This window comes from Rutidosis leptorrhynchoides, chromosome 11 (genome assembly GCF_046630445.1).
Source record: "Rutidosis leptorrhynchoides isolate AG116_Rl617_1_P2 chromosome 11, CSIRO_AGI_Rlap_v1, whole genome shotgun sequence".
Taxonomy (NCBI): Eukaryota; Viridiplantae; Streptophyta; class Magnoliopsida; order Asterales; family Asteraceae; genus Rutidosis; species Rutidosis leptorrhynchoides.
In genome coordinates, this window is record NC_092343.1 from 10,635,733 (window position 1) to 10,707,821 (window position 72,089).

Below are 72,089 nucleotides of genomic sequence, written 5' to 3' on the forward strand. Positions count from 1 at the left end.
ATGAGAATACATAGATCGAGTATTATTTAGGAAAAATCAAAACAGATACATGGTTAAGGGTGCTTGCATATAAGCGGGAGGTCACGGGTTCGAGCTTGGTTCAGGGTATTTTTTTTTTAGAGAAAGCTTCAAAAGGGGTATACATCTTATTTCTATTATAATTATCACTAGTTATTATGATTATAATTGATATTATTATTATAATTGTTATTATCCTGATTATTATTATTATTATTATTGTTATTATTAGTACTATAATTATTATTATAAGTATCATAAATGTTATTATTATTATTATCATAATTATAAGTATTATATCTATTATTATTATTATTATGAGTACTAGTTATGATATTATTATTAATTTTTTTTTTAAAAAAAACTTTAATATTATTATCATTATGAAAATAATACGAATTACTATTATTTTCGTAAATATTAGTATTAGTATCTTTTTACAAATAATAGAATTTTTAATATTATTTATATTATCACGAGTATTATTATTATGTAATTACTAAAAATTAATATCATAATTATCATTAACAGTAAAATTAATATTTTTACAAGTATTATTATTATTATCATTGTTATTATCATTAATAGAGTTATTATTAACATAAGTATATTATTAATGTTATTATCATTATTTTTACTAATATTAACTTAGTATAATTAGAACTACTGTTTTGATAAACAAATGAAATACAAAAAATATATATATTTAACACATATAACATAACAAGATATTTTATTATATAAAAGGAATATATGAAATATAAATAAATTATTAATATAACAATAATATCATTAATAGGTGATATATATAAACTTATTCGATTACGATTATGTGTATTAATATATATACACAAATGATATAGGTTCGTGAATCCAAGGCCAACCCTGCATTGTTCAGTTGTCAATATAGTCATATGTATTTTTACTACAAAATACATTAGGTGAGTTTCATTTGCTCCCTTTTTAAATGCTTTTGCAATATATATTTTTGGGACTGAGAATACATGCGCTGCTTTTATAAATGTTTTACGAAATAGACACAAGTAATCGAAACTACATTATATGGTTGAATGATCGAAATCGAATATGCCCCTTTTTATTAAGTCTGGTAATCTAAGAATTAGGGAACAGACACCCTAATTGACGCGAATCCTAAAGATAGATCTATTGGGCCCAACAAGCCCCATCCAAAGTACCGGATGCTTTAGTACTTCGAAATTTATATCATGTCCGAAGGAGGATCCCGGAATGATGGGGATATTCTTATATGCATATTGTGAATGTTGGTTACCAGGTGTTCAATCCATATGAATGATATTTTGTCTCTATGCATGGGACGTTTATTTATGAGAACTGGAAATGAAAATCTTGTGGTCTATTAAAATGATGAAAATGATTATTTATGTTAAACTAATGAACTCACTAACCTTTTGGTTGACACTTTAAAGCATGTTTATTCTCAGGTATGAAAGAAATTTTCCGCTGTGCATTAGCTCATATTAGAGACATTACTTGGAGTCATTCATGACATATTTCAAAAGACGTTGCATTCGAGTCATTGAGTTCATCAAGATTATTATTAAGTCAATTATAGTTAGATGTATTATGAAATAGTATGCAAGCCGTCAAGTTTCGATGTAAATGAAAGATTGTCTTTTCAAAAACGAATGCAATGTTTGTAAAAATGTATCATATAGAGGTCAAGTACCTCGCGATGTAATCAACTGTTGTGAATCGTTTATAATCAATATGGACTTCGTCCGGATGGATTAGGACGGGTCCTTTCACATGGAGTCTTGCATGCTTTATTCAAGAAAACGTTGCATTCACCAAATCATCACCATGTATCTTATTTTGACTGCATTGTCAACGGAATTACTATTGTAAACTATTATTTACGGTGATTGTCTATATATAGAAATCATCAGATGTCGAGAACCTTTGATTTAAATATTCATTGATGGTGTGCATTTTCAAAAGAATGCAATGTTTACAAAACGTATCATATAGAGGTCAAATACCTCGCAATGAAATCAATGAATGACGTGTTCGTCCATATGAATTTGGAGCGAACGTCACAGATCGCATGGGGAATGTGAGGGGAACCCATGCGATCGCATGAGCCCCAGATCCAGCTCACATCTACTTTGTTTTGTAGTTCGTCGACATATTATTATATTTATATATAATATATATAATTTATATAAATTAATTATATATTATACTATATTCTCGTGCGTAGTGGACTTGTAACTTTTGTTCCGATAAGTCGTACATCGTCACTCGACTTATGCCTCGGTTCCAGTTTTTCAAACGTTGTTTCGTACGCTTAGAAAACTTGCACTTTTCGTTTCGTGACTCGTACCTTTGTCAAAATATAGACTTAAATTATCCATAAACTATATCACTCGAAATATAACTTATACATTTGAGTGTTTTGGTCATTTACTTCAATAAATCATCTTCTCGTTATTTACTAATATAATAGTATTACCAAACGTTTTATAGCCAAGTTAATATCTATTCTCCATATTTATAAACACGTTTTAAATACACGTCGCAAGTTATTCATACAATTAATATTCCAACTTATCATAAATATTCAAATAAATATTTAAACCAATGAGTTTAATGTACAGTATCATACAATTAATACTTTGTTACGCTTTCAAGTTATAGTGTATATATGTATCTATTTACATATAATTGTTCGCGAATCGTTGAGAACAAATGAAGGGTAATTGAATATATGAAAGTAGTTCAAAAATATTGAGATTCAGTTTTACAGAATTTGCTTATCGTGTCGGAAACATTAAATCATATCGAGAATTTGGTTCAAAATAAGTCGAAATTTTCCGGGTCGTCACACCATGGATTAAGTTTAGCCATGAACATGTTTTTTATTTTCTTCCATGAGCTTGACTTAGACATTATAGTGCCAACCGGTAACCCAAGGTACGTAAATGGAAACTCACCTTTGGAGCAATTAATTGCAAGTGAAATCATAAAGTTCCTCGTACGCCACATTGATGCCAAAGATTCTACTTTTAGAAAGATTTATTCTCAACTCACAAGCATCTCCAAAGCATGAAACCATAATCGTATACTACTACAATGCTAACTATCACTCTTAAGCTACAAATTGTTAGCTTTCCATATTGTAATATAAAGATGATCATGGAGCGGTTTGAGGCGATTATGTGCTAAAACTGTCCACATAATCAGCATTGCGGTCAATTAACAACTTTAATCATTCGGTTTGGTTAATAGCAGTTTGGTTATTTCGGTTAAATCGGTTAATGGCTAGATATAAAATGGTTAATTTGATTAAACATTTCAGGTAAAAAAAATCATAGGTTTGTACCTAATACTACCATAATAGGATGAACATAAAATACCGCTAGAAAGATAGGTCAATCATCATCAATTCCATGATGTCGCAGCGAGACACAATCTCTAGCGGTGTGCTCGCAATGGATGTGGGCGACAAGTCGATGATGATATTTTGCCTTATCCGGAATTAAAAACTAGGTGGGTCAAGCAATTACCTAGAATAATTAATATTTTTATTTGCAGAGAGTGGCTTGGGATAGACTTCCCACTTGTTAAAATTTTTCCACTCGTGAGATGGAGATTGATGATATCGAGTGTTTGTTACGTGATTACCGAATTAAATCGTTACATCATATTTTATTTGGATGCGTTTTAGCTAAAGTTATGGAGAAAGGTTAATGTTTGGGCGGATTTTGACTTATATCGGGACATGACGTCATGGTGATAATGGCTCGATGGATGGCACATAAATTCCGAGATCAAAATCAAGTGTTATGTCATTGTGACTTCCTTATTATGGCATATTTGTAGTCATCGCAACATGTTGTTTGGGTCCTTTGAAGAAGGAATGTTTATCCGATTTTTTTAAAAAAAATTATAGAAATTGTAATTGTAATTAATACACATATAAAATTGGAGATAGGGCTGAGCTCATGATTTAGAGTCACGCTTAGCTCACTCTCTTAATTAATCTGCTTGAAATATGAAGTTGTAAATTGAACCTGAGGTTTTTTTCCAGATTCATTCAGGATTCAAACTTGGCTCGCCTATTCCTCGAGATGATTTAAGGATCGAGTTCCTGTAATACAATTCGAACTTCCTCTAAAAAAAAATGCGTGTGTGCATAGCAAGTGATCGTAAATATGGACCTTTATATGATGCCTGCAAGTTATCTTTTTTAAAAGAGTGCTAACTTTATTAACTTTATTTATTTACATTTAGGATCATTTTGAAAAGGGATGTGATTCTCACACATCAAGAATTGATCCATACACACTATTTTGTACAAAATTTACATTTATATCACTAAATTTATTTAGGGAATTGAACTTCTATAATTATAAAGTAAGGGTATAATAGTATATTTATGTGTATGGATCAATTATTGATGTGTGAGAATCACTTCCCTTTTGAAAAATATATTACCACACCTTAAATGGTTGGCTCCGCCGTCCACTTGAGTTCCTACGCGGCTTCCGGTGGAGCGTGGAATCACGCCCCTAGTTTACTTGCCAGACGCCAAATATTACCCCGTAGACAGCCAGGCTATCCACATGCGTAGCTTGGTTCCGTTGGGGTTCCTTCAATGTTTCACTTTAGCTCCCCTAACTTTTACATCTTAACATTTACACATTTACATTTTGCAAAAGTATCACTTACATCCCAAATGTGTGCGGCTCAAACATGTACTCCTAGTATTTTGATTTGAAGGTAAAAGTGATTTAAAGGTTAATCATTTCAATTCTCATAAGAATCATTGATGAACCTAGTTAGTAAAAAAGATTGCTCGGTATGGTTAAGCCAATTTGTTTTGTCATTACTTAAACATGCATTTTCTTGTCGTATATGTTTCGGTGTGAATGATGTGAGTTGGTTTGTGATAAAGCGTCAACTTTCTAAAAGAATCTACTAATACGATTACTAACTCCATTTTTATATAACTTACACATAATTTGGTTATGTATCGAGTCTAAAAGACAAATTTTTTTATAACACAAAATCTTCTTCTTTTATATATCAATATCAATCTTAATAATTGTCTTGCTTGTTAATGAAAAGACATAGCTTTCAAAGTAAATATTATAACTCAGATAGCAAATAGTCATTCAACAAGAACACTAGCTAGAAACGGTTATATGGGTATGGACTATGGAGTATACGGTTGTATGGTGAAGCTAAAAAATTATTTTAGGTATATAATACCATCGAAGCTGGCTTGAGTAGTATGAACGTGGGATTCAACTTGTTCGATTCTTACTCCAAGCAGGGAATGTTTTTAATCTTTGAAGGTACTGCCTACATTAATGCGATTTGAGAAGGTCTCTGAGGGGGTTTTCCCAACCTTCAATGGTACTGCCAAAATCGTCGCGAATTGGATTTCCTCCTAACGCGTGTCTGGATGACAAATAAGAGTATTCGATGTTGATTGTTAAAAAATAAAAATAAGTAAATGTCAAGGTATATAATTGATAAACTTTTAATACCGCTTGTTCTTTAAATTGTACACATAAAATTATCAAGGACCAAATAGAAAAGTTCCATTTTTCTTTATGTATTAACACAACACGTATAGATTGAAATAGTTGACTATCCAAAAAAGCATCCAATACCAAACCCTCATTTTGACCATCACCACATTACCACCTTCTAGTTTAAGGAACAAACAGAGAAACCCCATAAAACATTTCCCATAAAACCAAAAATATTCATTCCTTGTTATATCAATCTCTATCTATATATTTTTTAGCCCTAAATCTTGACTTTTGAGTTAAAGAAAACAAGAATGGTGGATCATCATCATCATAGACATATGCAACCAAAAAAAGGTGCAAACTTGATGGTGTTACATGTAGATGAAGAAAGTGGTTGTATTAGTATCAAAAGATCAAGACCCAAACTTCTATTTTTTCTAACTTTCTGCTCACTTCTTTCTTGTTGCTTGCTTCTTATTCCTTCTTTTCTCCCATCTCCCTCATCCACTTTTTCTCTATTATGTAAGCTTTCTTTTTTGTATCTTTTATATGTAAATTTATGTACATGTGTATATAAAAGCTCTTTTCTACTCTGTTTTTGAGATAAAGTTGGGATCTTTCTATGGTTTGTTAATACTAATAGTATTGTGTTTTGGTTATATAGATTCATATGAAGGTGAAGATGAAATCCTTTCAGATTCAAAAGCTCCCCTCTGTTCATCTGTCTCTAATGGTAAGTTCTTTCTCTGTTGTTAGTTAATCTATTTTATTTTTCAATTTTTAGAAAGTAGTTATTATAATCCATTATTCCATGCCTGATTAAAAAATCTAAACTTTTTTTTACTAAAGTTTATTTATTGGAATTATCAAAGGTTGGTCTGAATGGTCTCCAAGTTGATTAAATATTTTATTCATAATTCTGGGAATTTCTGATTCTTGATGCTGATGCTGTTTGTTTTTGTGAATTTAATTTATGTAACTGTTCAATTAAGTTCACAACTAACAAATTTTATGAACTGATTTTAATTGAAATCTTCAAACTTTATTTTTTGGAATGATTAGTTTTTGGTCTCTAAATCATGTGCTGGTTGGTTAAGTTTATTAATTATGAGTTTATTGAATCTGAATTTAACCTAAAGAAGTAAGGTTTAATGAGAGTATAAAGCTTCTAACTTTATTTCATGTAAGTTCATATTTGAGCAAAATAAGTTCTAGGAATTTTGATTGTTAAAGTTCTGTTTTTTTGCAAATGTTGATTAATTAATTAATATTAGTAAAGTAACAAACTTCATGATCTAAATTACATGTGTTTGATTTGCAGGAACTATGTGTTGTGATAGAAGCAGTATCAGATCAGATATATGTATATTGAAAGGTGACATCAGAACAAATTCTTCTTCATTTTCCGTCTTTCTTTACACCGAAGAACAAGAACTCCGACAAGAAAAAATCAAACCCTACACTCGAAAATGGGAGCCATCAACCATGGCCACCATTGATGAGCTAACTCTCATTTCCAAGAAATCGAACACTTCAACAATCGAAAATCGACATAAATGTGATGTCATACATGATGTCCCTGCGGTTTTCTTTTCCACCGGAGGGTTTACCGGAAACGTTTATCATGAATTCAACGATGGGTTGATCCCACTTTACATTACATCACAAAAATATAACAACAAAGTTGTGTTTGTGATTCTTGAATATCATGATTGGTGGATTATGAAGTATAGAGATGTTATATCTCAGTTATCTGATTATGAACCGGTGGATTTTAATGGAGATAATCGAACCCATTGCTTCACGGAATGTAAGACCCGATTATTTATAGTGTACATAAGTGTATATAAGTGTAATGTACGGTACTTGAAACGGGGTTCTGTTGCGTGTATTTAAAAATACAAAAGGAGCTGAACTGGCAGGGTTGCGCGCCGCGCGGCCTTGTGGCGCGCCGCGCCAACTGTCTGTGACAGATTCCTTTCTCTTTGTAAATTAGATATTTTGGGGGTATTTTGGTAATTTCACATCAAGGCCGAGTTTAATGCTTGGTTCAGTAGTTTGGGAGCTCATTTACTCCCTTGTTCACCAACCTTATCACCTCCCAATTTATTTTAGTGAGAGAGTGAGTTTTAGAGAGGGAAAGCTCACTTTGAAGAGGAAGGAGAGGGTTTCTTGCTAAAGCCCAAGTTCTAAAGTTGTTCATCTCGTCATTATCTTCGTTTTGGTAGTTGTGGTATGCTCTAATCTTAATTCCTTTGTTTAATTCGATTTAGGGCTAGGGTTTGAGTCAAAGGTGGACATAAAACCCACTTTTGGTTAATTTGGGTATTCTTGGGTAATTTGGGTCATATAGACTCAATATTGAGTTAACTAGGGTTTTGGAAGTGTTAATTGTTGTTATGAAACCCTAATTGGCTAATAATTGCTAGAACACCTTAGGGAAGTGTAAATGGGTGTGATTTGGGTATAAATGACCCAAAATGGGTGTATTGACTTTTATTGAGTCAAACGGGTCAAAATGGACCAAGATTGGTTAACGTTAGTGTTTTGAGTTAAAATCTAGTGATTTAAAGTGTATGAAGGCCTTGAGTGCCAAGAGTTAGGGTTTTTGGTAAGAATGACCCAAATTAGGGTTAAGTGTCAAAATGGGTCAAGATGACCTAGGATGATGTGTGTTATGAGTTTAGGCCAAGTCGATTGATTGATTATGTGCTTGTGAAATAGGTACGTTACCTCGGAATTCAAGCTTGGTTTAGTAATCACCGACGGCATAAGGTGAGTGGAATATCTATATATGTATGTATATGATTTATGTACCGTGTTGATGGTGTCACATAGCCGTTTTGTGACCAAGGTTGTGGGACTTAGCCGTATTAGTCCATGTTTTGTACTAAGGCACATAGCCGTGTTTGTGCATTTAGTGGCGAGTAATAGCCGGGTTTTACTCCCACGTTGTTATTTGAGTTACCCGTACACATAGCCGTGTTGGTGTACGAAAGCGTGAGTAATAGCCGTGTTCTACTCACATTGAGCAAGTGATGCCATAGCCGTTTTTGGAACACTTGAGGGGTGATGCCATAGCCGTTTTTGGAACACCTCGGGGGGTTAGCATGCCATAGCCGTTTTTGGAAGCTAACGAATGTTATGAACATCGATGACTTGTTTCGCGAAGTCGTTCCCTAGCGAAGAGATTGGTTAACCATGATTTATTGTTGTTCATACTAGCATTTGATTATTGTTATGAGTATTTATGCTATGATTATTGCTAGTGATACGTTTGGTGATACTAGCTTGCTTATCGAGATTTGTTACGTGTTATTTGATATCGTGGATGCGTGTGGGTAAGTTGTATATGCATGTATATATATGTTTTACTCACTAAGCTTTGCTTACCCTCTCGTTGTTTACTATTTTTATAGGTTCCGGTGTGGACAAGGGTAAGGGCATCCGGTTGGATTAGAGATCCCGTCTCGTTTAGTGACGCTTTTGGGATGTGATGATTTTGGAGTTTGACCGAGACTTGGGTAGTTTAACCCAAATACCATGCTCGTTGTATCGTTTGGCAATTAAACTTTTCGTGGTCGAAACTCTAATTTGTATTAAACATTGTATTTTAAACTTAGTGGCGTTTTGGGCACGTGTGGGCCCCACTTTGTAAAACTCGCTCAAACCTTAGTTATGTGCTAGTTTTACATATATGAATGTATGGTTAAAAGCGTTTTGGCTAAAAATGTCGGGAACTAGTCAAACATTTTCGTTAAATAGACTTCCGGGGACAGCGGGCTGTCCAGGCGATTTGGCGCGCCGCGCGGCCATCTGGCGCGCCGCGCAGATGGCCTGCACCAGAAATTTTTTTTTTTTTGTTTGAAATCTCGTCGTGTTTGGTCGGTTATGGTTTGGGTTGTTACAAGTGGTATCAGAGCATGGTCTAAGGGATTTAGGTGACTTGAGATAGGCGCCTAGACTTAGACTTTGTGTGCGTGTTTATGCGGGACTTGTAGGACTTTGGGTCGGATCGGTATGATTAGTGCATAGGTTTATGTGAACTAATCATGCGCTATTTGTTTGTGTTGTGTTTAGCAATCATCAAGCGAGATGGACGTTGTACTAGCGAGTTAGCGCGACGTGCTTGCGTGGTAATGACTAGCTACCATTACTACGGGTGCAAATCGGGTCAAACAAGCAATGTACGACGATTGTTGAGCAAGATGGGGTAGTGTGGTGTATACGTATGTAATTGGGTATAATTGTCCTTTCGTTTCATGGTTTAACCTAATTCGTTTTATAGAATGAAGACGAGAAACGGTCCTGATCATGAAAACGGGAGTACAAGTGAAGACGCCGAGTTCTCGACCAAGGTCGAGGCCGTCTTTAAGAAATTGAAAACGGACTTTCTTGCGGATGTCCGAAGGGTCTTCCAAGAGTCGGTCGATGGGCAAGTGACCGAAATGATAAATGAACGATTGAAGGCCACTATTGAAGAGGCCCTTGATGCTAGAAACGTTTATCCTCGAGGTGAAGGGGGTGATGGAAAGAGAGACTTCCACTACAAAAATTTTAAGGATACTCAACCTCCGACGTTTAATGGGGTGAGGGATCCGTTGAAAAGTACTTGTTGGATTTCGGACATCGAGGGGGCCTTCCGTACCGCGGAGTGTCCTCCCGAGAAGAAGGCGAGGTTTGGGTCTAGCATGTTACGTGAAGAAGGCAAGTTGTGGTGGGATGATAAAATCAATTTGTATGGCGAGGAGCAATGCATGGGCTTGACGTGGGAGGAGTTCAAGAAAGAGTTTTTCAAGGAATACCGAACTTCATCCGATCTTGATCGAATTCGGGACGAGTTGCATCATTTGCAACAAGGTTCCATGGATTTAGTTACCCTCAAGTCTACATTCTTGGCAAAGACTCGTTTTTGCCCGGAGTATGTGGGTGATGATCATAAGCTTATGAAAGATTTTTATCGTACTTTGAATGCCGACTACAAGAGCAAGATTAGCCGGGGTATGGCTAAGACTTTCGATGAATTGTTTGAGTTGGCTCGGGGTTTTGAGCCGGAGGTGCCTAGGAAGAGTGATTTTGTTTTCTCGAAAAGGAAGTTTGAAGGTTCGAGCTATTCGAATTTTTCAAACAAGAAGTCTAAGAAAGGCACCGAGAGCGTTAATAGTGTGAAGAAAGGTGGCACGGGTACTTTTGCGCCCACTTGTTTTAATTGTGGGAAGTCGGGTCATTACGCCCGTGAATGCACGGTCAAGACGGTTACGTGTTTTAATTGCGGTAAAGTGGGGCACAAGAGGCCGGAATGCCCCGAGTTGAATAATGATCATGTTAAGAAGATTGAGAAGGCGGCGGGGTCGGCTAGAGGGCGAAACTACTTGATGACGAACGATGAAGCCAAACAATCCAACGAAGTTGTTTCAGGTACTTTCATGGTTAATTCTAATCCGGCAAGGATTCTTTTTGATAGCGGTGCAAATTTGTCGTTTGTGTCTCCTAAATTTGTGCCTAAACTCGATAGTCCGCTAGCTAAGTTAAGTCGTCCGGTAGAAGTCGAAATAGCGGACGGCAAGACGGTGCTAGTGGTTGATGTGTGTAAAAATTGTGATGTTGTTTTTGGTGCCGAAACTTTTAAAATTGATCTTATTCCAATGACCTTGGGCGACTTTGATATCGTTGTTGGTATGGATTGGCTCGATCGTTATAGAGCCAATATTGCATGCCATGATAAGTGTATTCGTGTGAAGACCCCAAGTGGGGGAGAAATGATTATTCATGGCGATAAGAGAAGAAGACCGGTGCCGATATGCACTTTTGCACGGGCACGTCGTTCCGTTGTTACCGGTGGTATGGCTTTCCTTGCTCATGTTGTCGACACTCGTAATGAGCCACCACCAATTCGTGAAATTCCGGTAGTTAATGAGTTTGAAGACGTTTTTCCGGATGAGTTACCGGGTGTTCCGGCGGAAAGACAAGTCGAGTTTCGCATTGAGTTGGTTCCGGGGGCTACTCCCATTGCTAAAACTCCTTATCGTTTAGCACCAACGGAAATGCAAGAGCTATTGAATCAAATTCAAGAGTTGCTAGAGAAGGGTTTTATCCGACCGAGTGCTTCGCCGTGGGGCGCTCCGGTCTTATTTGTGAAGAAGAAAGACGGTAGTATGCGTATGTGCATTGATTACCGTGAGTTGAATAAAGTGACGATCAAGAATCGTTATCCACTACCTAGGATCGACGATTTGTTTGATCAACTTCAAGGCGCAACGTATTTCTCTAAGATCGACCTACGGTCCGGCTATCACCAAATGCGGGTCCGTGAGGAAGATATTGAGAAAACGGCTTTCCGAACGCGTTACGGGCATTATGAATTTGTAGTTATGCCCTTCGGTCTTACGAATGCACCGGCGGCATTCATGGATCTTATGAACCGGGTGTGCCAACCTATGTTGGACAAGTCGGTTATTGTATTCATTGACGACATACTAGTCTACTCGAAAAGTATGCACGAACATGAACGTCACTTACGTGAAGTTTTGAAGACGCTAAGAAAAGAGAAGTTGTATGCAAAGTTCTCTAAATGTGAATTTTGGCTAAGGGAGGTTCAATTCCTTGGTCACATTGTGAACGAAAGCGGTATCCAAGTGGATCCGGGGAAGATTGAGACGGTGAAGAGTTGGGGACGACCGACTACGCCCACGGAGATCCGAAGTTTTCTCGGATTGGCCGGTTATTATCGTCGGTTTATCCAAGACTTTTCTAAGATTGCTTCTCCATTAACAAAGTTGACGAGGAAGAGTGCTAAGTTCAATTGGGAAAACGAGCAAGAAATTGCTTTTCAATTATTGAAAGAGAAGTTATGTCAAGCTCCGGTGTTAGTGTTACCGGAAGGCGTCGAAGACATGGTGGTTTATTGTGATGCTTCCTTAAATGGGCTCGGGTGCGTTCTTATGCAAAGGGGTAAAGTCATCGCTTATGCCTCTCGACAATTAAAGGAACACGAAACGAGGTACCCGACTCATGATCTTGAAATGGCGGCGGTTGTGCATGCGTTGAAAATTTGGCGCCACTACTTGTATGGTGTCAAGTGTACGATATATTCGGATCATAAGAATTTGAAACACCTTTTTACTCAAAGGGATTTGAATTATCGTCAACGTAGATGGATGGATGTGGTGAAAGATTATGATTGTGAGATACTTTACCATCCGGGTAAGGCGAATGTGGTCGCGGATGCGTTAAGTCGAAAGACTCAACATCCGGCGATACGGATAACATCGTTACGTTTGATTATCACTAACGACTTTCTTGAAAAGATGGTTGAAGACCAAATAGAGGCTTATGTTCACGATAAGCACACGGAACGAATTGTGGGCCAATCGGAGTTTATTACTATGGGTCCGCGGGGTTTGTTGTCCTTTCAAGGAAGGGTGTGGGTGCCTAAGACGGGTGATTACCGACGGGTGCTACTCGATGAAGCACATAAGTCGAAATATTCCATTCATCCGGGCGCGACGAAAATGTATCATGACTTGAAGAAAGATTATTGGTGGCCGGGCATGAAACGCGATGTTGTAAAATACGTCGAACGATGTGTTACTTGTTTGCAAGTTAAAGCCGAGCATCAAAAGCCGTATGGTAAGTTGCAACCGTTAGAAATCCCGAAGTGGAAATGGGAGCACATTACCATGGATTTCATCACTAAGTTGCCTAAGACGGCGAGGACTCAATATGATTCGATTTGGGTTATAGTGGATCGGTTGACGAAAAGCGCTTTGTTTCTTCCCATTAAAGAAGCAATATCGTCGGAGGCCTTGGCTAAGTTGTTTATCAAGGAAGTGGTCTCGCGACATGGCGTTCCTATATCTATTATTTCGGATCGAGATACCCGTTTTACATCTCGATTTTGGGAAAAGTTTCATGAAGATATGGGTACACAATTAAAGTTGAGCACGGCGTATCATCCTCAAACGGACGGTCAAACCGAGCGTACGAATCAAACTTTGGAAGATATGCTACGGGCGTGCATCATTGATTTTGGTGGTAGTTGGGATGAGCATTTACCCTTGGTGGAATTCTCATACAATAATAGTTTTCATACTAGTATCGGGATGCCACCTTACGAGATGCTTTATGGCCGAAGGTGTCGAACTCCCATTTGTTGGGGAGAAGTGGGTCAAAGAGAAATCGGAAGTACCGATTTGGTTTTAGAGACGAATAACAAGATTGATATTATTCGCGAACATTTGAAAAAGGCTCAAGATAGACAAAAGTCGTATGCCGATAAACGTAGACGAACGATCGAATTCCAAGAGGGCGACATGGTAATGCTTAAGGTTTCGCCATGGAAGGGTATTATTCGATTTCGAAAACGGGGAAAGTTAGGTCCTCGGTTTATTGGGCCGTTTAAAGTCTTAGCTCGTGTTGGTGAAGTTGCATATCGATTGGAATTGCCCGAAGAGCTTGCGGGGATCCATAACACGTTTCATGTTTCTCACCTCCGTAAATGCCTTGCGGATGATTCTTCATGGATGCCTTTAGATGAAATTGAGCTAAACAATAAGTTGGAGTATGTTGAAGAGCCAATTGCAATACTTGATGAAAAGGTCAAGAGGTTGAGGCATAAGGAGGTTAGGACTTTTAAAGTTCAATGGCGGCGGAATAAGGGTTCCGAGTTCACTTGGGAACCTGAAGAGTTTGTGTTGGTTTATCTTCCCGCTTGTCATGCGGCATGGATTGCGAGGTCGCAATCCGAATAAGTGGGGAAGAGTTGTAAGACCCGATTATTTATAGTGTACATAAGTGTATATAAGTGTAATGTACGGTACTTGAAACGGGGTTCTGTTGCGTGTATTTAAAAATACAAAAGGAGCTGAACTGGCAGGGTTGCGCGCCGCGCGGCCTTGTGGCGCGCCGCGCCAACTGTCTGTGACAGATTCCTTTCTCTTTGTAAATTAGATATTTTGGGGGTATTTTGGTAATTTCACATCAAGGCCGAGTTTAATGCTTGGTTCAGTAGTTTGGGAGCTCATTTACTCCCTTGTTCACCAACCTTATCACCTCCCAATTTATTTTAGTGAGAGAGTGAGTTTTAGAGAGGGAAAGCTCACTTTGAAGAGGAAGGAGAGGGTTTCTTGCTAAAGCCCAAGTTCTAAAGTTGTTCATCTCGTCATTATCTTCGTTTTGGTAGTTGTGGTATGCTCTAATCTTAATTCCTTTGTTTAATTCGATTTAGGGCTAGGGTTTGAGTCAAAGGTGGACATAAAACCCACTTTTGGTTAATTTGGGTATTCTTGGGTAATTTGGGTCATATAGACTCAATATTGAGTTAACTAGGGTTTTGGAAGTGTTAATTGTTGTTATGAAACCCTAATTGGCTAATAATTGCTAGAACACCTTAGGGAAGTGTAAATGGGTGTGATTTGGGTATAAATGACCCAAAATGGGTGTATTGACTTTTATTGAGTCAAACGGGTCAAAATGGACCAAGATTGGTTAACGTTAGTGTTTTGAGTTAAAATCTAGTGATTTAAAGTGTATGAAGGCCTTGAGTGCCAAGAGTTAGGGTTTTTGGTAAGAATGACCCAAATTAGGGTTAAGTGTCAAAATGGGTCAAGATGACCTAGGATGATGTGTGTTATGAGTTTAGGCCAAGTCGATTGATTGATTATGTGCTTGTGAAATAGGTACGTTACCTCGGAATTCAAGCTTGGTTTAGTAATCACCGACGGCATAAGGTGAGTGGAATATCTATATATGTATGTATATGATTTATGTACCGTGTTGATGGTGTCACATAGCCGTTTTGTGACCAAGGTTGTGGGACTTAGCCGTATTAGTCCATGTTTTGTACTAAGGCACATAGCCGTGTTTGTGCATTTAGTGGCGAGTAATAGCCGGGTTTTACTCCCACGTTGTTATTTGAGTTACCCGTACACATAGCCGTGTTGGTGTACGAAAGCGTGAGTAATAGCCGTGTTCTACTCACATTGAGCAAGTGATGCCATAGCCGTTTTTGGAACACTTGAGGGGTGATGCCATAGCCGTTTTTGGAACACCTCGGGGGGTTAGCATGCCATAGCCGTTTTTGGAAGCTAACGAATGTTATGAACATCGATGACTTGTTTCGCGAAGTCGTTCCCTAGCGAAGAGATTGGTTAACCATGATTTATTGTTGTTCATACTAGCATTTGATTATTGTTATGAGTATTTATGCTATGATTATTGCTAGTGATACGTTTGGTGATACTAGCTTGCTTATCGAGATTTGTTACGTGTTATTTGATATCGTGGATGCGTGTGGGTAAGTTGTATATGCATGTATATATATGTTTTACTCACTAAGCTTTGCTTACCCTCTCGTTGTTTACTATTTTTATAGGTTCCGGTGTGGACAAGGGTAAGGGCATCCGGTTGGATTAGAGATCCCGTCTCGTTTAGTGACGCTTTTGGGATGTGATGATTTTGGAGTTTGACCGAGACTTGGGTAGTTTAACCCAAATACCATGCTCGTTGTATCGTTTGGCAATTAAACTTTTCGTGGTCGAAACTCTAATTTGTATTAAACATTGTATTTTAAACTTAGTGGCGTTTTGGGCACGTGTGGGCCCCACTTTGTAAAACTCGCTCAAACCTTAGTTATGTGCTAGTTTTACATATATGAATGTATGGTTAAAAGCGTTTTGGCTAAAAATGTCGGGAACTAGTCAAACATTTTCGTTAAATAGACTTCCGGGGACAGCGGGCTGTCCAGGCGATTTGGCGCGCCGCGCGGCCATCTGGCGCGCCGCGCAGATGGCCTGCACCAGAAAATTTTTTTTTTTTGTTTGAAATCTCGTCGTGTTTGGTCGGTTATGGTTTGGGTTGTTACACGGAAGCTTTAGTCGGTTTAAGAATTCACGATGAGCTGGCGATCAATTCTACAATGACCGAAAATAACAAAACAATCGAAGATTTTCACGATGTTCTTGACAAAGCATATGAGCCAAGAATTAACGATTTGATTCAAGAAGAACCGGTTGAAACCCTAGACCCGGAGAAACCAAAGCTCGTGATTATATCAAGAAACGGGTCACGGGCCATCATGAACCAAGACTTACTAGCAAAAATGGCGGAAAAAATCGGGTTCTCGGTTGAGATTCTATGGCCCGATAAAACAACCGAGTTGGCGAAGATTTATCGGTCACTAAACTCAAGCGATGCCATGATCGGGGTCCACGGTGCTGCAATGACCCATTTTTTGTTCATGAAGCCCGGATCCGTGTTTATTCAAGTTGTACCTTTAGGTACAAACTGGGCTGCAGAGACTTATTATGGTGGGCCCGCGAAGAAGCTCGGGTTGAGGTATATTGGATATGAGATTCTTCCACAAGAGAGCTCGTTGTATAGCGAATATAAAAGCAACGATGTTGTTTTGACTGACCCGGATAGTGTAAATGATCGAGGATGGGAATTTACGAAAAAGATTTACCTCGATCAACAAAAGGTCAAGTTAAACCTCGCGAGGTTTAGAAAGCATTTGGTTCGATCACATTTGTATATCATGGCGAAAAGGAACCGGGGCCAGACCCGAGCCTAAGCTTGAGCCCGAGCCCGTGCCCGTGTACTATTCGTTGTTGACATTACAATTTTGTTGTAGAAAATTTAGGGTATATAATACGATGTAGCCAAAAGCAAACAAACTTACATACTTCGGTTTTTTTCATTGGAGTAAATAAATTCTTTATTCTTTAATTACATTACATTGTATTGAAATGATAATGATAATATGTATCGAGTGTTTAACCCAAAATTACAAAATATAAATATAAATAGACATAAATAGAAATAGAAATTTAATATTAAAGCTAAAAATAGTATAACCAAGTTTGATAGTGGACATGTTTGAGTTTGACATGTCCATGTGAATTTTATAATCTTACTTCTCGTGTTTAATAATCCTTCTTATTTTTTATTTTATCTTTTTTGTAATTTGTAACTATTGGATTACATTATATTCATTATTATCACTTGTTAGATTATGTCGAGTTTATTCAAATATTAACAATATATTTTGGATAGTCGGCTAAAAAGTTGAAAATAGTCACATGATAACTTGATATTTTAGTTATTGCATTAATAAAAAAATCAAATTGTTAATTTTAACATCATAACATTACTTGGATTAATAAGGGTTGTTTTTCAAAATCTTCCCTCAACCCTGCTGATACAATTATAGATTATACTCTTATGTGTTGGCATGTTTAATTGTAATGTGTTCGCTTGTTTTCATGTTGGGGGATGTTTTTTGTAACCACACACATTTACTTACAAAAGTAGATTTCAGTTTTAATGGTTGTACAATGTGCAAGATTAGTTGTACCATGTCTATGATTGGTTGGAATCTTGCTGCATTTGGGCAGCCAACCTTTATATCACAAAATCTTGTTCCATGAGGGTGTCACATGATTAACCATTCAAAATGGGCCAATAATGATAATTATACTATATTTAAAAGGGGATGATTCTTACACACATTTTTTTGATTCTCACACACCTATTTTAACCTTTTACTCTTCTAATAATACTCAATTGGTGTATGAGGATCAAAAAAGTGTGTGTGAGAATCATCCCCCTATTTAAAAATACTTGCACTTAGTATTGATAACATAAATTAATCAAATATTAATGAATTCCTATAAAAATGGAATCAATAAGGTTATAAACTTGGATCTAATTTCAACAAATTTAGGCATAGGAGGAAGTTAGTAGATATAAAGGGGCCTGAGACCCCTCAAAACATTTGAGTTATTAATGTAGGATTTGGGATACCTAAGGATAAACAAAAGATTATATGTTACTCGCCACCAAAATTTATATAGCCAAAGGACCACAACATTTATGAACAAGAATACTACATTTGACCCCTGATACACTCCTGCATTCATATTCACAAGTGTAACTGCGTAAGTAACTGCCTGCACATTTTAAGAAGATAAACGAAGGTCTAATATAGAGGTGGCAAAATGGGCGGGTTGGGTGGCATGGGTAACGTGTCAAAATAGGTCATTTTTAGTTGAAGTCGAATGAGCTATATTGGGTTGGGTCAACCTGCACACTTTTTGTCCCTATTACTAGAACTACTTATATATATTGCAGCATATGGTTAAATAAGCAATATTATTACATAAACATATAAGGAGGTTGTACAGTTTAAAAGTAGACTTTTTGGGCGAATTTCAACGTGTTTGAACTCTTAACTGAGCTATCTACATTTGACCCATTTAACCAACTAGAGATAAAACACACCCATACATAAATAGATGAAAAGTGTCACCTTTACAGTCAGGTAACGACATAGTAAGATTGTAAAAGTTGATCAGAAATCTCATTTTTAGTTTAGTAATCATACAGGTGTTAACAAGTGGTACACAAAACTGTTAAAATGGGAGGAATGAATAAATCTACAAACCTGATCATTTCTTTGTTCTTAAAAAATTGGACACATGGTGTAGTCATAATATTGGCTGCCTCAGCAACCTCGGGATCTTCTTCGATATCAATTTCAGAATATTTGGGCGTTGTGATCAAACTCGTCTATCACCTGCCATTTATAGATATTCACAGTATTAGTCTATAGCGGATCAAAACTCAACGGATATAGATACAGAATACATATGTTGAAAACAAAATCAGTAGTGTTTGTTACCTTGCCAAGAATAGGCTTTAACGTCCTACATGGACCACACATTGGAGACGTATATAGTACACATATAAGTCTCGGACTTTCATGGTAAAATTTACGCAATGCATACTGCAGTCGAGAAACATAAAAATAAGTAAGAAAGCAGGCAATTAAAAAAAACAAAAATTATATAAATATGGAATATAAAACAGAAAAAGGATACAGTTTAGATACCAGGCCCTTAGGCTTAGTAAGTGTAATGTCAAATTCTTCTTGAACATCTCTTGGTGTGAGATTCTTCTTAATTTCTTCAGTATGAGGCTACCAAATTCGGAACGTAATGAGAAGATGTGGGGTTTTTTCTTAAAAATTTAGGTTCATTTTTAAGTCAATGATAACAAATCTTAAGATTATTGCTGATAAGATATTGTTCAACTGATAAAGCAGAAATGCACCCTGATCCTGCAGCAGTTATCGCTTGTGTCGTTTCATGATCCTATCCAAAAAAGATTACAAATTTGATATAGAGTTTATATCTTATTGCACACACCTTTAAGCAAATGTTACTATAAAGCCTCTGGTAGGTTTGGTGACTAGCCCGTCGCGTTTCGCCTAAGAATGTCTAAATAGTCAGTCAACGATAAAAAGTCGGTCAAAGTTAAGGTTGGTCAAAGTTAGGTCAAAATTTTACTCGTAATACTGTTATACTCAGATTTTGTGCCCTATACACATGTTAAACATATAATACTAAAAGTCAATGTTAGTCAACATCTGGCTCGACCGACTAGTCATTTAAAGTCCCGACCGGCTCGTCTCCGTCTCTCGACTTTTCTAACGTTGCTTGTATACTACCTGAAGATTGCCAGCAGCAAACACGCCTTCTAGAGAGGTCCTTGCAGTTCCTTCTTCAACCAATATATATCCTGAGCTATCTAAGTCAACTTTGCCTTCCAAAAGTTGACTATTCGGGGAATGACCGATTCCATAAAATAGTCCTTCAGCTTCCAACACTGTTTCCTCGCCCGTATCATGCTTCTTGACTTTTATGCCAGACATTTGACCTTTCGTGTTGCTGACGACATCCACTGTCTCGGTGTTGTAGTGCACCATGATCTTTGGACTGTCGAGAACTCTGAAACATTCGCCAGAATCAACCTGTTAAACAATATTTAAATTAAATTATTGAAATATTGTTGGATATTATAATCATAATTAATGCATCTACTATTTCTTGTTAAATCTACACAACACCCATGAACAAAAAAACATTTAAATGTTCATCTAGACTCAATAAATCTAATTGAAATGGAATAATAGCTAACCTATCTTGCATAGCTTTTGATGCCCTCGTTTGGTCCCTGCGTAGAAGTAAATGCACATGTCGAGCATATTTATTCAGTCAAATATATTGCTTCCTCAGTAACTGTATCACCTTCTACAACCGCAAGAACTTGATCCTTAAAATGTGGTGAAGCTCCGTCGCAAATTGCACATACGCTAATTCCCCTACTCCATAACTCGTCTTCCCGAGGTAAATTTAATCTTCTTGCAGTTGCTCATGTTGCTACTATAATAATATGGCATTTCACCTGAACATAAATAAGATCCAAATTCAGTATTTTTCATATTAGAAGGGACTACACGAAATTTTGTTGACTTACATGTTTAAAAACATGGTTGCAAAACTTACTACTCGGGGAGTACTCGGTCCGTCGGCCGGGACATTGGAGGGAGTAATCAGTAACTCCGGAATTAATCGGATTGTACTAAACGTACATAATTGTACTTGTAGTTATACTTGTAGTAACTCGGGAATTAAGATTCAAGTATGAAATCTCATCAAAATGCATCTGAGTTTATCAAACGCAAGGTCGCAGAGAACTTGGAATTACTCGTTGAGTATTCGGTTTTAGCAACTCAAGGGAGTACTCGGTCAAACTCGGGATTACACGGAAATTAGTCGTGGGTCAACACTCGGCCAAAACTCGAGATTACTTGGAAAATTGTTCAAAATCAAAGTTGGTCAACATCCGAGTACTCCTCGAGTTGCCGAGTACTCCCTAAAATTCCCGACCAAGTACTCCACGGTAGCGATTTATGCAAACTGATCAAACAAGATTCATGGTTGTGAAGCTCGTTTGAAAATTATCTTAACTTAAGAACCCATAGAATGAAAAATTCGCATATAAATAATAAATCGGTGATTTACTTTATTGCATCAATGCATGTGACCCAATTACATTCGACCTCCAAATGATACCCAACATGTTCATATATATCGCAGCCCATAAAGCAGGCCAAATTTGTAAGATTCGATTGGTACCAAAAAAACATTTGATACTGCTTATATAAACATCCGTACATTCATGCAAAAGTATATTACCAACAAGTACAATATCGAAGTTCAGCTTCATACATACATACATACATACTATTAATATTAATCTCTCTAACAATAACAGTTTGACAAATGATGCTAAACATGTACAGATGTACTACAAAACGGTAAATCAAACAACTACAAAAATCAACCTTGCATACTACATTAATTCTTCCACATCAAATTTCATTGCAGTAAATTTATTAACGATTACTCATGCATGTTCGCATCCGTATGTAGACACAGGTCTAAAGCTAGTTTCCTGTATATACCGCAAGCTAATCAACAAGTCACTACTTTTCAAAACTTAACTGCATATGTACTCTAACAGTCCTACATCTTAATCTGCACTTGAGGTCCAATTTAAAAAAGAAGGCACGTAAAGGCTCCAAATAATAGTCCAACGCCCACCTCACATCTCACCTAATTCTGTAACATTATTTGTGCAAATTCACAATTCTGTATCAGTTTCAAATAAATAAAAAAATTCCAATGTTTCAGTTAGTGTTAATCACTAAATGTGAAATCCTAAATTCATAATAAATGTAGCTCTATAATTATTTTATAGACTATGAAGGAACTAATTTCACGAATAAAAAGGGACCTGAAGAAGAAGTAGGTTGCTCAGCAGAAGAAGCTGAAGCTCGTATCCAACGACGGTGATTGCAGTATCTCCCGCCGGAGATATTAACGACGGAGTGAAAACGAAGTGCCGTGGCGCGTCGAGTAGTGAAATGTAGTAAGTAGGTGTTCGTATTGCACGGAGCTGCGGCGGCGGCGGAGGTAGGGCAGCGATTGTTTCCGATTGAAATTCCGGTAACAATGTCAGCAGTTGAAGCCATTGAAATTGTTGGTTTCGGACTATACATACAATATACAATAACCAAATTATACCTATCTGTTATAATAATAATAATAATAATAATAATATAGATATGGATAGTCAATTTTGGTGTATACATATAGTCAATTTTGGTACACAAAGTATGTATTTTTATATTGAGATTTTAGGCTATAAATACTCATGAATGCAAGCATTAAACTTGCACCATTTCTCACACTTACAAAGTGTTTCTTTCTTTCTCTCCATTACCATCTTTGTTCTTACACTTCATTATTAGTATTCTAAATCAAGAATCAAATCACTAAAGGTAGTTATAAGCCTACTGAATTATAACATCAAGAATCAAACCACTAAAGGTAGTTATAAGCCTACTGAATTATAACACGTTATCAGCACGATAATCTTAATACTAAATATGGTTGGCTCTGCCACCAAAATGATATATGGTCGGTTATACCACCAAAATGATATATGGTCGGTTATACCACCAAAATGATATATGGTCGGTTATACCACCAGAATGATATAGGTCGGTTATACCACTTGAAAAAATATATGGTCGACACTGTCGCCAAATTTTCATTTATGTTTACTAATATTTATATTTTTGTTATATAACATTTATTTATGATTGCTTACACATGGTCGACACTGTCACCTACTTATCATTTATGTTATATTAAATTTATGTTTAATGTTTATATACTTATGAATATAAATTGACTCTAATTTATCATGATGTTTTTTTAATTTTTGATAATAGAAAATGTCGAATCTGGAAAAGCTTAAATTTACTCCTTTAGAATCAACTGGAAACAACTACATGCCATGGGTTATAAAAGTAAAAATGCATCTTAAATCAATGGGCATTCTTGAAACCATAAATGAAAACAACACTTGTTCTGAAAAAGAACAAGCTACGGCATGTTGCTTTATTCATCAACATATTGATGAATGCTTACAAAATAATTATGTGACTGTAGAAGATCCCCATGTTTTATGGGAAGGTCTCAAAAGCAGATTCAATAATCAAAGAGAAATTTTACTTCCAGCTGCAATGGAACAATGGAGAACATTAAGGTTCCAAGACTTTAAGAAAGTAAATGAATACAGCTCAGCTCTGTATAATACATGTTCACAACTTAAATTCTGTGGACATGAAATTAGTGATGCAGACATGATGGAGAAAACTTTCTCCACAATGAATGCTGCAAACATCACAGTGCAAAGAAATTTGAGAATGCTAAAGTTCAAAACATATCCTGAACTTAATTCATATCTCTTAGTTGCAGAGCAAAATGATGAGCTATTAATGAAAAATCAGCAATCCCGTCCTACTGGTACACTTGCAATCCCTGAAGCAAATACTGCAAATAATTATAAACAGGGACAAGGACGCGGGCAAGGTCGTGGTTATAATAACCATCACCATCATCATGCCAAAAGCCATAACTATGGTAGAAACCATCCTTATGGTAATGGTAATGGGCGTGGACGTGGTCGTGGTCGTGGCCGTGGTGGTCAAAGAAATAGTAATCCACGAAAATATAAATATCAACCACAAAACAAGCCCATTAAACAAGATGTTGAAGAAAATTCTTCTAAAAATTCTGAAGAATCTTGCTACAGATGTGGTAGAATGGGCCACTGGGCTAATACTTGCCGAACATCTAAACATCTTGTTAAGATGTATCAGGATTCGCTGAAAGGTAAAGAAAAGGAAGTAAATTTTGTGGATAATATTGATCCAACAGTCACTGAGAAACCATCTGATTTATATGAAGATTTCTTGAATGTTTAAGTTGTGTGTCTTTTGAAAAATAAACGATTTAATATCGTCTGTCTTTGTCATTATGTTTGCTAAATGTTTCAGTACTATCTATTTGCGTTTAAAATATTGTGTAATATTAATGTACTCACTATTTATTTCTTATATATGAAGTTCAATATGAATTTTGCTGGAATACAACATCAATCAAGTGGTGGAGATCTCTGTATAGCAGACAGTGGAACTACACACACTATACTTAAATCCGAGAAATATTTTATTGATCTAAAACCAACGGAAGGAACTATACATACAATATCAGGACCTGCTAACTTGATAAAAGGGATAGGAAAGGCAAATTTCATACTACCAAATGGTACAAAATTTTTAATAAATGATGCCTTATTTTCTCCCAAGTCAAGCAGAAATTTATTGAGTTTCTCCGACATATACCTTAACGGGTATGATTATCAGTCAGTGACAACAGAAAATGAGAAATATTTAAGTATCACTGACAAGAGTCATGTGGTTGAAAAACTGCCAAGACTTAGTTCTGGATTACATTATACACATATAAATGTACCAGAAATACATATGGTAGTTAACGAAAAATATATTGATCCTGGTGTATTCAGTTTATGGCATAACAGATTAGGCCATCCAGGATCAACAATGATGAAAAGGATTATTGAATGTACTCATGGACATCCACTAAAGGATAGAAAAATCCATCATGATACAATGGTTCCATGTACATCTTGCTCTCTTGGAAAATTGATAACTAGACCCTCACCACTTAAGGTTGAGAAAGAATCACCAATGTTTCTTGAAAGAATTCAAGGTGATATATGTGGACCAATTCATCCACCATGTGGACCATTTAGATATTTCATGGTTCTAATAGACGCATCTAGCAGATGGTCTCATGTTTGTCTGTTATCAAGCCGTAATGTGGCATTTGCAAAATTTCTTGCCCAAATTATTAAATTGAGAGCTCATTTTCCTGATTACACCATTAAAAGGGTGAGACTTGATAATGCTGGTGAATTTACATCTCAAGCATTTAATGACTATTGCATGTCTATAGGAATTGTTGTTGAACATTCTGTTGCTCATGTGCATACACAAAATGGTTTAGCCGAGTCATTGATTAAACGTTTACAGTTAATCGCTAGACCATTGATAATGAGAACAAAACTCCCTGTATCTATATGGGGTCATGCAATTTTACATGCTGCTGCATTGATTCGCATCAGACCAAGTGCAAGTCATAAATATTCCCCCCTACAACTTGCTTTTGGTCAAGAGCCAAATATTTCCCATCTTAGAACATTTGGTTGTGCAGTGTATGTTCCAATTGCGACACCACAACGTACAAAAATGGGTCCTCAAAGGAGGTTGGGAATATATGTTGGATATGAAACATCTTCAATATTAAGGTATATTGAACCTATGACAGGTGACGTTTTTACAGCACGTTTTGCTGATTGTCATTTTAATGAAACATTGTTCCCTAGATTAGGGGGAGAAATGAAAAATAAAGAAAATGATGTTTCATGGTGTGAACCTCAATTAAAGTATCTTGATCCTCGCACAAAAGAATGCGAGACAGAAGTTCAAAAGATAATGCATATACAAGAACTTGCAAATCAATTGCCTGATGCATTTACAGATACAAAAACGGTGACAAAATCATATATACCAGCAGTAAATACTCCAGCTCGAATTGAAATTCCAAAAGCTGGCAATAACGTCACTCATGAATCTTTGCCACGTCAGAAACGTGGAAGACCAATCGGTTCAAAGGATAAAAATCCTCGAAAAAGAAAATCAGCTGATAATGAAGTAAAAGAAAGTGTTCAAGAAGAACCACAAATCAGTACTCCTACTGCAGAGGAGATTGATGATGTCAATACAGAAATTGCAATCAATTATGCATATTCAAAAATATTATGGAATCGAAATGAAATGAAAAATCTTGATGAGAAATTTTCATTTAATGTTGCATATGACATCATGAATAATGATGATGATCCAGAACCAACATCTATGGTTGAATGTCAAAATAGACATGATTGGGCTCAATGGAAAGAAGCAATACGAGCTGAATTAGAATCACTCAATAAAAGAAAAGTTTTCGGATCCATCATTCTCACTCCTAAAGATGTGAAACCTGTAGGATACAGATGGATTTTTGTCCGAAAAAGAAATGAGAAAAATGAAGTTACAAGGTATAAAGCTAGACTTGTAGCTCAAGGTTTTTCTCAAAGACCGGGAATTGATTATGAAGAAACTTATTCTCCTGTTATGGATGCAATTACTTTTAGGTACTTAATCAGTCTGGCAGTTTCTAAAAATTTAGAAATGCATCTCATGGATGTTGTGACTGCTTATCTATATGGATCACTTGATAGTGATATATATATGAAGATACCTGAAGGATTTAAGGTACCAGAAGCATCAAATGCAAAACCCAAAGAAATGTATTCGATTAAATTACAAAGATCTTTATATGGGTTAAAACAATCGGGACGTATGTGGTATAACCGATTAAGTGATTACTTGATAAGCAAAGGGTATACAAATAATCTTACTTGCCCTTGTGTTTTCATTAAGAAAACAACATCCGGATATGTGATCATAGCTGTTTATGTTGATGATCTTAACATCATAGGTACAAATAAAGAGATCCATGAAGCCATTCAACTTCTAAAGAAAGAATTTGAAATGAAAGATCGCGGAAAAACCAAGTATTGCCTTGGTTTACAAATTGAGCATATGCCTAATGGTTTACTTGTACATCAAACAACATATACTGAAAAGATTTTGAAACGTTTCAATATGGACAAGGCAAAACCATTAAGTACTCCTATGGTTGTTAGATCACTCAATGTTGAAGCTGATCCATTTCGTCCATGTGAAGATCAAGAAGACATTCTTGGACCAGAAGTACCATATCTTAGTGCAATTGGAGCTCTTATGTATCTTACAAATTGTACAAGACCTGACATTTCTTTTGCAGTTAATTTGTTGGCAAGGTTCAGCTCTGCTCCTACCAAAAGACACTGGAATGGGATCAAACACATATTTCGATACCTTCGAGGAACTACTGATTTAGGATTATTTTATTCTAACGAATCAAAACAAGATTTGGTTGGTTATGCAGATGCAGGTTATTTATCTGATCCACATAAAGCTAAATCTCAAACTGGATATGTATTCCTAAATGGAGGTACTGCAATATCATGGCGTTCTCAAAAACAAACACTTGTTGCTACATCGTCAAATCATGCCGAAGTGATTGCATTACATGAAGCTACTCGAGAATGTTTTTGGTTGAGATCAATGACACAACTCATTACTGATTCTTGTGGACTAGAACGCGATAAAAGTCCAACAACTATCTATGAAGATAATGCAGCTTGCATAGCACAGATGAAAGAAGGGTATATCAAAAGTGACCGAACAAAACACATACCACCTAGATTCTTCTCATACACTCAAAATCTCATTAAGGACAACCAGATTGAAATGAGATATGTGCAATCTAGCAAAAACTCTGCTGATCTTTTCACGAAAGCACTTCCAACTGCTATTTTCAGAACACACGTTCATAACATTGGCATGAGACATGTTCAAAAGATGTAACAGCTGAAGCGATGTCTACTTGAGGGGGAGTCAACTCCATGCTGCACTCTTTTTCCCTTAGCTAAAGTTTTTTCCCACTGGGTTTTCTTTAGCAAGGTTTTTAACGAGGCAGTAATTTATAGTTGATCTTCAACAAAATAAAATTGCTATCCAAGGGGGAGTGTTATAATAATAATAATAATATAGATATGGATAGTCAATTTTGGTGTATACATATAGTCAATTTTGGTACACAAAGTATGTATTTTTATATTGAGATTTTAGGCTATAAATACTCATGAATGCAAGCATTAAACTTGCACCATTTCTCACACTTACAAAGTGTTTCTTTCTTTCTCTCCATTACCATCTTTATTCTTACACTTCATTATTAGTATTCTAAATCAAGAATCAAATCACTAAAGGTAGTTATAAGCCTACTGAATTATAACATCAAGAATCAAACCACTAAAGGTAGTTATAAGCCTACTGAATTATAACACTATCCCTTTTAAGTTTAGCTAACACAGATTACAAACACAATTTTTTTTTTTTACTTAATTTTTTTTTTTTTTTTTTTTTTGGAGACCTGTTATTCTATCTTACAATAATATATGAAAGAATCTACTGAAATATGTAACTATGTAAGTGTGCAAGTGTAACACATTAACAAATGCTTTTGCTATGCTTTAAAAAATGGTAGCCCCAAATTATAGACATCCCACTAGGCCCATAAAAGAAAGGGCCGTAATAAAAGGAAAATGGTTGGTATGCCTCCACTACCGGAAGTCTTTAACAATATAACCTAAAAAATCGAAATTGCAATATATGCCTCATGTCCACGCATCATGCACCACACATCATGCGTGTGACATGGTGCGTGATGCGTGTTGACGATCATACTAGCCATCTGAGCTATTCTACCAAACAAGACGTACACGCATAACACAACATGCACGGTGCACGCACGGTGCGTTTGGTATCGTGTGTGGTGCGTATTTGACGGGATAAGATAAGGATATTGTGGATAAGATTTCCTGTTTTTTCGATTATCAAGTTTTTGAAAGGAAAAAATAGGGTTTCGTATATCACCTTTTTTGATTTATTGTAGATAATTAAGGCGTGAAAACCCAAAAGTGGGGGATCCGGGCACAAATAATGCCCATTAAAAGCCGACAGGCACAAATAATGCCCATTAAAAGCCAAAAGTGGGGGTCCCGAAGTTCACAGACACATGTATCCTAAAAGTCCATAAATATCACCTTTCACCGACACCCATGATTTTCATCACTAAACAACATCACCCAACACCAAAACGCATCGGATATCTCTGGACTCCTTCAAATTATTGTATCCTATACCCCCACCACCACCACCACCACCACCACCACCACCACCACCACCAATATAGTGTGTAAATTTGATCAGGGGTTAAATTGACGGTTCTAGTTGTGCTTTAAACGTCCAAATGAAGCCGGTTAGTATGTATTTGAATCGGGGAGTAATGTTTGAAATATAGATACTTGCCTCTAATCTTACATATTTATGTTTGAAATATATATGTTGGTTAAGATTCCAATCATAATATTCAAAGGTCAATCACTTTGTTTTGATGATGACACACAAGAGATAAGTGGTTAATCATATGTAGGACGACATGGGTTCATAAGCCTAAACTATCTCTAGCAAAAGACCAATACATAAGTAATTATCTTGGTAAAGATGTTACGCGGCTGCACTACGGTCGACCGTGAAACTGACCGTGTATGTCCTGTACCAACGAATTCAAGTTTTTCTAAAACTGTCAATCTACGGCTAACCTCACGGACGACCGCAGCTCGACCGCAGTTTTCTCTGTTACCAAAATCATCCACTTTAATTTAGACCACTTTGAGGCATCTATAATTTACAAAACCTTTTTAAACATACTTATAATAGTTGCCCTTTTTGATCTCAAAAGAGTTTTGAATCAAAAGAGGTTAAGTTTCACTAATCACCACCTAATGACATCTTAATGACATTTTAAGCCAAATTTAGATTAAACACACAAGTGTTATATCTTTTCATCCTAGTACATAATGTCATTTAGACATACTAATAATGATCATTAAAGTCCCAATTAAAGAGTTGCTCTCCCATTAGTTTTATGTACCATTGTATGTTTGTAAATGTAATTAGTCCAAGCTAGTCAAGGTTGTAACAAAGATCATTAAGTTTCAACTAGACTCAAACTAGTTCATTTGAGATGCAACAATGTTCCAAAAGACAAGATACTCCCATAAGCAAAATGATAAGTAATTAAGAAAGGTTGATGCAGCTTTTGAAAGATAATGGTTTGTCAAGAGACAAAATTCTGCAATTACCTCTTTAGGTAATCAATGACAAATGGTCAAAGATTGAAGACTTTCCTCTTTAATGGACATGTCAACTTCCATGCTTATGTCCAAAACAAAAGGGGTAATAGGGATAATTTCAGAGATGATTGGCCTTTAGTTGCAACTATTCAACAAGGGAAAATGACAATTTTTAAAGGACAAAAACGGCCATAAGAATCAGATGTCAGAGGTACACGGTTGAACCACGGTCGACCGTGCAGCGAGCCGTGTAGCTTCCAGGCAGATTTCTCTTTCTTATAAAAGCCAAGCCTTGAAGCATTTGAAGACTCACCTCTTGCACTTATATTTTTACATACTTACTGATATCATTCTCATAATTAAATTGTAATCTTTTAGAGTGATTATAGCAAGAGTACTTGTAAGCTTAATTTGTAAGTTTACTTGTAAACTATCTTCTTAAAGGGATCTAGAAGGTAGTTGTGTTTTTCACTAGGATAGTGCATTAGGATCTTGTGGTAAGAGCTATAGGTGTTTGTGAAGTCTTCAAAGGGAAGTAAGGGTTCACAAGTTGTGGCTTATCGAAGTACTAGTGTTGTATCCGGACACTCCACCGAGTTTGGGGTATCATAGTGAAGAAAAATCTCAATTCGTAGAATTGAAGAGTGGATTAAGGAAGATTAGTTGACATCTTCCCGAACCACTATAAATCGTTGTGTTTGTTCTCTCTTCCCTTATCTCTTTAATTACATTTATATATGCATGTATCTTGTTAGTACTATTTGAGAACAAACATTTCAAGTAACACTATATTAAGTTCAAGTTCGAGAAAAAATCAAAGAAAATTTTAAAAATTGACTAAGTAACTATTCACCCCCTCTAGTTACTTACAATATATAAAAGTCAACGTTAGTCAATGCCTGTCTTGATCGTTGCGATGCTTTAAAGTCCCGACTATTTTAACCCCATCTCGCGTCTTTTAACCTTGACAAGGACTACTTAATATTTGAGACTTAATCACCATCTTTTAATGTATAAAAACTATGAAACTATGATGATATGAAGTGCAAACTCACTATAAAAGGTGAAAACTTTAAATAGAAACGTCCTTTGTCAATATAGTTAGAAGGGAGTTTTTTACATCTAAATAATAAATCAAGGATTAAATGGATAAATACTTCTAACTTAATGATATAGTCATCACCGTCATTCCTTACAACCTCCTTCTTCCTCCGCCGCCGCCGTTACATACATAATAAAACTCTGCAAAATAACAAAACCCCCAAACCTATATATACATATTTCTATATCCATATTTATTATCACTTCAATCTTGCAACACAAACCCTAATGAGACCACAATAATGGTGTCTTCTTTAGCCCCAATTTCACCATCGACAATAATAAATGAAGAAACTTTATTCAAAGTTCATTCAAAAACCCAAATTCCATCATTCATTTTCATCATCATCGTCATCATCACTGTCAAGAACAACAGAAGTATTAAACATATTACACTCAATAGATCCAATGGAACCATCACTTGAACAAATAACCCCATTTCTTTCCCCTGAAATTATCACATCTGTTCTTCAACAACAACAAAACCCTTATCTTTGTTTTCGATTTTTCATCTGGGCATCAAAAAGGAAGCAATTTAGGAGCTGGGTTTCTCATAATTCGATGATACAAATGCTCGTTTCTAATAAAGTTGAAAACTTTGATACTTATTGGAAAGTTCTTGATGAAATCAAGAGTAATGGGTTTCGAATTCCGTCTGATGCGTTTGCAGTTTTGATTTCTGGCTATTGGGAGATGAAGGATGGTGAGAAAGCTGTTGATACTTTTGGTAAGATGAAAGAATTTGATACCGAGCCTAATTTATTTACTTATAATTTGGTACTTCATATATTAGTAAATAAAGGTATGATTATGCTAGCATTGGCTGTTTATAATTTAATGTTGAAGTCGAATTGTCATGTGAATTGTGCAACTTTTAGTATTTTGATTGATGGATTGTGTAAAAGTGGCAAGATTTCGAATGCACTTGTACTTTTTGATGAGATGAATAAAAGAGGTATTCAACCTAATAAGGTTACTTACACAGTTGTGCTTTCGGGATTGTGTCAAGCTAAGATGATAGATGATGCTTATCTATTGTTTAAGGATATGAAAAGTAAAGATATTAAGCCTGATTCAGTTACTTATAACGCTTTACTTAACGGGGTTTGTAAATTAGGTCTAATAGATGATGCTTTCGTTCTTTTGGATGAGTTCAAGAACGATGGTTTTGAGCTTGATTTGAATAGTTATAGTTCTTTGATTGATGGGTTGTTTAGAGCTAAAAGATTTAAGGAAGCTCATGATATGTTTCAAAAAATGACTGAAGATGAAATCGTACCCGATGTTGTTTTGCATAGTATTATGATTCGTGGGTTATGTGATGAAGGAAGGGTACACGATGCATTCAAGCTGGTAAAAGGAATCAACGATAGATACTTTAAAAACTTTAAAAACATTGTACCCGATACTCATGCTTATAATATGTTGATCAAAGGGTTATGCGATGAAGGCCTATTGGATGAAGCCCGTTCACTAAAGCTTGAGATTTCGAGTGTTGACCATTTTCCGGATGCTTTGACTTACACTATTCTAATTTCGGGTATATGTAAATACGGTCTAGTAGGAGATGCGCAAAACATATTTGACGAAATGGAGAAACGTGGATGTGTTCCTTCGGTTGTTACGTTTAATACTCTTATAGACGGGCTTTGTAAATCGGGTGATCTTAAAAAAGCTCATATGTTGTTTTACCAAATGGAAATTGGAAGAAACCCGTCTTTGTTTCTTCGGTTAACGCAAGGTTCTGATAGAGTTGTCGATAGTGGAAGCTTGCAGACGTTAGTGACGAAATTATGCGAATCGGGTTCAACCGTTAAAGCCTATAAGCTTCTCGCGCAGCTTGCGGACACTGCAATAACGCCAACTATTAGAACTTATAATATCTTGATTAATGGTTTGTGTAAAGCAGGGAAATTTAAAGGTGCTTATAAACTTTATAAGGAGCTTCAATTGAATGGAAACTCGCCCGATTCGGTTACGTACGGTACACTTATTAACGGGCTCGGGAGTTATGGTCAAGAAGATGAAGCGTTTTTGCTTATACAAGAAATGGAGAATAGCGGGTGTAAACAGACGTCAATTGTTTATAAAACGCTAATGAAATGGTTGTGTAGAAGGAAGAAAACGTCCGAAGCTTTTAATCTTTGGTTAAGGTATTTGAAAAGTTTACCTAAACGAGATGAAAAGGCGATAAAGTTGGTCGAAAAGTATCTCCAAAAAGGTGATATTAAAAGTTCCGTGAGGTTACTACTCGATATGGATATAAAGTTTAAAGATTTAGATGCTGCACCGTATACAATTTGGCTAATTGGATTTTGTCAAGCGCGAAATACAAAAGATGCGATAGAGTTACTCGATATATTAAGGGAATATAATATTAATCTTACACCTTCGAGTTGTGTGATGCTGATTAGTGCCATTTGTAGTGAAGGAAGATTGAATTTGGCTGTTGAAGTTTTTCTTTACTCAATGGAAAAAGGTTTCATTTTGAAACCGAGGATTTGTAATAATATGATCAAATCGCTTCTTAAGTCTCCGTCTATATTAGATTATTGTGTTTTTAATCTAATGGAGAATATGCAGTTGTGTGGGTATGATTTGGAGCAATATCTTGATGAAGAAACAAGGTTTCTTATAAGATCTGTGCAAGAAAACAAGAATCGAAAAATGCGTTGACAAAATGAGAGTGTTTGAATCATGGTCCATGGATGATGTTGTAAAAGTCAACGGAGGTACATGACATTTTACTTTTAGTCAAAGTTACAAAAAGGTAGCGGATGGTAGGATGTTTTGCCATGTTTTTGAGAATTTTTCATGTTCGAATGCTAAAGTTTTGTACAACGATGATACTCGATCGCACGTGTGGGACACGGGGCGTGCTTTATTTTTGTGTAGTTAAATAAATTTTTGAATTTAGTTTATTGTAGACCTTGACACCATCAAAGCGTTCTACTTTGGTTGAGAAGGTTTTTTGAGACTGAGTTAGTGAGTTTTGTAATTGGTAAACACTTCTTATGCTTAAATTTACTAAGGCTCTTTAATAGCATTGTTATTGTTAGTAAGATATATAAGATACAGTACTTTATAATAGTTACGAGTACATACCTATATAGATACTTGCAGCCTGATTCTTTTTGCATTATAGCATACGAGTACATACCTATATAGATACTTGCAGCCTAATTCTTTTTGCATTATAGCATACGAAGCGGAAGTGGGACGATTTGAGTTTATTTCTTATTTTTGTTATTTCTAGAAAATCGATTTCTCCAAAGGTTACGATAGTGTATCTCACTCCTTTTTACTTCACGTTCTTAAAGAAATGGGATTTGGATCGAATTTTATAAAGAAGATTAAAGCTTGCATCTCGAACATTAATTTTTCGGTTCTAATTAACGGGTCCCCGCAAGGGAGAAGGCTATGAAAAGGGGTTTGCATCAAGGCGATCCTATTTCTTCCTTTTCCTTTTGTTTATTATTGTATAGGAGGTATTGGGTAAATTACTTTCAAACGAGCTCGTCATTGGTGAATTAAAGGGGTTCGCAATTTTTCCTTCAAAAGAATCAATCATTACTTTAAATCCTTCAAAATCGGCCCTATATGGGTTAAATTGTTCGTAGATGCAAACAGAATTTTTTTCGGGTATTTTGGGGTGTCCAATCGGATATTTCCATTTCTCCTATCTTGCTATCCCGATAGGCGTCAAGAGAAGACATAGTTCTTTTTTGGGAACCTGTCATAAACTAATTTAAAAAGAAGTTGGCGGGGGTGAAAAGGTAGGTGTCTATCTTTCGGCGGTAGGCTAGTGCTAGTCAACGTCGTTCTTTCTAGTCTACCTCTCCATAACATGGCTTTGTACAAAGCTCCGAAAGCAGTGATTAGAAGTTTAGGAGGGCTGAAAAGGAATTCTTTGTGGGGCGAGGATTGCGGAAAAAGAAAGTTGTGTCTTGTCAAATGGGAAATCGTTTGTAAGCTAAAAGAATTGGGCGGTTTAGGCGTCACTCCTATTCGTCTAAAAAAATTAGCCATGCTTGCTAAATGGTAGTCAAGGCTAAACGACAACAAAAACTCACTTTAGAAAACGATTGTTCTTAACTCTTTCGGGCCTGCGTTCCGGGGGAAACTATTATATGAAACTGCTAGTGTGATTTTTCGGAACATATCCCCTGTGTGGAAAGCATAGATTCGATCCTTGGTAATGGAAGGTGGAAATGGACTGGGGGAAGCGGAGTATCGATTAATTTTTGGCATGATATTTTGCTATCCTCCTCACCTCTTTACATTCGTTTTCCTTCGTTATATCGGCTATTTTTTTCATAAAAATGAGAATGTTAGGTTCTTTCAACTTTCGGGCTCAGTTAATAACGCAGGTTGGTTAGTGATGATGGCATTCCCTTTACCACAATACGACACATCCGAATACGAGTTATTTTTAGCCGGACTAGCACAAGTAGTATTAGTAGAAGATAAAGATGATTTGGTGGTCCCCTGCTACAAATGGCACATATTCGGTTTCGGAAGGCGTGCATTTAGAAGTTAATGAAAGTGTCGAGTCAATCCCGGAGTGGGCGAATTTGATGTGGTACAATCCTATACCTTCTAAAGTTCTTATTTTTCATTGGCTTGCCATTCGAAGTTGTATTCCGGTACAAATATACACTTTCAAAGAGGCATTCTTCATGAAGGTCAAAATGTTGCTTTTTTTGGTGTTTTGTAATTCGGATGAAACTGTCCATTACTACATTGCCCATGGGCTAGTTTGATATGGACAGATGTATTCCGGTGGTGGAACATTAGATGGATTATGCCGTTATCCCTCGCCTCGTTCACACAGGATTGGAGTTCGGGATGGGGATTAAAGCGGGAAGATTTTGGCGGTTAATCGGCCCCGTTACAATTTGGTGCATTTGGCTCGCTAGAAATACCGCGCTATTCAATGATGAATTTACATGTTGGACGACGATTGTGATGAAGGTCAAGGTTAAATTGTTCAAGTGGGCTACAAACGCAAAGTTTTGTTATTTACACCAATTTTACATTTGGAACTCGAACCCGTGGGTTCTCCTTTAAATACAAAGCCGATCAGTACGATGATGATATTGGCGTGTTTGATAATTTATGTTGTGAACTTTATGTACTATACTTGTTATTTGTAATAGTCTTCAGGCCTTAATCCAAATTTATAATGGATACATAGAAGACATCTTTTGTAATCGGTCAAGCCACCATTTTGATGGCCAACCTTGAATTTATATATAAGATGTTTGTTTTTTGCCAAAAAAAATTATAATTAATCAACTTCATCAGTTTCTTGAAACGAGTAAAAAAATCCGCACTTCGCTGCGGGATGATTTTGATAGGTTGATTGAACGTTTAAAAAACGGGTAAAAATTAGTTAATTAAACGTTTAAAAAATAAAGGATTGATAAAGGAGGGTGAAAAAAATGAAGTGAAAAAGTTTGGTGTATTAACGGTCGGTTAGTTAAATTGATACAAAAATGGTTGACCGTTGATTAATTTACGTTTACAACAACGATTAGTTAAGAAAAAAACTGTTAACAGTTGGTTATTAACAATTGGTTAATTGAACGTTTAAAAAGTTGTTCATGTGATATTTTTTTTTTATTATTTTCTAACCTATTTATTTTGTCACATTTTTATTATCTTTTGTAAATTACAGTGATAATTTATATTTTTTGTTAGACGTAATAAAGTAATTGCTCTCTTTTTTTTCATCAAAACCCAACAACCCACAATTTGACCTCTAGATAGATGTTATTATTGCCATATCCACGGCATTGTTGTAACCGGATCAACCCGACTTAGTTTCATCACACAAACATTTGTACATTTATAGTAGTTTATTTTGTTGAATATTAGGAAATTTAGTGTAACTTTGAATATTGACAAAGTTTAAGGACTATTCATGTCTAGTTTAATTAGCTGTATACGTGTTAGCTATACTGACAAAATTAGGGATGGATGTATATGTGTTTTTTGGTGAACTCATATGTCTCTCATAAAATTACTTCGTATTATATTCTCTCCCGTCCTAATTTTGGCCGCCGTACCATCATATTTAGCCGCTACAGGCCGTCGTTCTCCTCCAACCTTCTAAATCCGGACATCTCAGCCGTTTTTATTCGTCTCTTCCAGTCTGCCGCTAGTCACCACCACCAATAAAGCGCTTAACATACCGCCGTAAATAAAATTTTTTTAGGTCAAATCCGGCTGGTGTACGTGGGTTCGCCCCAGATCTGTTCGGTGAAGTTTGCTATGTTTCTCCTCTTTTTTTTCAGATCTAGTGGAGAAAGCGGTGGAGGTGCCGGTAACTATAATCGGGTTAATTTATGTTTCACCTCTTTGTTAAATTGTAAGTAGTAAATTGTAAATAATTTTTTTTGGATTATGTTAGTTTGTATATAATTAGATTGTTAAGTTGATGGTTGTGATTAATTTGGTCGGGATGAAATTTTACGGTGGTGGTGGCCGGTGTTCAACAACAGCGTTGCTTCGATTCTTTGGTTGACGGTGTTGGCTTTATTTAGATCTATTAGTTTTTGTTTGTTTTTAAATATGTCAGTTTAGAGTAAAAAAAAAAAAAATTTGCTGGTTAGTAAAAAAAATTTGGATTATGTCAGTTTAGTAAAAATTTAGATCTATATTTTTTGATTTTTTAGATCTGGTGATTAGATTCGTATTTAGATCTATTAGTTTTTGTTTGTTTTCCGTATTATTTTTTTGTTAAATATGTTAGTTTTTAAAATACTGTAGCTACAGTTGAACAGTGGAAAGATGCATTTGGCGGGAATTAATAATAATAATAATAATAATAATAATAATAATAATAATAATAATGATGATAATAATAATAATACCATAAGGAGTTAGTGACCCAATTGTTCTCTAAACACGACTTAATAGGGTTAATAATGTTAATGAGTTTATCTAAGATACATTTTATTAGCTTAGATGAGTTAAAAAGAAGATGCTAGTTCCATACACTTGATCCACCATTTAAAGAGCGTAGATTTCCACACATTTGAACCCTACGTTTGACCCACTATCTATTAATCTATATTATGTGTCCTTTTTATACGGCAATGGTCCCATATAATGTAATATTGGAGCGATGCTAAAGATACAAAATATAGAATTTTGAAGTCATATTAAACATAATGGCAAAAAACTGGATCGATGACTGGCTCTGATACCACGTAATGGATATTAAGGGATCGATGGCTAAATAGAACAAGATAGATAATTAGTATTGGATATTACTCACCAATACAATAGCAAAATATAATTGGATATTACACACTAAAAATATAATTGCAAAATGAAACCCAGCCTTCTCGGCTATAAACTTTATTCTTCACGAAATGAGAAAATAACAATAATCAACTCCCAAAAAAATAAAACCTACGGGTTTTTATAACTCCTACAAGTTTTTATATGGATAAGCAATAAAATAACAAATAGTTGGATAAACATAAAATAACTAATCATGGCTATCTTGAAACTTCTTTTGACCGAGTGTTACGTATCTTCCAACCACTTTGGATATAACCAAAGCAAAACAAATAAATTCTTATTATTATCATTCAATTTAAATTCAATTCGTTGATGACCCCTTGATCCTTGAACAATATGCAAACTATAAATTTGAGGCCCACAATTCTCATCTATAATTTCAGTCCAATAGACTTGCAACCCAATCTTTGCTGGCCCATTGATAAGACAACCCAATCCTGCATCAAAACACGTACTTCACTTCCTTAGAAAATAAAAATACAATTCAGACCTCGTGATACAAATATTAAAATGTAAAAACGGCTTTGCATACTAGTAAAACAATAAATAAACGACATTCAATTGTTTTGAGGATATAAACTAGTTGTACGTAATTGTAAACCACAAGGATAATTTGAAAAAATAAATCAAATGACTTGGGATTATAGTTTTAGATCAACAACATATTTCTAAAACTTCTATCCAAAAGGACCTCTTCAGACATCCAAAGAGAGCCACCTTATCTTTGTAATAACAAGGATAAATGCTAGGTAGGGGGATCAAAACCAGACAACACGTCATTCATTAATCATAATAATATTTAACATCTCCCTAAATATAATACATATATATTGTGGCATAGGCTAATGCACATCATCTAATTTGTCTTGATCGCTTTCTAGATGGTCGACTGAACCCCGAGTAATCAATGGCATTGTTGGAAACCGGATGAGATTCAGTCGAGATCAATATTGCTTCTTGAATTTCACCATTTGCGTGTTTGAGGCCATCCTCATCCTTAGACTTAATTATCTAAACAAAGCGCAGATTAACAAATTAATAAATAATAATAATAATAATAATAATAATAATAATAATAATAATAATAATAATAATAATAATAATAATAATAATAATAATAATAATAATAATAATAATAATAAATGAGCTTGTTATGGTATTTTCATGAACATCACTAAAAATGTGGTTGACAATTATAGAGGAAGAGGTCTAGCAATTTTAAATTTTTATATGTAATTAGAGATGGTTTTGAGTTTGAAATTTTAAAAATGGTGGTTATGTAAATTGTATATAGTCGAAACGTTTAGGACTTGACATCATCATTCATTTTGAACCATATAATGTGGTTATGTAATGGATATATTCGAGAGAAGAAAACACATACCTTAAACAACGATGATGACAGTTGTACTTCTTCCAATGCATTAAGTTTGTCAACATCTAGAACCAGTGATGACTGATAACCAACAAATTGTGCGCCAGAAGAAAGCTTGAAACTTGGCAAACAACTTTGTAGTCTTGAAAAGAGTGAATCCAAGAAGACAAAAGGTTGTTGGATGATGTTGTCATCTAATTTAAAAATCATCTCAAAAGCATAATCAACATGTGATCCAATGTTTTCATTCTTCAAGCACATGCCAAGACAGCAGCAAGATTTAGCAACAGTGGCAGGGATCAATCCTTTCAGCTTCCCTTTGATAAAATTTGTAGAGAAGTATGTTCGGGAAGTTTCAAGTGCCTTGAGAGCAAGACCCGACCCATCTTGTATAGAGCCATAACAATTCGCATAATGAATAAAATCCTCACCAAGGTATATATTAAATCTGCCTACCCCATAGTCTATCCCATCTATTATGGGAAACCCTATAAAAAAAACTAGGCCATGATTTTCAGTCAGGATATATACTGCCTCAACAAGTTCGTGATTTGAGTGTGCAATGCCATTCAGGGACTTTCCATAACTCTCTTATTAAAACGTAAAAAAAGGAAATATATATATATATATATATTAATAAATATTTATTATATATTCAACAAATTTATTATTAATGGTTTTTCCTGTTTCACCATCAACCACAACAACTTAAAATTCCTTTCCATGATCAATTCAATCAATTTTACCTTATTATGTATATGTATACTTACTTATATATTTATATCAATGTAAAAAACACATACCTTTAATTCCTCCCCCTGTAACTTCTTCCGATTCCACTTCTCCATCGTATGAGTATCGATCGACTACTGCGAACAAAAGAAAACAACCCTAACTTACTTTCCACACTTATAACGATTGATTGATGACGTAATAAATAAGAATTCAATTCGATTGATTTGAGAGATACCTTTTTTTTTTCCCTTCCAGTAATTATCTGATTTGACGATGGAATAATTAATTTCATTGAATAATAATAATCGTTCCTACTTATACAAGAACATAATCAATTAAACCGGAAAGTAAACCGGGTCGTAAACTTGGGACTCAAGTTTAGGAGATATCGACTTAGGCTCCCTACCCTACAAGCTTGCTTTTTCTGTTGTAGATATTTTGGCCCACAATTCACCGAATGATTTTTGTTGACTTTGTTTTAGCCCAAAGTATTCCTTTTTGTTATTTGGTCCTATTTTAATTAGTGTAGCAGGTAAACTTATTTTTTTAACCCAATAATAATATTATTGTATTAATTAAACTTACTGATGTGATAATTTAAGTAAGTCTCAAATATTCACTGCATCTAGCTTTATAGTTTCGAGTTTCGGTTTCATGTTTCATGTTTCCTCATATCAGTGTTTTCATTTTCAATTTCACGTTGCAATTTGTACCGTTTCCCGTTTCAGTTTCAATTGATTTATTAAACGTAGTTGGTACATCAGATAAACAATTTCAAAAACTTAGTTGGTACATACTAATCAATCTATTAAACAGTAATCAACTAAACAAATAATTCCTAACGCGTTAAGAACGGACACATATGGCTAATCAGGTTTATGGTTCGATTTTTTCCACGGTTAGATTGAAGTTGATGATTAGTCATTGAATGTGCGGCCTCAAAAAAATGTTATTTCGCTGGCAAGAAGGTAGGTTAATGTAAGAGGGTTCAACAAAGCATTTCCGTTGGAAAATCCCTAATAAGTTGCACTAAAGATGGTTAGCCTTCTCTTTAGTAGTTTCGCGAATGTGGAGTCTAAAAAATGGTTCATCTGCAGACTCCTTTCCTAAGTGAACCCCGCATCTGAGGGTCGGGGCGTGAAGGCCTGTCGGATTTGGAAATCTAACGATTACCTAAACCTAAAGGCTGCAAGTACCGATGCTCGAGACTTCGTCAGTATCAAATGGAAGGCAACGGCCCATCAGTTACACGTCAAATCAGATTGAAAGATATGTTGAGTTTGTTTTGTTTTTTGTTTTTTTAAAAGTGATCATGTTGCTCGTGTAGCTAATAGTTTTGTTAACGTGTTGTTTTTGAGGCTTTAGGGACTCTCTTATTACGTGCGTTATGTTTGTTTTTCTTTCCTTTTTGTGGAAAAAAAACAAGATATATAAAAAGAGAAGAGATCATCAAAAAGATAAACTTCCCAAAAGTAGAGAGATCATTACGAGATACAAGCTATTATTGCTCTTAAAAGGCTGCACTAAAACTACAGATTGTCCCTGCATAAACAACTTAAGCACTCAAGCATAAGTCTAATCTCCTAACCATTGCCATATGTTTGATCAATGTATAGCATATCATCATCAACAATCAATGTATTTTAATTGTTTTCTGGATATAAAATATGTAGAAATATATAATGTACCAATTATTATTGTTATCAGTTTCTTGAAATAAAAAATAATACCATAAGGAGTTAGTGACCCACCAATTGTTGTCTAAACACTGACTTAATAGGCCGGGTTAATAATATTAAGGAGTTTATCTGATATAAGTTTAATTAGCTTAGACGAGCTCAATAGAAAATGCTAAATAATTGAAGTGCATCTAGTTTCATACACTTGATCCGTCATTTGAAGAGCATTATTTGTCTTTTTTTTATACAACAATGGTCACCTATAATGTAATATTGGAGAGATGCTAAAGATACAAAATAAAGAGCTTTGAAGTAGTATTAAATAGGTACTGTTATAATTCAGTAGGCTTATAACTACCTTTAATGGTTATAAGAACAAAGAGAGAAAAAGAGAGAAGAAGGAGAGAAGAAATATTGATATTGATATTTCAAGAGAAATGGTGCACCTTAAATGGTTACCATACATGTCTATTTATAGTATAAAATATTACTATGCAAGAAATATAATAATAATAAAATTAACATCCAATCTAGATATTTTATAACACAATCTAGATATTTTATAACACTCCCCCTTGGATGACAATTTTATTAGAGAATAACTAGTACTGCCTCGTTAAAAACCTTGCTAAAGAAAACCCATTGGGATAAAACTTTAGCTAAGGGAAAAAAAGTGCAGTATAGAGTTGACTCCCCCTCAAGTAGGCAACGCCTGAGTTGTTACATCTTCTGAACATGCCTCATGCCAATATTATGAACGTGTGTTCTGAAAATAGCAGTTGGCAGTACTTTGGTATAAAGATCAGCAGAGTTGTTGATTGAACGTATCTCATTTTAATCTGGTTGTCTTTTACGAGATCTTGAGTATATGAGAAGAATCTGAGGTTTTCATTTGAAACTGTATCATCTAAATCTTTTATGTACAAGTTTAGCCCCTGTGATTTGTCTACAGTCTCCTTCATGGTTTGCTCAAACCCTTGTTTCAATTCCTATTCCCTTGTAGTCTTTTCTGAGCCTTACCAATATACCATTCTTTTTCATCAAACTTATGACCGTTAAGACCGTCTATGGCTTTGGCGCCTCCTCAGTATTTATATTTTGTTCAGTCACTTTTGATACTCTTCTTTCATTTGTATTATGCAAGCTGCATTATCTTCATATATAGTTATTGGTGAAGATAGTTGTTGGTCTTTTATAGCGTTCTAGTCCACAAGAATCATTAATGATTTGTGTTATTAATCTCAACCAAACACATTTTTGAGTAGTTTCATATAATGCAATCACTTCGTCATGATTTGATGATGTTGCAATAAGTGTTCGTTTTAAGAACGCCATGATTTTGTGGTACCTCCATTTAGGAATACATATCGAGTTTGAGATTTATCTTTATGAGGATTTGATGAATGACCTGCATATACATAATCAACCAAATCTTGTTTTGAAACGTTAGAATAAAATAATTTTAAATCAGCAGTTTCTCAAGGGTATCAAAATATGTGTTTGATCCCGCTCCATTGTCATTTGAGCTGAATCTTGCCAACAAATTAACTGCAAGAGAAATGTCAGGTCTTGTACAATCTATAAGATACATAAGAACCTCAATTGCACTAAAATATGGAACTTCCGATCTGTTAAGATTTTCATGATCTTCGCAGGGATGAAATAGATCAGTGTCAATATTGAGTGATCTAACAACAATGAGTTTGTCTTTAAAAAAAATGTTTTAAAATCTTTTCGGTATAAGTTGTTTGATGTACAAGTAAACCATTAGGCATATGCTCAATTTGCAATCCAAGGTAATACTTGGTTTTTTCAAGATCTTTCATTTCAAAATAATTCTTTAGAAGTTGAATGATTTCATAGATCTCTTTATTTGTTCATATGATGTTAAGAACATTGATATAAACAACTACGATCTCATATCCGAACATTGTTTTTATAAAACATACGTGCAAAATAAGTTTATATTTATACCCTTTTTTTATCAAGTAGTCATTTAATCGGTTATACCACATACGTCCCGTTTGTATAAACCCACTTAGAAATCTTTGTGATTTAATGGAATATATTCCCTTGGGTTTTACATTAGATGCTTATGATACCTTAACCCTTTAGGTATATTCATATATATCACTATTAAGTGATCCATACAGATAAGTAGTAACAACATTCATGAGATGCATTTAAATAACTACCAGGTTGATTAAGTATCTAATAAGTAATTGTATCCATTACAGGAGGATAATTTTTCCTCCTAATTCATTTCTGGTCTTTGTGGGAAATATTGAGTTACAAGTCTAGTTTTGCCTTGTAACTTCATTTGCACATTTCTTTTCGGATAAAAAAATTCATTTGTATCCCATACGTTTCACATCTTTAAAAGTGATAACGATTGATCCGAAAACTTTTCTTTTATCGAGCGATTCTAATTCAGCTCTTATTGCTCCTTTCCATTGAGCTCAATCATGTCCATTTTGTATATTCAATGACAGATTTTAGTTCCAGATCATCATCTTTATTCATGATGTCATTGTAACATTATATGAAAATATCTCATAGAGATTTTAGTTTCATTTCGGTTCCATAATATTGCATAATTTATCGCAATTTTAGTATTTACATTTATCAATATCCTCTGCAGAAGGAATATTGATTTGTGGTTCTTCTTGAACACTTTCTCTTACCTCATTATCAGCTGATTTTCTTTTTCGAGGATTTTTATCTTCGGAACCAATTGATCTTCCACGTTTGATGCGTGGCAAAGACTCAACAGTGACATTATTGCCAGCTTTTGGAATTTCAGTTCGAGCTGGAGCATTTATCGCTGGTATATATGATTTAGTCACTTTTTTATATCTGTAAATGCATAAAGTAATTAATTTGCAAGTTCTTGCATATGCATTATTTTTTGAACTTTCGTTTCACATTCTTTTGTGCGAGTTCAATATACCTTAATTGATGTTCACATCATGAAGCATCATTTTATTATTTTTTTTTACTTCACCCCCCTAATCTAGGGAACAATGTTTTATTAAAATGACAATCAGCAAAACGTGTTGTAAAAACATCACCCATCATGGGTTCAGTATATCTTATGATTGAAGATGTTTTATATCCAAAATATATTACCATCTTTCTTTAAAAAAATATTTTATTGTGTTGTGGTGATACAATTGGAACATACACTGCACAACCAATGTTCTACGGTGAAAAATATTTGGCTCTTGGCCAAAATCAAGTAGTAAGTGAAAATATTTATGACTTCCACATGGTATAATGCGAATTAATGTCGCAGCATGTAAATTTACATGTCCACATATAAATATTGATAGTTTTGTACTCATTATCAATTGTCTAGTTATTAGCTGCAAGCGTTTATCTATTGATTTAGCTAAACCAATTTTGTGTATGCACATGAGCAACTGGATGTTCAACAACAATCCCTGTAGATATATAATGATCATTAAATGCTTGAGATGTTAACTCACCAGCATTATCAAGTCTCATCCTTTTAATGGTGTAATCAGAATAATGTGTTCTCAATTTAATAATTTGTGCAAGAAACTTTGCAAATGCCATATTACGGCTTGATAACATACAAATATGAGACCATCCGCTAGATGCGTCTATTAGAACCATGAAATATCAAAATGGTTCACATGATGGATGAATTGGTTCATATATCTTACCTTGAATTCTTTCAAGAAATATTTGTGATTTTTTTCACAATATACTTTTCATTAATCACCATATATGTTTTCCATTAATCACCATATGTGTTTTTTTTTTTTATAAATCACCATATGTGTTTTTTCATCATATATCCTTTTCACCATATATGCTTTTAATCATATGCGCTGTGTTTTTCACCATATGCGCTTTTAATCATATGCGCTGTATTTTTCACCATATGCGCTTTTAATCATATGCGCTTTTCATCATATGCGATGTGCTTTTCATCATATTCGCTTTTTATCATATGCGCTGCGCTTTTTATGTGAATAGTAAATTAATTAATTTCGTTTTACTATTCATATGAATTAATTTCGATTTACTATTTTGTTAATTGAGTAATATATATACATTATATACTTGTGACTCCGAAGGCTCAAATGAATTTGACCATATAGTTATATGTTGTACCTTGCACATTAATTTTCAGTAGAAGCTTTAGATGCATATTTTTTTTTTTTTGATGAACTATTTGTTTCATATCTAGCTTCGGCAATTATTGTGAACATTTGGTCCCTATAAGAGCATTTATCTTTTAGACTTTTAGTTGATTCGTACTTGTCACAATTAGGGATAGCACCCGCGGGTCGTGGATGCAAATCCATTGGATCCATCACCCGTACCCGTGGATTTTTTTTTTTAAATCAAATAACTGGAAATTTGGATTTTTTTTTTAAGAGACATCCAATTGAACCCTTGTTCGTTGAAACAATTTGACTATATTTTTACTCCCCATTATTAAACGGGCCATTTTGATGCACACTCTTAAAAAAATAATTTGTTTTTTAAGTTTTATTATTCAACCTCCTTTTTTCAACGGTCACGTTTTTAACAAAACATTTGACAAGTTTGGAAAAAAGTTTTTTATTGATTATCATCAAAAGTTTTCTATTGTCACTCTACTGGATGGAATTATGGCATACAACCAAAATTGCAACCCAACACTACATAAGAACAAAAAGGTTGTTTTTAATTAACATATGTATATGTGTTAAACTCGGAATAATAATATCTTATTTTAGAAAATTAACATAAGACATGTTGAAACATTTTTGTCACATTTAGCTCATCAAGTCTAATACTTATCATTGATAGATTTTATCACGTCTAGGAGATGTTTACTTTTTTCTTGTATTAAGTCCTACTTTCATTTACCTTTGTTTGGAAAAAAGTTTTTTTTTTTACTTTGCTTTCCCTCTTTCTGTAAAACTCATTTAAACAGTTTCTTTGTTTTTTTTTTTTTTAAAAAAAAACTTCCTTTTTTTTTACGTTACCCGTAAATTATAAATATATAAAAAAAAAACTTTTTGTTTAAATTTTTTTTCTAGTTTTTAAAAGGCCACTTGACCAATTTTTTAATTCTTTCACAACACCTGATATCGTGATCGTGACCTTTCACCAAAGCAAGAGATATTCTTGATAATCTAAACACGGACTCGTGTTTGAAATTGTCGGCCACAAAAAAATTCATTTGATAAAAGTATATATATTTTTTTTAGTTATAGAAGGAGACCACTTCATTTTCAATACTTCATTTTTGACAAAAAAACTATTCCATTTTACCATCCCCTTTTTTTTCTTACTTTAACTTTTAAGATATACTTTTAATAAAAATACAAACTACTTTTTCTTATTTTAACTTTTAAGATTTACTTTTAATAAAAATACAAACTACTTTTTGTATTTTAACTTTTAAGATTTACTTTTAATAAAAGTACAAACTACTTTTTCTTATTTTAACTTTTAAGATTTACTTTTAATAAAATACAAACTATTTTTTTATTTTAACTTTTAAAATTATAAATTTAAGAATAAACATTAGTATGCATGAAATAAATAATGATTAATTGCATAAGTAATCATAAATGTTAGATAATATATAAAGACCCCGTCGTATTCGTATTGATCGGAATTAATCTCGACCCATGGTACCGTGTTGTCAAATGACGTGTTGCGTACATAAAGTACCGTGTTGTCAAATGACGTGTTGCGTACAATCATGAGGTCTTATTAACATAAATATAAATGTTAGTGAAGTTAATAAGAGTTAGATTACAGAAAATATAATTCAGGTGGTATAACCGACCATATATAACTTAAATAACATAAATATAAATGTTAGTGAAGTTAGTAAAAGTTAGATTACAGAAATATAATTCAGGTGGTATAACCGACCATATATAACTTAAATAACATAAATATAAATGTTAGTGAAGTTAGTAAAAGTTAGATTACAGAAATATAATTCAGGTGGTATAACCGACCATATATAACTTAAATAACATAAATATAAATGTTAGTAGTCCAAAATTTGATATATTCGAGTCTGAAAATTATTAATAATTTCATACCTTGATTAGTGATTCGTGATCGTTTGAGATATCTTTTAATTACACTAAGCTTTTCGTGCTGATAACGTGTTATAATTCAGTAGGCTTATAACTACCTTTAATGGTTATAAGAACAAAGAGAGAAAAAGAGAGAAGAAGGAGAGAAGAAATATTGATATTGATATTTCAAGAGAAATGGTGCACCTTAAATGGTTACCATACATGTCTATTTATAGTATAAAATATTACTATGCAAGAAATATAATAATAATAAAATTAACATCCAATCTAGATATTTTATAACAGGTACTTCAATTCCTTAAAATTTTTAAATACAATTCACAATGTTGGTTGATGTTTTCAAACCATATGATTAATTAAACATAGACCCTTGTGATACAAATATTAAAATGTAAAAAGGTAATTATTATTGTAATATAACAATATCCGTGCATTGCGGACATTCAATTGTTTTCAGGATAAAAACTAGTTGTATGTAATTGTAAACCGCAAGCATAATCTGAGAGCATAAACCTGGGCTGAGTGATGGTAACATGATGAAGAATGTGACCCGGGTTCGATTTTCACCCAGGGGTGACCCCCGTTAAGTATCTAACATTGTTGGTCTAAAAAACCAAAGTGACTTGGGATTATAGTTTTAGATCAACAACATTGTTCTAAAATAGCCATCCAAAAGGGCATTTAAACATTCAAAAAGAGCCACATTACTATCCTTGTAAAAGGAAGGACGGATCCAAGCAGGGGGATCAAAACCAGATAACACGTAATTCATTCCTCATAAATCACAAATGAATAGTAGTAGTAGTAGTAGTAGTAGTAGTAGTAGCAGCAGGAGCAGCAGGAGGAGGAGCAGCAGCAGCAGCAGCAGCAGTAGCAGTAGTAGTAGTAGAAACACTGTTAAAAGTACCAAGTAATATTAAACATATCCCTAAATATAAAATATTATACATATACATTGTGGATGCCATAGCTAGTATTAAGTATATCAAGCTTCATCAGGGGAAATCAAAAGTGCCACGTGGCGTGCTCTTGGGTGGAATCCTTGATTTGAGGTGTGACATTGTACAACACGGATTGGAAGTTGAGTGATTTTTTTGGCTTTTGCAATGATTAATGCAATCCATCAAGTCTTGATCGCTTTCTAGCTGGATCCATAATGGTCGACTCAACTGAAATGAGAAGTAGGTCAGCCTGTAATCAGTATCATCAATAGCAACATTATTGGAGGAAACTGGATGAAACAATAGAGAGAATTCCGTCTTCAGACGTGCAAATTCTACCGAGGCCGAGACGGATAAACACTCAATCTGTTATCAAAACAAAGCAAATATATATTACTATATATTATTAGCTGCAAAACAAAAATAGTTATAATCGTAGTAATAATAATAATAATTTATTATTATAGTTAACTATAATTATAATTATAATTATTTATATAGTACATAAGAAGAAAATGGATAGAATTGAGGAAAGAAAACGCATACCGACGGTGACAATCGATCTACCGATGCCATAACACTGCCAGCTTGTAGAACCAGATGATCAAATTGTGGGCCAGAAACAAGCTTGAAAGTTGGCGCATTAAACTTAAGTGTTGATAAGACTGATTGAAAGAAATTACAAAAGTAGTTGTTGATGTGGTATGTGTTGAGTGTTGAGAAGAAGAGCTGAAACGCATAATCAAGATCTATATTGTAAGTACTCGTGAAGCATATTTGAATGCCAACATCTAAAGGATTCCTAGTGCCCCTCATTAAAAAGTAGGGACCAAGAACCTTATCAAAACTACTACGGTTGTAGGTGATCCAAATTTGACAAAAATATAGGCCATGAGATTCAGCCAGGAACGATATTGCATTTTGAATTTCAATGATTGCACGTGTGAGTCCATACTTATCCTTATCCTCATTATACTCGATCAAAACAAAGCAAATATATATTAGCTGCAACTTAATTATAATTATTATTTGGTATTATATACATAAGAAGAAATGGATAGATTTGAGAGAAGAAAACGCATACCAACGGTAACAATTGATGTAGCCATGCATCAACACTGAGACGATCAATCTGTGGGCGACAAGGATGCTCGAAACTTGGCAAACAACTTTCTAGTTTTGAAAAGAGTGAATCATAGAGTTCACGAGAGTTGTTGTTGTCGTCGAATGTGGTGATTGATGTAAATAACTCAAATGTACAATCAAGATCTCTAGTCCTCAGGCGCTTGTAAATGCTAACATCTCCAGGATTCTTAACGCCCATGGAAAAGTCCGAATACACACGGTTATAACTATGGTGGGTGATCCAAACTTGAAAAAAAGTTAGGCCAAGAGATTCAATCAGGATCGGTATTGCTTTTTTAATTTCAATCATCATCATCATTGTGATGCCCCGTACAAAATCATCGTGTACGAATCATCAACAACAGGATCATTACAAGGTCAAATACTATATGCTGTTTCAAAAAGAGTTTGCATTCATGATAAAAGGTGACGTTTTAACCAACGTCAAATGTTTAACATCCGAAAGTATGCTTCTACAAATAGCAAGCAATAATAGTACGTGACCCATAGGTCGTTACAAATACATCGTTTCAAAAGTAATAAAGTTTGAATGTAAGATAAAATGTTTCATGCGGTGACATCTCTATCAAAGGCAGCGGAAGTCTACAAAGCATGACTAGTACAACAGCGGAAGAAAGCAAACCTTAAGCACCTGAGAAAAACATGCTTAAAAACGTCAGCACAAAGATTGGTGAGCTATAGTTTAAGTATAACAGTAATGTAATGTAGGCCACGAGATTTCAGTACTGCAAACAGCGTTTCAAAACAGTATGATAAAGTATATGTTTAACCGTGGGCACTTGGTAACTAACTTAACGTTTATCACCCCCTAAAAGTACACTTGGCGAGTGCGTATGTTTACGAAGTATTAAACACCCGTTAAATGCTAGCGCTACTAGCCCGAGTGGGGATGTCAAACCCTATGGATCCATATCTAAGATTCGCGTTCACCGGTTCAAAGACCAATGACTAAACGATACCGAGCTAAGGGGAAAGTTTATGCCGTTGTATAACCCACACATATATAAAGTTTAAGTACTCGTGCCTAGTATGTAAAACGTAAAATGCGTATGTATTCTCAGTTCCCAAAATAGTTAAAGTAAAAAGGGATGCTATAACTCACAGTGGTTAAGTAGTTAAGTTGACACGGGAAAAGTAAGCAAGTGGTTGGTCCGAAAAGTCCTCAACCTAAGTCAAAAGTTACTAAGTCAGTAAATCGTTTCCAAAGGTTTAAAAGTATGTAAATTAGGTCTTAAGTATCATCATCATTCGTCATCAAACAAGAAGTATAAAGTAAGTTTTATTCAAGAATAAGGTTTAAAACAAAGGCTGACTTCGTTCAGTCACCACGGCCTCTAAACAAACTAAAATGAGGTGAGACCAGTGGCCATGGATCCGTATATGAGTCCCTTAGTTGCTGTAAAAATTCTAGAAGCAAAATCGTCTTCGTTTGACCGTGGCGACGGTCTAAGTGCAAGTAGGTCAGAATTTTCAGCACAACGTTAAAAGGACATAGTGACATTCGGAGGGCCATAAATCCTAAACCATAACTTGGATTAAGACGAGTCTTAAATGAAAAGTCATCTAAACGAACTGAGCAAACTGAAAATCAACTTTACAGTAGCCCAGGTTGTAGTGACCCGAACTTTTCCATGTTTATATATATTAATTGAGATTGATATTTACATGATTAAATGTTTCCAACATGTTAAGCAATCAAACTTGTTAAGACTTGATTAATTGAAATATGTTTCATATAGACAATTGACCACCTAAGTTGACCGGTGATTCACGAACGTTAAAACTTGTAAAAACTATACAATGACATATATGGTTATATATATAGTTAACATATTTTTATTATAAGTATGTATCTCATTAGGTATTTTAACAATGAGTTATATACATAAAAATGAGACTATTAATTTAAGAAACTCGAAAACGATATATATAACGATTATCGTTATAACAACGTCTTACTAGGTACATATGAATCATATTAAGATATTGATACACTTGGTTAATTATGTTAAATGATAAGTAAATATATTATTAAGTGTATTAACAATGAAATACATATGTAAAAATAAGACTACTAACTTAATGATTTCGAAACGAGACATATATGTAACGATTATCGTTGTAACGACATTTAACTGTATATACATCATACTAAGATATATTATATATCATAATATCATGATAATATAATAATTTAACATCTCATTTGTTATAATAAACAATGGGTTAACAACATTCAACAAGATCGTTAACCTAAAGGTTTCAAAACAACATTTACATGTAACGACTAACGATGACTTAACGACTCAGTTAAAATGTATATACATGTAGTGTTTTAATATGTATTCATACACTTTTGAAAGACTTCAAGACACTTATCAAAATACTTCTACTTAACAAAAATGCTTACAATTACATCCTCGTTCAGTTTCATCAACAATTCTACTCGTATGCACCCGTATTCGTACTCGTACAATACACAGCTTTTAGATGTATGTACTATTAGTATATACACTAAAATGATCAGCTCTTAGCAGCCCATGTGAGTCACCTAACACATGTGGGAACCATCATTTGGCAACTAGCATGAAATATCTCATAAAATTACAAAAATATGAGTAATCATTCATGACTTATTTACATGAAAACAAAATTACATATCCTTTATATCTAATCCATACACCAACGACCAAAAACACCTACAAACACTTTCATTCTTCAATTTTCTTCATCTAATTGATCTCTCTCAAGTTCTATCTTCAAGTTCTAAGTGTTCTTCATATATTTTACAAGTTCTAGTTACATAAAATCAAGAATACTTTCAAGTTTGCTAGCTCACTTCCAATCTTGTAAGGTGATCATCCAACCTCAAGAAATCTTTGTTTCTTACAGTAGGTTATCATTCTAATACAAGGTAATAATCATATTCAAACTTTGGTTTAATTTCTATAACTATAACAATCTTATATCAAGTGATGATCTTACTTGAACTTTTTTTCGTGTCATGATTATGCTTCAAGAACTTCGAGCCATCCAAGGATCCGTTGAAGCTAGATCCATTTTTCGCTTTTCCAGTAGGTTTACCTACTAAACTTTAGGTAGTAATGATGTTCATAACATCATTCGATTCATATATATAAAACTATCTTATTCGAAGGTTTAAACTCGTAATCACTAGAACATAGTTTAGTTAATTCTAAACTTGTTCGCAAACAAAAGTTAATCCTTCTAACTTGACTTTTAAAATTAACTAAACACATGTTCTATATCTATATGATATGCTAACTTAATGATTTAAAACCTGGAAACACGAAAAACACCGTAAAACCGGATTTACGCCGTCGTAGTAACACCGCGGGCTGTTTTGGGTTAGTTAATTAAAAACTATGATAAACTTTGATTTAAAAGTTGTTATTCTGAGAAAATGATTTTTATTATGAACATGAAACTATATCCAAAAATTATGGTTAAACTCAAAGTGGAAGTATGTTTTCTAAAATGGTCATCTAGACGTCGTTCTTTCGACTGAAATGACTACCTTTACAAAAACGACTTGTAACTTATTTTTCTGACTATAAAACTATACTTTTTCTGTTTAGATTCATAAAATAGAGTTCAATATGAAACCATAGCAATTTGATTCACTCAAAACGGATTTAAAATGAAGAAGTTATGGGTAAAACAAGATTGGATAATTTTTCTCATTTTAGCTACGTGAAAATTGGTAACAAATCTATTCCAACCATAACTTAATCAACTTGTATTGTATATTATGTAATCTTGAGATACCATAGACACATATACAATGTTTCGACCTATCATGTCGACACATCTATATATATTTCGGAACAACCATAGACACTCTATATGTGAATGTTGGAGTTAGCTATACAGGGTTGAGGTTGATTCCAAAATATATATAGTTTGAGTTGTGATCAATACTGAGATACGTATACACTGGGTCGTGGATTGATTCAAGATAATATTTATCGATTTATTTCTGTACATCTAACTGTGGACAACTAGTTGTAGGTTACTAACGAGGACATCTGACTTAATAAACTTAAAACATCAAAATATATTAAAAGTGTTGTAAATATATTTTGAACATACTTTAATATATATGTATATATTGTTATAGGTTCGTGAATCAACAGTGGCCAAGTCTTACTTCTCGACGAAGTAAAAATCTGTGAAAGTGAGTTATAGTCCCACTTTTAAAATCTAATATTTTTGGGATGAGAATACATGCAGGTTTTATAAATGATTTACAAAATAGACACAAGTACGTGAAACTACATTCTATGGTTGAATTATCGAAATCGAATATGCCCCTTTTTATTAAGTCTGGTAATCTAAGAATTAGGGAACAGACACCCTAATTGACGCGAATCCTAAAGATAGATCTATTGGGCCTAACAAACCCCATCCAAAGTACCGGATGCTTTAGTACTTCAAAATTTATATCATATCCGAAGGGTGTCCCGGAATGATGGGGATATTCTTATATATGCATCTTGTTAATGTCGGTTACCAGGTGTTCACCATATGAATGACTTTTATCTCTATGTATGGGATGTGTATTGAAATATGAAATCTTGTGGTCTATTATTATGATTTGATATATATAGGTTAAACCTATAACTCACCAACATTTTTGTTGACGTTTTAAGCATGTTTATTCTCAGGTGATTATTAAGAGCTTCCGCTATCGCATACTTAAATAAGGACGAGATTTGGAGTCCATGTTTGTATGATATTGTGTAAAAACTGCATTCAAGAAACTTATTTTGTTGTAACATATTTGTATTGTAAACCATTATGTAATGGTCGTGTGTAAACAGGATATTTTAGATTATCATTATTTGATAATCTACGTAAAGCTTTTTAAACCTTTATTGATGAAATAAAGGTTATGGTTTGTTTTAAAATGAATGCAGTCTTTGAAAAACGTCTCATATAGAGGTCAAAACCTCGCAACGAAATCAATTAATATGGAACGTTTTTAATCAATAAGAACGGGACATTTCAGTTGGTATCTGAGCGTTGGTCTTAGAGAACCAGAATTTTGCATTAGTGTATCTTATCTAGTTTGTTAGGATGCATTAGTGAGTCTGGACTTCGACCGTGTTTACTTGAAAAATGATTGCTTAACAAATTTTGTTGGAAACTATATATTTTTAACATGTGAATATTATGTGATATATTAATCTCTTAACGCGTTTGATATTATGTGATAGATGTCTACCTCTAGAACAAGTCCCATTGACTCACCTAATAATAATGAAGAGTCAAATGTAAATTGGAATGATTCGTGGACTGATTCACAAGTTCCCGAAGAGGAACCGGAAGAAGAGTCGGAACCGGAAGAAGAATCGGAATCGGAAGAAGAATCGGAACCGGATGAAGAAGTAGAACCGGTGGGAGAAATAATAAAACGGTTAAGTAAAAGAAAATCCTCAACCAACCGACCAAGGTTAATTATGGTCAATGGTGTTTCCGCCAATGAAGCAAAATATTGGGAGGATTACAAATTCTCCGATGAATCGGATTCCGACGAGAATTCCGATGATGTTATAGAAATTACCCCAACTGAATTTAAAAAGGCAAAAGAAAATAATAAGGGAAAGGGCATAAAAATAGAGAAATCTAATTCCAACCCCGATGAACTTTATATGTATCGTCAACCCCCGAAGTCCTTAAGTTGTAACAATGACCCGGGAACCTCTAAACCACCAGGTTTTTCTAAACCGTTGTGGAAAACGACAGTTAGTATTAGGGGAACATCATATATCCCTAGAAACTTGGCAAAACGAACCAAAACCAGAGAAGAAGAAACGAGCGAGTCGGAATAAGATAGTTGTATTCGTGTGGTGTAATATATGTAATATAGTGTGCTTATGCTTTATGATATATGTAAAAATTGCTTGTATTAATAAGTATTTTTTTATGAATCTAACTCTTGTCTATTTTACAGTTTAAAAACACAAAATGGATAGACAACCCAATATTTTAAGAGACCTACCCGGAGACATGATTGATGAAATCTTGTCTAGAGTCGGTCAGAATTCCTCGGCACAACTATTTAAGGCGAGATCAGTTTGTAAGACATTCGAAGAACGTTCCAAGAATGTCTTGGTTTATAAGAGACTTTCGTTTGAAAGATGGGGGATATCACATTGGGAAACCCATAAGTTACGATGTGTTTACTTTGACGCATATATTGCGGGGAACCCAAATGCTATTTTACGCAACGGGTTAAGAAATTATTTTGACTCAATATATCCGAATATTGGACTTCGTGATTTAGAAAAAGCGGCTAACATGCAACATAAAGAAGCATGTTATGCTTACGGATTAGTAATGTTCGCTTCTCACCAAAGTGAGAACAAGAACATCGGGCTACAACTATTAAACAAAACGTTTTCACAAGTGACGGAGTCGGTAATTGGGGTAAGAAATGAGTTTTTTAGATTGTTACGAGACTGTTGGACATTACGTAACCCTCGTCCTTTTGACGACGTTACAACACGCTGTCTTATCAACGGCCATAACGGTTATGTTCCACAAGACCAAGGATGGGAAGTAATCCTAGTAAAACCAGAATGCATGACTTGTTTCTGGACGTATGAATTACGTGTCTTTATTGCCTTTGCTGAACGACTTGTGTACTAGCTAGAATTATCTTCACAACTATCTTGTATCAAAGTTATTGTGTGCTATATTTCATGCTTTATGTAAAATAAGCGGTATTGTAAGTTTGTAAAATATTGTATAAAAGTTTGAACGCGAAATATTATTATAATCAGTTTTTCATATAGAATTGTAGTAGTTGAATTGTATATTAGCTACTAAGTATGAACTTAACGGGTAGGTACTACCCGAATTTAAACTTATAAAACGCTAATATGAAGAAAAAGCTTTTATAAATGAGTTCATATTATGCTACGAAATACTATTAACTACTCTTAATATTCTGTATGATTAACTTGTTCCATTTGACTATTTTGAAGGAAATGGCACCGACTACTCGACACACCGTGAATATGAATGAAGAGGAATTCCGTACTTTTCTAGCTTCAAACATAGCCGCAGTACAGGCTGCGCTACATACCAACAATAACCTTGGATCTAGCAGTACATGAAATCGTGTAGGATGCACCTACAAAGAATTCACTGCCTGCAAACCTTTGGAATTTGATGGAACCGAAGGACCGATCGGATTGAAACGGTGGACCGAGAAGGTCGAATCGGTGTTTGCCATAAGTAAGTGTACTGAAGAGGACAAAGTGAAGTACGCTACGCATACCTTCACAGGTTCTGCGTTAACATGGTGGAATACCTATCTAGAGCAAGTGGGACAAGACGATGCGTACGCACTACCGTGGTCAGCATTCAAGCACTTGATGAACGAGAAGTACCGTCCTAGAACCGAGGTCAATAAGCTCAAGACAGAACTTAGAGGGTTACGAACCCAAGGATTTGATATTACCACGTACGAAAGACGATTCACAGAATTGTGCCTATTGTGTCCGGGAGCATTCGAAGATGAGGAAGAGAAGATCGACGCGTTTGTGAAAGGATTACCGGAAAGAATCCAAGAAGATATAAGTTCACACGAGCCCGCCTCCATACAACAGGCATGTAGAATGGCTCACAAACTAGTGAACCAGATTGAAGAAAGAATTAAAGAACAGACTGCTGAAGAGGCCAATGTGAAGCAAGTCAAAAGAAAGTGGGAGGAAAACGGTAATAAGAATCACCAATACAACAACAACAGCAATTACAACAATAATCGCAACAATTATCCCAACAATCGCAACATCAATCGCAACTACAACAAACGGCCCAACAACAACAACAACAACAACAACAACAACAACAGCAACTACAACAATCATCCCAACAATAATAATAACCGCAACAACAACAACAACAATCAGAAGCAGCTATGCCAAAGGTGTGAAAAGTATCACTCGGGGTTCTGCACCAAATTTTGCAACAAGTGTAAAAGAAATGGTCATAGCGCGGCGAATTGTGAGGTCTACGGACCAGGGGTTAATAGAACGAAAGGAACAAATGGTGTCAGAACGAGTAATGGCGGAGCAAGTAGTGTCGGAGCAAGTTATGCCAATGTAGTTTGTTATAAATGTGGAAAACCGGGCCACATTATTAGAAATTTCCCGAACCAGGAGAACACGAATGGACAAGGCCGCGGAAGAGTTTTCAATATTAATGCGGCAGAGGCACAGGAAGACCCGGAGCTTGTTACGGGTACGTTTCTTATTGACAATAAATCTGCTTACGTTTTATTTGATTCGGGTGCGGATAGAAGCTATATGAGTAGAGATTTTTGTGCTAAATTAAGTTGTCCATTGACGCCTTTGGATAGTAAATTTTTACTCGAATTAGCAAATGGTAAATTAATTTCAGCAGATAATATATGTCGGAATCGAGAAATTAAACTGGTTAGCGAAACATTTAAGATTGATTTGATACCAGTAGAGTTAGGGAGTTTTGATGTGATAATCGGTATGGACTGGTTGAAAGAAGTGAAAGCAGAGATCGTCTGTTACAAAAATGCAATTCGCATTATACGAGAAAAAGGAAAACCCTTAATGGTGTACGGAGAAAAGGGCAACACGAAGCTACATCTTATTAGTAATTTGAAGGCACAAAAACTAATAAGAAAAGGTTGCTATGCTGTTCTAGCACACGTGAGAAAGTACAAACTGAAGAAAAGAGCATCAATGATGTTCCCATTGCAAAAGAATTTCCCGATGTATTTCCGAAAGAATTACCGGGATTACCCCCACATCGATCTGTTGAATTTCAAATAGATCTTGTACCAGGAGCTGCACCAATAGCTCGTGCTCCTTACAGACTCGCACCCAGCGAGATGAAAGAACTGCAAAGCCAATTACAAGAACTTTTAGAGCATGGTTTCATTCGACCAAGCACATCACCGTGGGGAGCTCCTGTTTTGTTTGTCAAGAAGAAAGATGGTACATTCAGGTTGTGTATCGACTACCGAGAGTTGAACAAACTTACCATCAAGAACCGCAACCCACTACCGAGAATCGACGACTTATTTGATCAACTACAAGGCTCGTCTGTTTATTCAAAGATTGACTTACGTTCCGGGTATCATCAAATGCGGGTGAAAGAAGATGATATTCCAAAGACTGCTTTCAGAACACGTTACGGTCATTACGAGTTTATGGTCATGCCGTTTGGTTTAACTAATGCACCAGCTGTGTTCATGGACCTTATGAACCGAGTGTGTGGACCATACCTTGACAAGTTTGTCATTGTTTTCATTGATGACATACTTATTTACTCAAAGAATGACCAAAAACACGGTGAACATTTGAGAAAGGTGTTAGAAGTATTGAGGAAGGAAGAATTGTACGCTAAGTTTTCAAAGTGTGCATTTTGGTTGGAAGAAGTTCAATTCCTCGGTCACATAGTGAACAAAGAAGGTATTAAGGTGGATCCGGCAAAGATAGAAACTGTTGAAAAGTGGGAAACCCCGAAAACTCCGAAACACATACGCCAGTTTTTAGGACTAGCTGGTTACTACAGAAGGTTCATCCAAGATTTTTCCAGAATAGCAAAACCCTTGACTGCATTAACGCATAAAGGGAAGAAATTTGAATGGAATGATGAACAAGAGAAAGCGTTTCAGTTATTGAAGAAAAAGCTAACTACGGCACCTATATTGTCATTGCCTGAAGGGAATGATGATTTTGTGATTTATTGTGACGCATCAAAGCAAGGTCTCGGTTGTGTATTAATGCAACGAACGAAGGTGATTGCTTATGCGTCTAGACAATTGAAGATTCACGAACAAAATTATACGACGCATGATTTGGAATTAGGAGCGGTTGTTTTTGCATTAAAGACTTGGAGGCACTACTTATATGGGGTCAAAAGTATTATATATACCGACCACAAAAGTCTTCAACACATATTTAATCAGAAACAACTGAATATGAGACAGCGTAGGTGGATTGAATTGTTGAATGATTACGACTTTGAGATTCGTTACCACCCGGGGAAGGCAAATGTGGTAGCCGATGCCTTGAGCAGGAAGGACAGAGAACCCATTCGAGTAAAATCTATGAATATAATGATTTATAATAACCTTACTACTCAAATAAAGGAGGCGCAACAAGGAGTTTTAAAAGAGGGAAATTTAAAGGATGAAATACCCAAAGGATCGGAGCAGCATCTTAATATTCGGGAAGACGGAATCCGGTATAGGGCTGAAAGGATTTGGGTACCAAAATTTGGAGATATGAGAGAAATGGTACTTAGAGAAGCTCATAAAACCAGATACTCAATACATCCTGGAACGGGGAAGATGTACAAGGATCTCAAGAAACATTTTTGGTGGCCGGGTATGAAAACCGATGTTGCTAAATACGTAGGAGAATGTTTGACGTGTTCTAAGGTCAAAGCTGAGCATCAGAAACCATCAGGTCTACTTCAACAACCCAAAATCCCGGAATGGAAATGGGAAAACATTACCATGGATTTCATCACTAAATTGCCAAGGACTACAAGTGGTTTTGATACTATTTGGGTAATAGTTGATCTTCTCACCAAATCAGCACACTTCCTGCCAATAAGAGAAGATGACAAGATGGAGAAGTTAGCACGACTGTATTTGAAGGAAGTCGTCTCCAGACATGGAATACCAATCTCTATTATCTCTGATAGGGATGGCAGATTTATTTCAAGATTCTGGCAGACATTACAGCAAGCATTAGGAACTCGTCTAGACATGAGTACTGCCTATCATCTACAAACTGATGGACAGAGCGAAAGGACGATACAAACGCTTGAAGACATGCTACGAGCATGTGTTATTGATTTCGGAAACAGTTGGGATCGACATCTACCGTTAGCAGAATTTTCCTACAACAACAGCTACCATTCAAGCATTGAGATGGCGCCGTTTAAAGCACTTTATGGTAGAAAGTGCAGGTATCCGATTTGTTGGAGTGAAGTGGGGGATAGACAGATTACGGGTCCGGAGATTATACAAGAAACTACCGAGAAGATCATCCAAATTCAACAACGGTTGAAAACCGCCCAAAGTCGACAAAAGAGCTACGCTGACATTAAAAGAAAAGATATAGAATTTGAAATTGGAGAGATGGTCATGCTTAAAGTTGCACCTTGGAAAGGCGTTGTTCGATTTGGTAAACGAGGGAAATTAAATCCAAGGTATATTGGACCATTCAAGATTATTGATCGTGTCGGACCAGTAGCTTACCGACTTGAGTTACCTCAACAACTCGCGGCTGTACATAACACTTTCCACGTCTCGAATTTGAAGAAATGTTTTGCTAAAGAAGATCTCACTATTCCGTTAGATGAAATCCAAATCAACGAAAAACTCCAATTCATCGAAGAACCCGTCGAAATAATGGATCGTGAGGTTAAAAGACTTAGGCAAAACAAGATACCAATTGTTAAGGTTCGATGGAATGCTCGTAGAGGACCCGAGTTCACCTGGGAGTGTGAAGATCAGATGAAGAAGAAATACCCGCATCTATTTCCAGAAGATTCGTCAACACCTTCAACAGCTTAAAATTTCGGGACGAAATTTATTTAACGGGTAGGTACTGTAGTGACCCGAACTTTTCCATGTTTATATATATTAATTGAGATTGATATTTACATGATTAAATGTTTCCAACATGTTAAGCAATCAAACTTGTTAAGACTTGATTAATTGAAATATGTTTCATATAGACAATTGACCACCCAAGTTGACCGGTGATTCACGAACGTTAAAACTTGTAAAAACTATACAATGACATATATATGGTTATATATATAGTTAACATATTTTTATTATAAGTATGTATCTCATTAGGTATTTTAACAATGAGTTATATACATAAAAATGAGACTATTAATTTAAGAAACTCGAAAACGATATATATAACGATTATCGTTATAACAACGTCTTACTAGGTACATATGAATCATATTAAGATATTGATACACTTGGTTAATTATGTTAAATGATAAGTAAATATATTATTAAGTGTATTAACAATGAAATACATATGTAAAAATAAGACTACTAACTTAATGATTTCGAAACGAGACATATATGTAACGATTATCGTTGTAACGACATTTAACTGTATATACATCATACTAAGATATATTATATATCATAATATCATGATAATATAATAATTTAACATCTCATTTGTTATAATAAACAATGGGTTAACAACATTCAACAAGATCGTTAACCTAAAGGTTTCAAAACAACATTTACATGTAACGACTAACGATGACTTAACGACTCAGTTAAAATGTATATACATGTAGTGTTTTAATATGTATTCATACACTTTTGAAATATTTCAAGACACTTATCAAAATACTTCTACTTAACAAAAATGCTTACAATTACATCCTCGTTCAGTTTCATCAACAATTCTACTCGTATGCACCCGTATTCGTACTCGTACAATACACAGCTTTTAGATGTATGTACTATTGGTATATACACTAAAATGATCAGCTCTTAGCAGCCCATGTGAGTCACCTAACACATGTGGGAACCATCATTTGGCAACTAGCATGAAATATCTCATAAAATTACAAAAATATGAGTAATCATTCATGACTTATTTACATGAAAACAAAATTACATATCCTTTATATCTAATCCATACACCAACGACCAAAAACACCTACAAACACTTTCATTCTTCAATTTTCTTCATCTAATTGATCTCTCTCAAGTTCTATCTTCAAGTTCTAAGTGTTCTTCATATATTTTACAAGTTCTAGTTACATAAAATCAAGAATACTTTCAAGTTTGCTAGCTCACTTCCAATCTTGTAAGGTGATCATCCAACCTCAAGAAATCTTTGTTTCTTACAGTAGGTTATCATTATAATACAAGGTAATAATCATATTCAAACTTTGGTTTAATTTCTATAACTATAACAATCTTATATCAAGTGATGATCTTACTTGAACTTGTTTTCGTGTCATGATTATGCTTCAAGAACTTCGAGCCATCCAAGGATCCGTTGAAGCTAGATCCATTTTTCGCTTTTCCAGTAGGTTTACCTACTAAACTTTAGGTAGTAATGATGTTCATAACATCATTCGATTCATATATATAAAACTATCTTATTCGAAGGTTTAAACTCGTAATCACTAGAACATAGTTTAGTTAATTCTAAACTTGTTCGCAAACAAAAGTTAATCCTTCTAACTTGACTTTTAAAATTAACTAAACACATGTTCTATATCTATATGATATGCTAACTTAATGATTTAAAACCTGGAAACACGAAAAACACCGTAAAACCGGATTTACGCCGTCGTAGTAACACCGCGGGCTGTTTTGGGTTAGTTAATTAAAAACTATGATAAACTTTGATTTAAAAGTTGTTATTCTGAGAAAATGATTTTTATTATGAACATGAAACTATATCCAAAAATTATGGTTAAACTCAAAGTGGAAGTATGTTTTCTAAAATGGTCATCTAGACGTCGTTCTTTCGACTGAAATGACTACCTTTACAAAAACGACTTGTAACTTATTTTTCTGACTATAAACCTATACTTTTTCTGTTTAGATTCATAAAATAGAGTTTAATATGAAACCATAGCAATTTGATTCACTCAAAACGGATTTAAAATGAAGAAGTTATGGGTAAAACAAGATTGGATAATTTTTCTCATTTTAGCTACGTGAAAATTGGTAACAAATCTATTCCAACCATAACTTAATCAACTTGTATTGTATATTATGTAATCTTGAGATACCATAGACACATATACAATGTTTCGACCTATCATGTCGACACATCTATATATATTTCGGAACAACCATAGACACTCTATATGTGAATGTTGGAGTTAGCTATACAGGGTTGAGGTTGGATCCAAAATATATATAGTTTGAGTTGTGATCAATACTGAGATACATATACACTGGGTCGTGGATTGATTCAAGATAATATTTATCGATTTATTTCTGTACATCTAACTGTGGACAACAAGTTGTAGGTTACTAACGAGGACAGCTGACTTAATAAACTTAAAACATCAAAATATATTAAAAGTGTTGTAAATATATTTTGAACATACTTTAATATATATGTATATATTGTTATAGGTTCGTGAATCAACAGTGGCCAAGTCTTACTTCTCGACGAAGTAAAAATCTGTGAAAGTGAGTTATAGTCCCACTTTTAAAATCTAATATTTTTGGGATGAGAATACATGCAGGTTTTATAAATGATTTATAAAATAGACACAAGTACGTGAAACTACATTCTATGGTTGAATTATCGAAATCGAATATGCCCCTTTTTATTAAGTCTGGTAATCTAAGAATTAGGGAACAGACACCCTAATTGACGCGAATCCTAAAGATAGATCTATTGGGCCTAACAAACCCCATCCAAAGTACCGGATGCTTTAGTACTTCGAAATTTATATCATATCCGAAGGGTGTCCCGGAATGATGGGGATATTCTTATATATGCATCTTGTTAATGTCGGTTACCAGGTGTTCACCATATGAATGACTTTTATCTCTATGTATGGGATGTGTATTGAAATATGAAATCTTGTGGTCTATTATTATGATTTGATATATATAGGTTAAACCTATAACTCACCAACATTTTTGTTGACGTTTTAAGCATGTTTATTCTCAGGTGATTATTAAGAGCTTCCGCTATCGCATACTTAAATAAGGACGAGATTTGGAGTCCATGTTTGTATGATATTGTGTAAAAACTGCATTCAAGAAACTTATTTTGTTGTAACATATTTGTATTGTAAACCATTATGTAATGGTCGTGTGTAAACATGATATTTTAGATTATCATTATTTGATAATCTACGTAAAGCTTTTTAAACCTTTATTGATGAAATAAAGGTTATGGTTTGTTTTAAAATGAATGCAGTCTTTGAAAAACGTCTCATATAGAGGTCAAAACCTCGCAACGAAATCAATTAATATGGAACGTTTTTAATCAATAAGAACGGGACATTTCACAGGTGGTCTGATCAGTTCCAGAAACAGTAGCTAAATGTGTTCCGGTGGGTTCTTGGTGCTTGATGCTCATCACGGTTTTTATCCTTGATGCTTGTAGCTTCAAGTGTACAACTCGTTGATGGGTTTGCATCATCTTTACCAAGTTTTGACCATCATAACACTAGTGTAAGTCTAAGATATGTAGCACAACTCACTTAAGTGTTGTAAGTAGTTTGATGAACCAAAGTTACATCAAGATCTTAGATCCGACACATACAAGTGTTCTACAAGTAATATTAAGCTATAAACTTGAAAGTAAACTAAATAAACAAGATATTAAGTTGTAGAACATAGTTCTTAGTTAGATATTGAAGATCTTAGACCCAAAAGTCTAGATCTAAAGTTCTTAAGTTAAACCCTAAGTTATAAAACTTGGATCTTAACTTTAATGAAACCATAAGTTATGAAACTTAGATTTTCATCTTATAAAATGTATTTATGCTTACAAGCTCTTGTTTATAACAAAATAAGAAGACCATAAGCTATAGAAACTTAGATCTATCAAAAGTATATGAAGTTGTAACTAGAAAGTTAAACTTCCATGTTCTTGAACTTACAAAGTTAACTTTAGTTTCAAGAAGTATGAGATCAAGTTTTAACTAGTAATACTTGACCATAATTAACAATCACGAATTTAAAGTAAGTAAAAATGAAGAAATAAACTAGATCTACAAGTATTATGTTCATATTTGCTTCATACTTGAGAAGATTCAAACCAAAGTTTAGATCTTAAGAATTCAAGTCTACAAAACATAAACATAAAGAAGATCATCAAGTTTATGAACTTTAGATCTTGAAAACATTTGGATGTAGAACCATAAACTAACAAGTTTTAGGTTCTTGTTCTTGGTTCTTCATCAAACAAGAGATGGAAGTAACCAAGATCCATGAAGATTCAAACTAGGAAGTTTGATCTTTAACAACAACAAACAATAATCAAGTAACAAACAAGTGATAATGATGATGATAGTTTCGGTTTTAGAAGAAAAAGAAAGGAGAAGTATTGTTGCTACTTACTAAGCTTGAGAGAAAATGCTAGAGAGAAAAGTAAATGCAAGTAAGTGTGTGTGAAAATGAAGTGAAATACAAGTGAACATGTAATAAGGAAAATGAAAAAAATGAACTCTCTTGCCATCCTATAGGCCGACGGTTTGGAGGCTTAAAAGAGGAAGTCAATTGCTTGCTTTCTAGTGTGGGATAATGGTGTTAGCTAGAATGAGTAACAAGTTAAAATAACTCTTGCATGCTTGAGACAACTTGGTCTCCTAATTAGCTTAATAAATCCATACTTAACCTTAATGTAATACTAGTATAATACACGGGCTCACTAGTCCATTAAATGTGTAGGGTGGGCTTACTAGTCCATGAAAATAAAAGTCCAAGCCGAAGTAACCAACAAGTAAATAAAAGGCCCAAGTAATTAACTACTAACCTTAGTTAATTAAAAATGACTAATAATAATTAATCATAAATGTAAATAATATTCAAAAATATAATTCGTGAAAAGTACGCGTGTCACAAAGACAAGTCGGGCCATGCAAAGTCAAATACGATAACAAGTAAATGTATAAAAATACATTCATTAAAACGCATGTATTAATAATAAATGTTAATAATAAATGTTGGAAAATCCAGGGTCGTTACATTACCCACCTGTTAAAGAAAATTTCGTCCCGAAATTTTAAGCTGAGGCATATGGAGGAGTCGGGAAAAGGTGAGGATACTTCTGCATCATTTGATCCTCTCGTTCCCAGGTAAACTCAGGTCCTCGCTTGGCATTCCATCGAACTCGGACGATCAGAATCTTGTTGTGTTTCAAAGTTTTGACCTCACGGTCCATAATCTCGACAGGCTCTTCCACAAAGTGGAGTTTGTCGTCAATTGTAAGTTCCTCCAATGGTATGACATGTTCCGGTTCAGCAAGACACTTCTTCAAATTCGATACATGAACGGTAGGATGAACTGATGAGCTCAATTGAGTTGGAAGATCCAGACGGTAAGCAACGGGTCCAAAACGCTCCAAGATTTCAAAAGGACCAATGTATCGCGGGTTTAACTTTCCGCGTTTTCCAAAACAGATCACACCTTTCCAAGGCGCGACCTTCAATATTACACGATCACCCACATTGAATTCAAAGTCTTTACATTTAAGGTCGGCATAACTCTTTTGACGATCACGAGCCGTCTTAAGTCTTGTTTGAATTTGGACAATCCTCTCAGTTGTTTCATGGACTATCTCGGGTCCGGTGATTTGCGTTTCGCCTACCTCGGCCCAACAAATAGGAGATCGGCACTTGCGGCCATACAACGCTTCAAAAGATGCGGCATTAATACTCGAATGATAACTGTTGTTGTAAGAGAATTCGGCTAGCGGCAAATGCCTTTCCCAGGCCTTTCTGAAATCAATAACACATGCACGCAACATGTCCTCCAAAGTCTGAATCGTGCGTTCACTTTGCCCATCGGTCTGTGGGTGATATGCAGTACTCATGTCGAGACGAGTTCCCAAGGCTTCTTGTAAAGAAAACCAAAATCTGGAAGCAAAACGGGGATCGCGATCTGAGATGATCGATAAGGGTACACCATGACGAGATACAACCTCTTTGATGTATAGTTGAGTGAGTCTCTCCATCGTATCAGTTTCCTTCATGGCTAAGAAGTGTGCAGATTTGGTAAGACGGTCAACGATAACCCAGATGGTATCGTATCCGCCCACCGTCTTTGGTAGCTTCGTAATGAAATCCATCATTATCATTTCCCACTTCTATTGCGGGATTTCCGGTTGCTGAAGTAACCCAGAGGGCCTCTGATGTTCGGCCTTAACTTTCGAGCAAGTCAAACAATTACCAACATAAGTTGCAACGTCCTTCTTAAGATTAGGCCACCAGTACTGTTCCTTAAGATCGTGGTACATTTTATCGGCTCCTGGATGAATCGAATATCTCGACCTATGGGCTTCATCTAGTATAAGGTTCCGTAGATCCCCATAACGAGGTACCCAAATTCTTCCGGCATAGCATCGGGGTCCAGTCTCCTTAACTTCAAATCGAGAAACGAGAATGTTCAAGTGTTCATGAGATATATTCTCCTCCTTGAGAGCCTCACCTTGGGCTGCTCGGATCTGGCTATTGAGGTTCGAATGAATGGTGATGTTCAGTGCCCGAACACGAAGAGGTGTCATCCTCTCCTTTTGGCTCAAAGTGTCAGCTACAACATTGGCCTTGCCAGGGTGATAACGAAGTTCACAATCATAGTCGTTCAGCATCTTAATCCATCGACGCTGTCTCATATTCAGTTGCTTCTGATCAAAGATGTGTTGGAGACTCTTATGATCGGTGAAAATAGTGCTCTTTGTTCCATAAAGATAGTGTCTCCACAGTTTTAATGCAAAGACAACGGCTCCAAGCTCGAGATCGTGCGTAGTGTAATTTCGCTTGTGGATCTTCAGTTGTCAGGAGGCGTAAGCGATAACCTTTGTGCATTGCATCAGTACACAACCAAAACAACTTTTCAAAGCATCGCAATAAACGATAAAATCGTCACTGCCTTCAGGAAGTGATAGGATAGGTGCAGTGGTTAACTTCTTTTTCAAGGTTTGAAATGCTGATTCTTGTTCGGGTTTCCAAATGAACTTCTTTCCTTTGTGAGTCAGCGCGGTCAAAGGACACGCAATCAGAGAGAAACCTTCAATAAATCTTCGGTAGTAACTGGCGAGACCTAAAAATTGGCGGATATGGGTCGGAGTAGTGGGGGTTTCCCACTTGCTGATAGCTTCGATCTTTGCGAGATCAACTTTGATACCCTGGTTGCTCACAACATGACCCAGAAATTGGACTTCCTTCAACCAAAACTCACACTTGGAGAATTTGGCGTAAAGTTGCTCCTGTCTCAAGAGTTCAAACACTAGTCGAAGATGTTGCTCATGTTCTTCTTCGCTTTTGGAGTAGATGAGGATATCGTCTATGAAGACGATAATGAACTTATCCAGGTATGGCTTGCAGACATGATTCATGAGGTCCATGAATACGGCAGGTGCATTGGTTAAATCGAATGGCATCACGAGAAACTCATAATGACCATAACGGGTTCTGAATGCAGTCTTCATCACATCGCTCTCTTTCACCCTCAACTGGTGATAACCGAATCGCAAATCGATCTTAGAGTAAACGTTCGATCCTTGTAGTTAATCAAAAAGATCGTCAATTCGGGGAAGAGGATATTCTTGATCGTCAATTTGTTGAGTTCACGGTAGTTGATATACATGCGGAAGGATCCGTCCTTCTTCTTCACAAATAAAACAGGTGCGCCCCAAGGTGAGAAACTTGGTTGGATAAATCCACGGTCTAGCAGCTCTTGTAGTTGGCTTTGTAACTCTTGCATCTCGGAAGGTGCGAGTTGATAAGGTGCGCGAGCTACCGGTGCAACTCCTGGCACTAAATCGATCTGAAACTCCACTGCTCTCGGTGGCGGTAATCCAGGCAATTCTTCCGGGAAGACATCGGAAAATTCGTTCACAATTCGTACGTCATCCATGCTCTTCACTTCGGTTTATAATGCTTTCACATGTGCTAAAACAGCAAGACGTACTTTCTTCATGATCTTTTGCACTTTCATGCAACTAATGAGATTCGGTTTCGAGCTACATCTCTCTCCATAAATAATCAGTGGCTCACCATCTCCGTGTGGTATACGAAGAGCTTTATCTCCACAGATAATGTCGGCCTTTATCTTGGTCAACCAGTCCATACTGACAATAACATCAAAGCTTCCCAACTTAATGGGTATCAAGTCAATCTCGAAATTCACACCAGCTATATTGATAATAGCTCCTCGGCTAATTTGGTCAACTTTCTCAAGTTTTCCATTGGCTACCTCTACAAGCATACTCTCCTTTAAAGGAACTAACGACCAATTTATCTTATCGCAAAAGTGTCTACATACATAACTCCTATCGGTACCAGTATCAAATAAGACAGAAGCTAATAGATTGTTGATTGTGAATATACCTATCACCAAGTCGGGGTTCTCACGAGCATCCCTTGCATTTACATTGAAAGCTCTGCCACGCGGTGGTCCGCCATCCTTTCGCTTGTTGGGACACTCATTTCTGAAGTGGACCGTCTGTCCGCATTCATAACACTTTCTTGGTCCATTGGGGTTCGGCTTCCCAGTCATGGTGGTGATCTTGCAGTCTCTGCCAATATGCCCGGTCTTTTTGCATTTTTCACAAACAACGTTACAGTACCCGGTATGGTGCTTGTAGCACCTCTTGCACTATGACAGACTACCCTTGTAGTTGGGGTTTGAGTTGGTGTTCGGATTGGGGTTTCTCCCATCGTTGTGCCTCTTAGCGGGGGTTTGATCATAGGCTCTCCCCTTGTTGTTGTCCCACTTACGCTTATCACTACTACCCGCTTCGGATTTGGCCTTCTCCGGTTCATCGCTGATAATTTGGTTCATTAAGGTGTGCGCCATGCGCATTGCTTCCGAGACGTTAGGTGGCTTAGAAGAGGTGACATTTCCCTTAATGGACTTAGGAAGTCCCCACAAATACCTTTCCATACGCTTAAACTCCGGGGTAACCATGGTAGGACACATCAGGGCTAATTCCAGATACCTATGATTGTAACCATCGAGATCGTTTCCCACAACCTTCAACTGCATAAACTCAATCTCCATTTTCTGGATCTCTGTCCTAGGGCAATATTCTTCAATCAGGGCCCCTTTGAATTCCTCCCATGGGGTAGCAAACGCCTCATCAATACCCTTTGCTTGAGCCAATGTGTTCCACCAAGTTAGTGCACCGTCTGACAGCGTACATGAAGCATACTTGGTTTTGTTCGCCTCTGAGTAGTTACTAACTCGAAACACAGATTCTAATTTCTCAAACCACCTAGTGAGACCAACTGGCCCCTCAGTTCCACTAAAGTTGTGGGGCTTGCAGCTTTGAAACTCTTTGTATGTACACCCATTACGAATGGGCTGTGTAACGACCCTGGATTTTCCAACGTTTAATTAATAATTATTATTATTAATACTTGTGTATTATTGAATGTATTGTTTATATACATTTACTTGTTACCACGATTAACTTTGAATGCCCCAATTCGTCTTTGTGACATGCGTACATTACACGAATAATATTTTCAGATATTATTTACATTCATGATTAATTTTTATTAATCATTTTTAATTAACTATGGATACTAGTTAATTACTTGGGCTATTATTGGATTATTACTTAATTGGACTTGGGCTCATGGTTAGTGGACTTAGAAGCCCACACTACATTCTTAATGGATTAATTAGCCCATTTTATTTATGCAAGTATTACTTTTAATATGAAACTAGATGGATTAGTGCATGGAATCTAGTTACATGTTACTTACACATCTTTCCCATGCAAACACCCATAATTACCAACTTTTGAGTCAAATACATGTAA

The 72,089-nt window shown here is 35.3% G+C and overlaps 3 protein-coding genes and 1 pseudogene across 3 annotated transcripts; 2 read left to right on the forward strand and 2 right to left on the reverse strand.

Moving 5' to 3' along the window:
* Nucleotides 1-5,773: 5,773 nt before the first annotated feature.
* LOC139876544 (xylan glycosyltransferase MUCI21-like) lies at nucleotides 5,774-17,345 on the forward strand. Its single transcript, XM_071863878.1, has 4 exons — nucleotides 5,774-6,065; nucleotides 6,208-6,276; nucleotides 6,865-7,353; nucleotides 16,412-17,345. The coding sequence occupies exons 1-4, from the start codon at nucleotides 5,855-5,857 to the stop codon at nucleotides 17,110-17,112; spliced, it is 1,470 nt and encodes a 489-aa protein (XP_071719979.1). The 5' UTR covers nucleotides 5,774-5,854; the 3' UTR covers nucleotides 17,113-17,345.
* Nucleotides 17,346-18,244: 899 nt separating this feature from the next.
* LOC139874294 (NADPH-dependent thioredoxin reductase 3-like) lies at nucleotides 18,245-22,419 on the reverse strand (annotated as a pseudogene).
* Nucleotides 22,420-31,405: 8,986 nt separating this feature from the next.
* On the forward strand, nucleotides 31,406-34,310 carry LOC139876986 (pentatricopeptide repeat-containing protein At1g79540-like). The gene has a single exon (XM_071864390.1). It carries the CDS (start codon nucleotides 31,557-31,559, stop codon nucleotides 33,945-33,947), a length of 2,391 nt encoding a protein of 796 aa, XP_071720491.1. The 5' UTR covers nucleotides 31,406-31,556; the 3' UTR covers nucleotides 33,948-34,310.
* A 4,992-nt stretch (nucleotides 34,311-39,302) lies between these two features.
* On the reverse strand, nucleotides 39,303-49,229 carry LOC139874295 (uncharacterized). Its single transcript, XM_071861741.1, has 4 exons — nucleotides 49,145-49,229; nucleotides 40,764-40,829; nucleotides 39,970-40,346; nucleotides 39,303-39,596 (listed from the first exon to the last, which is right to left on the reverse strand). Exons 1-4 carry the CDS (start codon nucleotides 49,227-49,229, stop codon nucleotides 39,438-39,440), a joined length of 687 nt encoding a protein of 228 aa, XP_071717842.1. The 3' UTR covers nucleotides 39,303-39,437.
* Between the last annotated feature and the right edge of the window lie 22,860 nt (nucleotides 49,230-72,089).

Excerpts from the sequence above, each read along its gene's own strand:
- LOC139876544 (XM_071863878.1), top strand. The coding sequence starts at position 5,855 with ATGGTGGATCATCATCATCATAGACATATGCAACCAAAAAAAGGTGCA. Across the intron at positions 6,066-6,207 it reads ATCCACTTTTTCTCTATTAT|ATTCATATGAAGGTGAAGAT; the intron begins GTAAGCTTTCTT and ends TTGGTTATATAG. Across the intron at positions 6,277-6,864 it reads CTGTTCATCTGTCTCTAATG|GAACTATGTGTTGTGATAGA; the intron begins GTAAGTTCTTTC and ends TTTGATTTGCAG.
- LOC139876986 (XM_071864390.1), top strand. The coding sequence starts at position 31,557 with ATGAAGAAACTTTATTCAAAGTTCATTCAAAAACCCAAATTCCATCAT.
- LOC139874295 (XM_071861741.1), bottom strand. The coding sequence starts at position 49,229 with ATGAATTACGTGTTATCTGGTTTTGATCCCCCTGCTTGGATCCGTCCT. Across the intron at positions 40,830-49,144 it reads TAATGTGGCTCTTTTTGAAT|TAGTCGATCGATACTCATAC; the intron begins GTTTAAATGCCC and ends TTTTGTTCGCAG. Across the intron at positions 40,347-40,763 it reads TACAGGGGGAGGAATTAAAG|ATGGGTCGGGTCTTGCTCTC; the intron begins GTATGTGTTTTT and ends GCTCTATACAAG.